The 61,357-nt window shown below is 48.2% G+C and overlaps 2 protein-coding genes across 2 annotated transcripts; both read right to left on the minus strand.

Annotated features, from left to right (window-relative positions):
* Window positions 1-1,450: 1,450 nt before the first annotated feature.
* Window positions 1,451-5,446, minus strand: NFILZ (NFIL3 like basic leucine zipper; the record flags this gene model as incomplete). The annotated part of the gene is made up of 3 exons (XM_084221339.1): window positions 1,451-2,408; window positions 5,154-5,225; window positions 5,403-5,446. 3 exons carry the CDS (start codon window positions 5,444-5,446, stop codon window positions 1,451-1,453), a joined length of 1,074 nt encoding a protein of 357 aa, XP_084077465.1.
* Window positions 5,447-28,152: 22,706 nt separating this feature from the next.
* ZAP70 (zeta chain of T cell receptor associated protein kinase 70) lies at window positions 28,153-45,592 on the minus strand (the record flags this gene model as incomplete). The annotated part of the gene is made up of 12 exons (XM_084220921.1): window positions 28,153-28,276; window positions 28,729-28,841; window positions 29,673-29,813; window positions 30,821-31,013; window positions 32,227-32,433; window positions 33,608-33,788; window positions 34,799-34,847; window positions 36,640-36,680; window positions 37,078-37,156; window positions 39,614-39,752; window positions 41,324-41,484; window positions 45,191-45,592. 12 exons carry the CDS (start codon window positions 45,590-45,592, stop codon window positions 28,153-28,155), a joined length of 1,830 nt encoding a protein of 609 aa, XP_084077047.1.
* Between the last annotated feature and the right edge of the window lie 15,765 nt (window positions 45,593-61,357).

Consider the following 61,357-nt stretch of genomic DNA (forward strand, 5'->3'; position numbering starts at 1 on the left):
TCCCAGCAGAGCTGCTCCATCCCTCTGATCATCCTGGTGCCTCCTCTGGATTTTCTGCAGCAGCTCCAGGTCCTCCCTGTGGTGGACCCAGGGCTGGGGCAGCTCTGTAGGTGGGGGTCTCACCTGAGGGGACAGAGGGACAGACACACAAAGGAACAGGAGAATCCCTTGAGCTGGAACTGATGAGCGGAGACTCCCAGGGGATCTGTGCCAGGATGTTGAGCTCCACAGTCAGTGCTGGTTCCCAGCAGGGCCCTGCAGCTCTTTTGTCTTTTGGGACATGGGACACAGACTGAAAATGTGTGGTTGGGGCAGAGGAGATCAGCTTGAAGTTGTTTATTCACCTTGAGATCTTCTTCCATCAGATTGGGGCTGATGAACTCATCAGATTAGGCTGGTCTTGTCCAAAATGTCAAAAAATGTTTGGGGCTAAGAGACACAGCAACATCAGACGTGCAGGATCATCCTTTTCTTGGGAAAAGAGACAAAGCAGGAAAGATCTGAGGAGAGAAAGTCACAGCTGCACCTGGAGTGCATCCCTGAGAATTCTCTTTGGCTTGAAAACTGAGGAACAGCTCCAAGCAGGCTCCAGAGCCCTGCAGGAGGTTGCTTGCCCTGAGGCTTTCCCAAAGGAAAAGCAGGCAGAAGTCAGGATGGACAGGGACTGGGTCCCAGCAGATGCAGGAATACAAACACCATGTGCAGGTGTTTGATAGTGAGTTCCCAAATGCAGAAAGATCAGGTTTGAAAATGCCTTTTTAAAAAGAAATAAGCAAAACTAAAATATTTTTTGCATTTCAATAATTATAATAAAATAATATTTAGTCTTCCATAATAACAGTTGCAAAGATAAATGAAATCTTCTGGACCACAGCATGTCTGGTCACAGAGAAAGATTTTGTTCTCTCTGGAGGTAAATTATGGAATAAAGTACAGGAGGTCCTGCTTTCATTTCATGTCAGTGTAAATCCACACTCCCAGAGTCTACAACTCCTTTTTATTTTCTCCAGACAGCTGAGGGGTCTGAAACTGGTTCCATCAACAGTTTCCTGTGTCAAGTAATTCTGACTTCAGGCACATTGGTGAGGATGAAGGCGGTGATGAAGCAGTGGTGACTACAGAAGTTGACAACCCCACCAGCTGTAGTGGTGTCACACTGTGTGACCATCTCCCCTGTCTTGGCCTCTTCCTGCCCCTTCACACCTCCAGTTTGAGCTTGCTGTGGTAGCAGAGCCACCAGTGCGACCAGGGGGTGACCACAGGGTCCTGGCCAGCTGCAGTTGTGCTGTAGTGATGCAGCCCCAGAAACTCCCTCAACCTCTACACAGAGCAGAGAAAATTGTGTCCATCTTTGGAGAAAAAGACATTTCCCTCTCTCCTTGTCCTTCCAAACCCTTCATTTCCTTGGAATGTCTCACCCTGGCCCCACAGCAGCTGTTCCTGTGCTGCCTCAGTGTGAGTCCAGCCCAGGCTCCTCCAGAGTGCCCAGGGCTTTGCTCTTAATCCGGAGCTTGTGTGGGAGGGCAGCAAAGCTCCGGCCCTTCAGCTGCTCTTCTGAGGGGCAGGGCAGGCTGCAGGAGGGCACAGGAGAAGTTTTGGGCACTTGTTGCTCGTCATCTTCATCTGACACCACGGTGCTGCTCTCCTTCCTGGCCTCGGCCAGGCTGGGCGATGGGCACAAGAAGCAGGCGCTGCCCAGCCAAGGGCAGGGGAAGGGGTGTTTGTTTGGGCAGGGGTAGCTGAGGAATGGAGAGCAAACTGTGGGGCTGAAGGATGCATCAAACCTTTTGGGGCTGAAGGGTTCCTCAAACCTTTTGGGGCTGAAGGGTTCCTCAAACCTTTTGGGTTTCTGGAGGCCATGTGTGTCCATGACAATGGGTTTGGAGTCGCAGCCAAGGATGTTTGTGGAGGGGTTGAAGGTTTTGCAGGGAAACTCAGCCGGTTCCAGCACCTTGGGCACAAAACTCTTCTGGGCAGGGCAGCAGGAGTCACCAGCAAAGGGCTCCACACCCAGCAGGGGTGAGGCTGCCCGGTGCCCCCTGAGGTAGAGCCCGAGGTGGCGGCCCTGGTAGGGGCTGGGCACGGGGCTGAGGAGCCCGAAGCGCAGCTTGAGGGAGAGCAGCTCGGTCCTGAGCACGGCGTTCTCGCGGCTCAGCGCTGCCAGCTGGCTCTCCATGGCCACGTCGTTGAGGCGCCGCTTCTCCCGCGAGCGCTTGGCGGCCTCGTTGTTCTTGCGCCTCTTCTCCCAGTACATGGTGTCCTTCTTGTCATCGGGCATGAATTCCCTCTTCCGCCGGGAGTGTCCGCCCGCCTTCCCCAGGAGCAGCTGGGCCCGGCCCCGCTGCAGCACCAGCTCGCTCGGAGTGGCCAGGAAGTGCTCCATGGTGGTGGGGAAGGCAGCTGGGGTTCTGTTGGAATGAAAGAGTTCATTAGTTGCCTCTAATGGTGCTGTTAATTAGTGCCATTGGGTAAATTCATATCGGAATGGGGTTGGTTTTTGTCTCTATGTCTGAGGTTGGAAATGGGAGTGTGCATTCTATTGCCATCTGTCAGAGCTGGGGCAGTTATCTCTGTTCATGGGGCAGTTTTCTTTATCTCTCCCACAGCCAATCCTCCCTCCAGGAGATCTCCTCTGTCCATGGCCACTGAGTGTCCCTGCAGGGCTGATCAAATTCCATCATCCCATGGGGAGATGCTGTGCCCCGAGGAGGAGCCAATCATTCCTACCTGGATACAATCTGCCCTGGAACAGCACAGCAGCCTCTGCCCCCTGCATTCCCAGAGGAGCAGCTTTCTCCTGCCCTGCATTCCCAGAGGAAGAGCAGGCCCATCTCCATCAGCCCTGGAGCTGCAGAGGAAAACTCCCCCCTTGTGCAGGATCCTGCTGCAGCAGAACCACAGCTGGGACTGCAGGAGGGCTGAGCCCCCATGGGATGGGGCTGTGCCCCCACCCTGACACACAGGGGACAGGTGTGTTCTAACTCTGCCAGGGTTGTTTTGTATTACTGCATTTTTATCTTTTTAAAAATTTTCTTCCCTGATAAAGAACTATTATTTCTATTCCCATATCTTTGCCTGAGAGCCCTTGAATTTCAAAATTATAATAATTCAGAGGGAGGGGGTTAGCATTTTCTATTTCAGGGGAGGGTCCTGCCTTCCTTAGTGACACCGGTCTTTTCAAACCAAAACACTCTGCTACACACACATGGATGAGGACAGTTTCTCCCGCTTATTCCTGTCATCTTGGAGCCACCTTGGAGCCCTCTGTAACGTTTTCAAAATATTCAGGTTCTGATGTGTCAGCACATCAATCAATCAATCAATCAATCAATCAATCACATCTCACCCAGGATACCCAAAAACTGTGCACGACTGAGCAAACCCACACATTTCATCAGTGAACTGTCACACTTTATCTAAGTAACTTCAATCAGGATGATAAAAATTAGTAGTGATCTCCTACTCATCTCAAGCTGCCTTACAGCGGAAATAAGAGTCGTTAGCTCTGTTTGGGAGATAAGGAAGACACAGGGAGAAGAACTGATTTACCTCAGTCACGGATTTTGGGTAAGAGCTGAAGCAGGGTTACAACCAGCTTTGTTATCATGGAATGATTTGGGCTGGAAGGGCCCTTAAAGCCCATCCAGTGCCACCCCTGCCATGGCAGGGACACCTCCCACTGTCCCAGGCTGCTCCCAGCCCTGTCCAGCCTGGCCTTGGGCACTGCCAGGGATCCAGGGGCAGCCACAGCTGCTCTGGGCACCCTGTGCCAGGGCCTGCCCACCCTGCCAGGGGGCAATTCCTGCCCAAGATCCCCTTTAAACCTACTCAGTGTCCATTTAAAAGTATTTCAGAAAATCTGATCTCTTTTTAAGGTATCCCAAGCGCCCAACAAATGAAGCAGGAAAGATCTCTGGAGGATTTTGAGGATCAGACAATGTGGGAATGGATTAAATTAACTCCATCATACATACACAGAGTTACACAAATATTTTACAGCAGAAAGGTGAGCCCTAAAATGCTGTTCAAGGCCTTTGATTCAGTGTTCCACTGCTTGTAGATGAAAACTTTATTTATGCAGGTTTAGAAACCTTCAGTACTGGCCAGTTGTAATCACCTGTGACCTCTGCACAACTCAGACCTACAAACCTGGCCAATCCACATCTATTCCCTCTCCCAGTTTGTCCAGTGTGACCAGAGTTTTTTCTGGTTTAAACAGAGTGCTCTCTGCACAAATCAGTGAGATTTTGTAATTAAATACATTTGGAATGCATTTATTTTAGTTTCTCCCTCGGCCCTGGAGATCTCAAAGAGTACACAAAGGTTCCGAGCATAACTCAGAATGAACAAAACCAAACCAAAACAAAGAATGTCCTTTAGCATGAATAAGTTTGGGGTAATTCCTCCAGTTTGTGATCAAAATTACTGCTGACCTAAAAGCATCAAAAGGAGACTTTCAGCAAGGGGATTTGTGGTTTTTCACAGTGTCAAGAGGCAGAAATGCAGTTTTTGCAGGGCTTAATCACTTAGCAGGAATGTTTCATGTTTGGAGGTGACGTGAGTTGTTTGCTGAATGAGCCAAAAATGTACAGGTGGCTTTTTCACTGAGTAAACTCCTCTCCCACAGTGGGCAGAGCAGATTGTTCTCTCACCATCCTTCCTTTGCCCCTGGTGCCCATCACAAGGAGATCCTACGGAAAATTTCAGGATTACTGTTCCCAATATTCCCTGCTAAGTCAGCCTGGGAAGCACAGGGGGGAAAAGGAACCCAAAACAGACATTTATGAGACAGAACCTGAGCAATGAACCTTCCTGAAAACCAATTTTATTGAACTTTTCCCACATGAATCCAACCCCTCACACTCCAAGCGACGGTGCCAAGGTGGGAATTTCCTTCAGAACTCAACACTTGAAGCACATGGACGTGAAATAGTGAGAAGTGAGGGTTGAACCCGGGGGGAAAGGGAAGAATCAAACATTTCCACTTCCTTGGAGGTGGGGAAGGCCGGGAAGGCGGCCGGGTGTGAAGTGGGAGGCAGGGGAAGAAGCTCTTATCAGAGGCAAGATCTGGCCTTTTAAGGTCAAGGAATGAAGCCTGAGCTGGGCCAGTGTGTGAAAGCATCAAGGTTTAGGCCACAGAGTCTCAGCCCTACCTGTTATTTTTATCTGCAGCCCACAAAGTCACACCTGTGCCCACACGAGCCTCGGGGCCTGGCGAGCGCGGCCTGCAGCAGCGGGGAGCACAGAGTGACACCGGGCCCGTCCCCACGGGGCCCAGGGGAAATATTGATATTTACAGTCACATTAGAGCAGCTTGGTCACGGGAATTATGCAACCAAGAGTTTCTAAGGTGTTTTGGTGTCTGCTGTTTTCCTGCAGCTGGAAGTATAAAAGAGGTTTACCAGCGTTTTGCCTGAATATAGGCCGAGCTCTGTGTTATCTGCATCCCGGGCAGAAAGCACCAAAATATTTGTAAAATGATGCTGTTTCTTTGGTTTTCACCTCTTTTTTGCGCTAAATCTGCTGGTTCTGTTCAGACAGAGCATCTCTCAGAAGCTCTGTTCCTCTAGAGAACAGCCTTTGAGCTTTACCTCTGAGCAAGCCGAAAGCAAGGCGCGTTTTTATATAAAGATTGTTAAATGCACGAAGATAAGCAGTAAAACCCATCCTAATCACTTCTATGATGCCTCTGATCAGCTGGGAAGGGTTAAATGGGCAGTGCCCTGGTTTAATGTGCACCCTGGTGAGGGTGAGGACGTGCTGTACTCGGGGGTTTGCATTTGCTCTCCACCACCCTGCTCAAAAGATCCTCATTTTTGGTAAAAAACTTCTCCTCCTGCTAAAAGAAGGCCCTTGTAGGGTTCAGCACTATCTCCCCTCCTTTCCCTTATCTCCCCCCTGAGCCACAGATCAGAGGGGACTCTGATGAGTTGGACTTTCCAGCAGAGTGTGCAAAGCCCTCCAGGAAAAACTCAATATCTCAGCGGAACTGATTCAGTGCTGAGCCCTGAGCTGATACACAATCAAACCACCCCGAAATCAGCTGCTCAATCTCCCTTTGCTTCAAGCCCAAGGCAAGCCCTCACCCTCAGATTATTCTTTTTGTTTTAAGGATGCAGTAAAATGAAAATAAATCCTGCGAAGGGCAACCGCAACAGTTTCTCCAAACAGAAATTTTAACTCGTTATTTGTCAGGAGTAAAGAAAATAAACTGGGATTATCACGGAGTGGATTTCAAAGAAACAAAGGGAACCTTCATACAGCACAGCTAAAATTTGGAGTTCTTTGCTGCAGGATAATGTAGTCAGCAAAAAAGGGACAAAGATCTGGCCTTGTTCAGCAGCAAGTGGTTATTGATATAGAATTGACCCACAGTCATGGTTTTACCTTGGGATTAGAAAGGATGACGTGGATTAAATGCAAAATTCAATCCCTGTAATATCATATCTATATTTCATTATTCTCAGTTTCTTCCATTTTTAATGTGTGACTCTAAATTTTGCTACGTCCCTCGATGGCTTCTCTAAATTGCAAAATTTTTCTTAAATCTTCACACCTGTTTATCCTTATATAAAAAAATTTCTATCTACAACAATCAATAAAAATTTGGTGTTTGAAGTCTCATTTAAAAGCACAGCTGAGAGGAGCATTCATCACTAAAACATCAAAAATAAAAATCCAAGCATAAATCTACATATTTTTAATCAAATAGGACAATCAATGTAATATAAAAGGGCACAGAGTGACTCGGCAGAACTTCCCTGCGTTGGAGATTTCTGTTCATGGCTCTGAAGTGAAAATGGTCGATTTTAAACAAGCAGAGGGAAGGAAACTTCCAGTTGTTTTTCATAAAACACCCAATTTCGTTATGAAATTCACTGCCCCACAGACAACCTATGGATCAAATTTTCATTCCTGATTTCCTGATCCCACTGGCTTCATCACCCAGATATAAGCACCAATCCATGGGACCATCACTGGAATTTACCTTTGTTAAACTGGGCTCAGAATCTGGAATTTGGAGTTTAAATCACACAGTTTGAGCCAAGTTTCCCTTGCTTCTCATCAATATAAAGGAGCTTGAGAGCTGCCTATTTTTTATCTTTTAAATTATCTCATCCTAAACTAAATCAAAATTCAGCTCTTAATCTCATGTCACTCCAGCACATCAATATCAAACCCGTAGGAGTTATTGAGAATTTGCTCTGATAAAAGGAGATAGCTCTGATATTTTTCACTGATATGAGAACTTACAGTGATAAGATGAGGCCGAGCTGCTGATTTACATCAGAAAACTTCTGATGTAAACTTCTCTGAAAACTTCTCCCAGGGACACTGTGCTGTACAAACACTGCAAGCAGCAAGCAATTTTTGATCCCTGCTGCTGCTTCTTCACCTGAGTAGTAAGAAAAAAAATTAACCCTGTGGTTTGGTGGTATCTCAGCGTTCTCTTTAAAGCTCCTGGCTTGTTTAAGATAAAAAGGCTCCACTCTAATTACTCATATTCCTGACTATTTGACATTCACACGGCACAGTGGTTAACAGGAGCTGTTGAGGAACACCTATTACTCACTTCTTACGTCTCAGTGGGAAATAACGTGGTCTGGTGATGAAAAGAGGCACAAAAGGAGCAAAAAACAGAACCCAATGACCTGTGGCAGCCACTGACGGAGGACTGGAAGCTTTAAACTCAAACTCAAACCAAAACTGACTCAGAAACAGCCCCAGTGTGCCAAAGCCCCAATTTGCTGCATGTCTGTTTTGAAAACACAAAAATGATTGTTGGCTCCAAGTGTTAAATATTGCTGCAAGTCTGGAAATGGGTTGCAGGGCATTTAATTTCCAAAATTAGGCATTTTCACCTTCAGCTTTTCTAAAATCACTCAAGCTTTGCATTCTTTTCTTGGAAATTTAGATTTCAAGATCCCAGAAGGATTCTCTGGATCAGATTACAATTACTATTCATTATTATTATTACTATTATTACTATTACAACCATGGACGCTGAAATCCCCAAAATCACCTTTTCCTCTACAGATTCCAGGTCAGAAGGACAAGCTGAACTTCCTGATGTGCTAAAATTTAACGCTCTGAGCTATGAAATCACCATCTCCACAGCCTAATCACAACAGGTGGTTTGTTGGAAGCTTGGTAGAATTAATTTTGTCTTTTTGGTCTTGAGGTAAGAGAGTTTAAAGCCTGGGAACCCACCATGAGTTACCAAAGCAGCTGCTTCCTTGATTCCCCAGGCCCTGTGGTCCAAGCCCACAGCTCTGAGGCTGCTCTGCTCGGGGTAAGAAGCCTCAAAAGCTGCTCAGGTATTCCTCAGCTTGGAACAATCTGACCTCTAAATTTGACTGTGGGTCTGTGACAGACCATAAGGCTGCAAAACGCTGAAAAGCCCCGAGGTGCTGCTGAACATTTACAAGTGGCCAAGTTTTGCATTTCTTGGTCTGCAAATGCCTCGGTGAGAGCTGCTGAATAATCACAGAATCAGAAAATAATGAACTTTTCACAATGTTTGCCTCTTTTTAGTTGCTTCTGCTCCTGAGGAATCTGACCTGGTCCGCCCTGATTCATTGCAAGATATTCATAAATGTGAGTTGGATTTTTTTTTTTCTTCTGGGAAAGGTTTAAGAAGTCCTTTTTATTCCCCTGTTTTATTTCATAGTTTGGATGGATAGTGTTAACTCTGGGACAGTTCAGAAATAGTGGAATCAGAGATTTGAGTATTTCAGCCAAAATCTGAACTCAGCTCTGGAGTCCTCAGGATGGAATGGACCTGGAGCTGCTGGGGTGAGTCCAGAGAAGGTACCAGGATGATCAGAGTGGGGGAGCAGCTCTGGGAGGAAAGGCTGAGAGAAATAGGAATGTTCAGCCTGGAGAAGAGCAGGTAAACTAATAGTAGCCTTCCAGGACCTGAAGAAGTTCCAAGAAAGATGGAGAGCTAATATTTCCAAGGGATGGAGGGACAGGACCCAGGGAATGGCTGCCAGTGCCAGAGGGCAGGGCTGGATGGGATCTTGGGCAGGAATTGGGCAGGGTGGGCAGGCCCTGGCACAGGGTGCCCAGAGCAGCTGTGGCTGCCCCTGGATCCCTGGCAGTGCCCAAGGCCAGGCTGGACAGGGCTGGGAGCAGCCTGGGACAGTGGGAGGTGTCCCTGCCATGGCAGGGGTGGGATGAGGTGGAATTTAAGGTCCCTTCCAGCCCAAACCATTCCATCATTCCGTGATTCTATAAAAACTCAAAACAATTCAGATCTCAGTGCTTTCATATAATTTCTGCTCATTTTTTTAAAGAACTAAAATTCTCCTTGGAAATCAATTATGTCAGAAAAGCAACCTGGACTCTACAGGGCATTTTACAAACATCTTTAGTCATTCCTTCAGCTTCAGCACCCATTTGTTGGACCCTGCCCCAGGAACACAGAACATAAATAACGGAATCATTCTTTTTCCCCTGGCCATTTCTTCAAGATATCTGAGCTCTTCCATTCACATCAAACGCTGCTGAGAGAGGCTGGAGTTCCCCTGAGCTGAGTAATGCCAACCCACCCAACCTGGCCAAGAACTCCTGACACTGCCCCTCACTGAGATCACCCTCGAGCACCATCGCAGGACCAGATTGCAGGAGCAGCCCCTCCACATCAGACCTGTCTCATTCAAAATATCATCAATAATATCATCTATGATATCACCCATGAGAAAGGAAAGACCACACAAAGCCTTTGTGCCCCTCCCAGAGGGCAGGGATGAACCTGGCGATTCCTGGGATATTTCCAGCAGCCGCTCTGGGGCTGCAGAAGGAACCTACAAAGTGTGGCTGCATTTACCTTGATGTCACTGCAGGAAAGCTTTTCCTGGCACTGGATCTTCACTCTCACGATGGGAGGAGAAGAGAAGGAGCCCAAGAGCTGAAGGAGCTCCTTGGAGGAGCAGTTGGATGCCCACGAGCGACGTGCGGCGAGTGCAGCCCGGCTTCCGCCCTCCTCCCCTCTCTGCCTACCCAGAGGGATGGAAAATTCCATCTGCTTCATACTGAATGTGACCAAAACTGCTGTCACAAAAGGGTTTTTTAACAAAGTGAAGATCGATGGGCAGAGATAAAGCTCATTATTATCTGAAGGTTACCCCACAGGTTACGGTGATGCTTCGGCAGGAGGAAGAAGTGAGAGGCAGCCACGAGCTCAAGGTAAGTCCCTTCCTCCCCACAGAATGTCACTGCAGGCCCTGAAATCCAGGAGGCCTAAACTGAAACCTAAAATTAAGCACAGCCTAAGAGCTTTTTTTTCTGAGAAGAGGCCAGAAATGCTGGCTCAAGCAAAAGCTGCCATCGGCCTTAACAAGTCAGGGGAGTCTGTCTCGGAATTCCTAAGAACTCCAGTTCAGAAGTCAAGACCCACCAGGAAATAACTGACCACATTTCTACTTTTTTGGAGATGCCAGCAGGTCTTGAGGGCACAAGAAACCCTTATTTTAAAAGCAGAGTGGAATTCTGTCATTTTGGTCATTTTTTATCATTTGCAAATGACAAAGTCCCCTTGCTCTGCAGCAGCTGAAAAGGTGCCACTGTCACCAAGTCCATGACAGCACTTCCAGAGGAAAAGCAGAACAAATCCTTATAAAAACAAGGATTTCCCCTCATTTTCCAAATCTATCCAGCAAACACCAGTCAGAAAAGAGCCTTCTCCTACATCTGATATTCCAATTCCTTCTTTCATCTTTCCATTAATCTCTTTCACAATGCTCAATCCAAAATATTTTGTACAGCCCATGAAACTTCCAGGTTCCCCATCCTCCTGCTCCTTGTGTGGTTCCTCAGAGCAGCAGCTGCAAATTATTCCTGATTTACCAAACTGAACCAGGCCCTGACCTTATCCCTGAGCCCCAGAGACACACAGGCAGTGGATCCCATGGGATTTTGCAAACCCAGCCAGATTCCAGCCCTAAGAAATTATTTAACTTTAAGCAGACATGCTGAAACCAAGTCCAGCTCTCCCTCTCTTTCTCCCAGTCTTTTCCAGTGCCTAAGCCAGCACAAGCACTTCCAGAACTCAGGGCTGGAGGGTCCCATTGACAAGAGTTTCTGCAGGACCTAAATAAAACTTAATTCCCCGTCTGTTTCAGACCATTCCCACCGAGATGTGCAGAATATTCAGCAGATTGGGACTGGAGCATCTCAAGGACCACAAATTCCTGCACATGGCACCTTTGTCATTGTGTCCTTATATTTACAGACTGTGGCTGCCCCTGGATCCCTGGCAGTGCCCAAGGCCAGGCTGGACAGGGCTGGGAGCAGCCTGGGATGGTGAAGGTGTCCCTGCCATGGCAGGGGTGGCTCTGGATGGGCTTTAAGGTCCCTTCCAACCCAAACCAGTCTGAGTTTCTGTGATTTTATGATAATTTCTCAGCAGGAACACTCCAATCCTTGAGTTCTTTTGCATAAATCCTATCACAGGACCTGAAGTCCTCTAAAAACTTTGTTTTTCCTTTTGAAAGGAAGCAAATCATCCCCACCAGCCTGGCCTGGAGGCTGCCAGGCCTCCTCCACTCCTGCACGTGCCAAAGGCACTCTCAGCCCAGCCCGATCACATCTCTCACTCATTAATTGCTAATATCAAGATTTTCTCTCAGAGGTTTCCCTTTCACTCTGCTATCACAGGAAATAAATGAAACTTCTGAAGATTTTTCAGGCACAGTCAGTGCTGCTGAGTTTCCGTAACACACAGAGCTGCTGGCAACCCACGAAAGCTGAAACCGCTCACTTCAACCCCAAATCTTGGTTCCTCTGTGCCCAAGGCAGCAGGGTCCTTATCAGGGCTTTATCAGTCTCAAAATGCTGGCTAAATAAAGTCAAGGCTCTAAATTAGTATTTGGGTTTTGTCTGAAAGTGCACTCGAGCTAAATCTGGAGTGTTTCCACTAAAGCTGCTCAACTCCTTCCAGGTTTGCACTCAAACAGCAGAAATAAACAGCCAGGCCACGAGGGGAAAAAGCAAAAATCAATGAACTCTCTCCTCCATCCCCTGCTTATCCCAATTTTTGCAATATCCCACTTATTGCAATATTAAGAATCACAGTAAAATGCACAAGGCAGAAGCAGGAGGAGTTTCTTGACTCCACAAGACAAAAAAAGATATTTTTCCTTTTCAAGACACAAAGGCAAAATCTGCTCTTAACTCCACCTTACCTGATTTTCTGCTATTAATTACACCTCACCTGGCTCATTTTAATTACCTGAATTATTGCACAGCTTTGGAAAAGGAGGGAGCTGTGGCCTGGCACCAATTTCGGCAGACTCAGGGCAGGTCATTCACCAAAAGGATTTCACCCACCCCATCTTTTTGGTCTGAGGGACCCTCAGGAGATGGCATGAGTCCCCAACTCCCCAAAATCCAAATTTAAGGGGACACTTCACCCCCAGTTGCTGAGGCCACACTGATGGGGTAGCACTGTAAGAGCCTCCCTCAAACAAATCCAGTGAAAACACCCCTGAAACCAGGGCAAGCTGGAAGATCAATTATTAATTAATTAATTAGAGTGAGAAACAGAAACATTTTGTGAACAGCAGAACTTCTAGAGGTTTCTGCCTCAGGAAAAATCAGGGCAGGGACCCTAAGAGCAGGGCTGGGACCTGGTGTCGCTGCTTCCAAGATGTTTTACAGCTATTCAGGAAAAAAAATCTGGAATTTATAAAATTTTCCCAATATCTGCTGGTTTTCTGGAAGCCTCTGTGAGCCAAAGGTGCCTCATTATAGAAGTCTCACCTTTTAATTAAAGAAAAATGCGGGGACTTAAAAACTTGATGGGCAGAAAACAACAGCAAAAACCTGACCCCACAAACAAAACAAAACAAAACCAAAAGTTCTTCACATTTGATTTCCTACCCCAGTATCATTTGTATTTAACTTTTAAGAGCACACCATAAAGAAATCCAAATTGCATTGGAATATTTTCTGGGTACAGTTGATGGTTTAGGCTCTTTAGAAGGGAACTGGAGTTCTGAGGCACCTTAAAGATGCCTGAATTTTGAAAGCGGTGGTTTGGAAGTGAAAACTTCTGCATTTGGCAATCAGAAATTGGAGAAATTGGAGGAATTCATATTTTCTGCCTCATATCTGCAGGTTCTTCCACTTGTGCTGGCATGGAAGTCACCCTATAATTAATTATTGCAATAATTATTATGAGCAGGGCTCTAATATGGGATAACTGGCACGTAGGACTCTCAGGAACTCTATTTCCTTTATCCCAACAAATCCTTGGCTGCCCCCAAGAAATCCAGCCAGTGGTAAGCTAGAAAACAACCAAATTCAATTTTAGAATGTTCAAAAATTGATAAAACTTAAATATTTTTTTAAACTGAAGTCTTTTTTCTCCTTTGTTACAACCAAGGGCTTTTGTCACCTGTGGAACTGGAGGTTCCAACCTTTGGGTGGGTGGCCAGTTAAGATTTTTTAGTCTGGGAAGACCCAAGAAATGTAATTTTTGCAGGTATTTCTATCAACAGGGCAATTATTTAACCTTCCTTGAAATCCAAAACAATTCTGGCTGTTGAAATAAGCACAGTGGAAAGAAGAGGCAGCAAAAGTGTCTGACTTTGATACTGAGGAAAATAAATTGGAATAATGCAAAAAATCCACAAATATCAGCATTTCCATCTGAGGATGGGAAAAGGAATTAGGGAGGGAGATATTGGACCTGGCAGAAGAGTGAATATTTGTGCATCCAGGTGTCAGCAGGGAGGGAGGGTGCCAGTTTAGAGCCAGAAATTCAGGGACAGGTGGGGGAAAGCAGAGAACACAGAGAGATATAAAAAGAGGGAGGAGAGAGAAAAAAGGAGGGTGGAAAAAGTAAAGAGAAAAAGGGAGAGAGAAAAAGAAGAAGTGAGAAAGAAGAAAAGAATAAAAAAAGAGGTTAGAAAAAGACTACAAAATATGGAAAGGAAAAAGCGCGGGGAAAATAGAAGAAGATTTTAAAAGAAAGAAAAATTATGAAAAGTATTTAAATATTGAATAAAATATAAAATATATACAATAGGAAATATATACAATATAAAATATATACAATATAAAATATATACAATCTAAAATAGAAAATATTAAAATATATAAAATAAATAGAAAATAGAAGAATATAAAATATGAAATAAAAAATAGAAATATAAGAATATTTTCAATATTTTCAAATATTGAAAACAATTTTAAACTTTAAAAAGCAGCGATTTTCCTGCCATGAGCCAGCCCCATCCCAGCAGAGGGACAAACCCTGCAATGCTTTCCTCCTTTGCTCCCCAACACTGGACAAGCCCCAATCCCTGGGGATTTCTCCCCAGCCCCACCTGGCAGGACTTACCTTGAGGATGGCACCCAAGCCCTGCAGCCACCCGGGCAGGGCGACAGGGGGACGTGTCCCCAAGTGTCCCTCACCTCCCGCCCCTGCGGCAGCCCCGCACCCCCACACATGGCCCTGGGTCCTTTTTTGGCATCTTTTTTTTCACTTTTTTTTTTGTTGTTTGTTTCTGCACGAGCAGCCCCGGGGAAGCTGCAGCGATGTCGCGATTACGTAAGAGGCGGTGGTGACACGCGGGGACAGAGGGGGGGTGGCAGGTGGCTCCGGCAGCAGCACCGCTGCTTTCGAGCTTCAACATCTGCAGGCAGCGAGGGGAGGGTTCTGTGCAGAACTGGGGTCACCCTGGAGAGAGTGAGGAGCACCAGAGAGGTGACACCCTGAGGGGGTGGGACACTGTCTGTCTGTCTGTCTGTCTGTCTGTCACAGACACATTTCTGAAAAATCCTTTCGCTATGAGAGGAATGGCAGATTTGTCTTTCCAAACAAGCTGCTGAGAGATAAAAGAAATAATGGGAAGGATTTCACTGACTGATGAACGGAAACAGAGATTTTGCTTTTACAAATAAGCTTTAGGTTTGCTGAGAAATGAAATTAGACATTGAAAGATGAAAGAAACAGTGGAGGAAACCCCTAAATTCAGTAAGAATTAAAAATTAAAAGGGAGGGTTGGACATTAGAGGGAATCTCTGGTATCAGGTGTTTTGGGGAGTCTGAACCTCTCAAGTACCTCAGAAATGGGGAAAGAGAGAAGGGAAATGTGGCTGGAAATTGGGATAAAAAGGAGGCTGCATCCTCCAAAAATCTGAGAGATCCCAGGGGAATGCCCCATGGCCTCTCCCTTTATTCCAATAAAGCCAGAAAGCACTCCTCTGTCTCCTTTTTGGACATAACCTCTGGTGTTTGTGCATTAATTTTCCTAACAGTTAGGATCTTTTCTCCTGAGAAGCTGGGAAGTTTCAGCTTCTCCACGTTTTGCTGCTTTGGAATGTGATTTGGAGAATTGCTTACCCAGCATGTGAATTGTTTTTACTTGATGACCAATGACACCACCTGTGTCAAGCCTGTGAGCAGTCACAAGATTTTATCATTCCTTTTTTTCCTTTGCTAGCCTTCTGATGAAATCCTTTCTTCTATTCTTTAGTGTAGTTTTAATGTATCATTTTTAAAAAATATAATATATGTAATAAAATAATAAATCAGCCTTCTGAAATATAGAGTCAAGATTCTCATCTCTTCCCTCATCCTGGGACCCCTGTGAGCACCACCACATCTGTGGCCCTGATTTTTAAAATTTTTCTAAGCCTTCTGATGTTGACATTCTTGTAACAAACTTTCTCACACACTTTATATAAATTACTTATCGTTTTACATTCTTTTATGGAGGAGGAGAAATTTGATGGACTGTTGGTTTGTGCAGTGTCATTGGAGAGGTGGCACTGTCACCCTCCAATCCACTGTCACTTTTGGAAATCTATAAATGTTGGAGTCAGAAAATATTTCCCTTTTTTCACCTTGAGAAGAGCAGTGTGTGTGTGACGTGTTGTTTCATGTCCTGTAGTGAGAACTGTCACCCTGATTTTTTAAGATTTTCTAAGCCTTCTGATGTTTACATTCTTGTAACAAACTTTCTCACACACTTTATATAAATAACTTATTTCTTTGCATTCTTTTATGGAAAAGAAGAAATTTGATAGATTGTAACTTTGTCCAGTGTCATTGGAGAGGTGGCACTGTCACCCTCCAATCCACTGTCACTTTTAGAAATCTATAAATGTTAGAATCAGAAATTAAACTTCTCTCTTTTTTACCTTAGAAAGCTGCCAGTCCACGTTGTTTTATTTTATGTCCTATAGCAACAGGACACAGAGAGGAACAGGAGGAAGGTGAGAAGGGCTTGGTGGATGCAGCTATGAAAATAAAATAAATCTCAATTTAAGTCTTAATTTAAGGGAGATTAGCAACACAGAGTGGCATGAACAAATAATTGGGTGAGGTTTTGAGATGCTTCATTGTTGACAAATCAACTGCTGGGACACAGCAAAATCTGTGCTAAAGACAGCCCCACTTGATGAATTGATTCCAATTAATTAAATTCCTCCTCTGAATTCCTCAGCTCAGAGGGTCACAGCACCTCTCCCTGGTCCAGAGCAGCTGTGGCTGCCCCTGGATCCCTGGCAGTGCCCAAGGCCAGGCTGGACAGGGCTGGGAGCAGCCTGGGACAGTGGGAGGTGTCCCTGCCATGGCAGGGGTGGCACTGGATGAGCTCTAAGTTCCCTCCCAACCCAAATCATTCCATGATTCTGTGAATAAAAACTTCCTCTGCAACTGGGATGATTCAAACCCAAGTATTAAATATTCCACTTTTTTTTTCCAGCCCAGGTGCAGCCCAGGTCCTGTTTGGTGTCCAGCAGGTGTCAGAGGGTCCTGGCAGGGGCACTGAGAGGGAAAGGGGCAGCAAAGCCCAGGGGGGATTTCTTCTTCTCTGCACTGCACCCAGCCCTCAGCAGAGCCAGCTCCTCATCCTCAGGTGTGCACAGGTTTTACACTTCTGGCAGCTCTTCCATCCCTGCATTCAAAGATCCAAGAAGATCCTTGTGCTGCCAAGGCAGGAGCAGCAAGGAAAAATCTGCCAGGTAATAATGATCAGCCTCACTGGATTGATCATGGAATCATGGAATGGTTTGGGTTGGAAGGGACCTTAAAGCCCATCCAGTGCCACCCCCTGCCATGGCAGGGACACCTCCCACTGTCCCAGGCTGCTTCCAGCCCTGTCCAGCCTGGCCTTGGGCACTGCCAGGGATCCAGGTGATGCCTCAGGTTGGAGCTTTTCTATTTTTCACATTCTGTGCTGCTTTAGTGGGTGGGTCTGGGATTCATATCAGGGCATGGTGAGCTCTGTGCTCAGAGCAGGGAGACAAAACAATTCCTGCTCTAGCTGGGCACCAAGGACAAATGATCCAAATCTCAGCCCAAGAGCACAAACCCTGTGGGCTGGAGAGAGAAAAACAAGCAGGGTGGGACTGCAGGGGCTGGGGCTGGGATGGGACAATGAACTGCAAGGTGCAAATGGAGCAGAACTGATCCCAGGGACAGACCCTGGGACCTGTTGTCCATTTTGGGGCCATTTTGGTTCATCTTGGGAGCAGCCCTGGCTGGGCTCTGGTGCTGCCCAAGGTGGATCCATTGAGGCCTTTTAATAAATCCCTGCTTTATTCTTTAGCTCTGTCTGGTCTCTGTTCTAGCTCAGCCTTCACAAAGGCATCACAGGGCAGCCACAGCTCCCCACCCTCCCAGGGAACAATTCCTGCCCAATACCTGATCCAAATCTCTCAGTTTCATTCACAGCAGTGGGTGTCAGCTGATTCTTTGTTATTTTACTTTATTCTGTCTTATTTTACACAGGTTCTGACAGGATGAATGTGAGCAAGGAAGAGACAGAATCCTTTTTCCCAGGAAATCAGGGCTGGGCTCTAGAGGTAACTTCTCTCCTACTGCTCCCCAAATGTGGGAATTGGGAGACTCCTGGTTGCACTGAACTTTAGACATCTGCTCCTGAAACATTTCTCCATATGGAAAGGTCCTGTAAGATTGGCCTTCTAGTGAATGGAGAGAAACAGACATCTGCAAGGTTCTGATCTATTTTAGATTTTTATCTTGAGAAGAAGAAACACATCCTGTCATCTTTTTATTGGCAATATAATATAATGCAATACAATATAATGTAATGCTTTAAGGGTGTTTTGGGGTTTTTTGTTTGTTTGTGGGCTTTTTTTTTGTTTTTTGGGGCTTTTTGTCTGGCAATATAGAAATTTTCCTTCAGAAAATGCCAATTTTGCAAGAAATCGTCTTTATCCATGAAGGAATGAGATTGTGACATAAAGATCCTTGCTAGCTCAAAAAACTGGAGTTGAAATTCAACATTTTAAATGGATTATTGTGAAAAGAGGAATAGAAAGCATTTTTAAGGAAATACAGTGATTTTAAGAAAGAGCAGGGAGCAGGGATGGGCCCATGACATCCAGCTGTAAAAGGAGATTTCCTGCATTTCAGATTTTCAGGGATCAGGTAACTTCATCACTGGGCAGTCTGTCATGAAAAAAGCCCTGTGAAATATTTTGTTCAAAACTGGTTTTACACAGAAATGTGAATTTTCTGCAAGGAGAATTTTCCACAGCAACCCTCAATTTTCAATTCAAACTGAATTTCATAACAGCAGTTGGGGAACCACCCTCAGTTGTTCTCCCTCTCCCCAGTGGTTTCCAGCTTGGACAATCAAAACATCACAGCCAAAAAAAAAATCCCAAAATACCCTTTACTTCCCAGATGTATTGTTTGAAGAAACCCTTCAAATGTTGCAAAGAAAAATTCTCCAAACCTAAAACAGTTTTTCTGTTTGCTGTTGACAAAATCATTGCCAGGAGCTGAGGATTTCAAAGCAGCTCCACAAAGTTGTGGCACCACCAGACTTTTCTCTGCAGAAACATTTCCCACCTCCCCCAGGGGATTTTTGTGGTTCAGATCATGTGGTCCTGCTCTGTTTTACCCTCCTAACTTAAGGCAGAGCTGAGATGCTCCTTTTCAAGGTCAGGTCTGATGGAAGAGGTTTTACAGCCACTTCTGGGAGCCAGAGAGAAGTTTGATCAGAGGATCCATGTTTACCCCTGAAAGAATTTTCTACCAAGGTCATTGACATAGAAACCAAGAAAAAAGGAGAAATAAGAGAAACCTGCAACTATTCCAATAAACACTTTGTTTGTCTTTCCTGACCAATGAGTAAAGTGTAAACTTATGAGTTTTGTAAGAATGTATAAAAAGCATGCATGCTGGAATGAAAACAGTTTGAAGCCTTCTGAAAATGGAGTGTGTTGCTTTGTGTTGTCTCCATCTCAACTACAACAAGGTCTCACCTTTCCTGCTGAGATTTTGCATCTGAACCTCGTCTTCAAACCCTCACCCAGTGCCCACAGGAGCCACCACAGCCCAGCACCTTGGGCTTTCCTCCCTCTGCCCTTCTTCACCCTCTTACTCTGAACCCCCAAAACCAAATCACTGCTCTGCCACCACCTTGAGTCCAGCTCAGCTGGGGTTTATAATTTTTTACCTTTATTTAAATGTTTCACTGAGTGAAGAAGGCATTATTTGTGTTTTGGGAGGGACTAGGAAGTGCCACGATGGCATTTTCAGTGCTCACCCACCCCAGCTGCCCAGAAGAATAGAGCCTGTCTGCAGCTCCTCAGCCCATCCTGCCAATTCCTGCAGGGCTTTAATAACATTTTATCCTAAATGAAGCCAAGCCTGTCCTGCAGGAAAAAGCTGCCATAGGAGAAAAGGAAACTCAGCCAGAACTGCAGAGGGACCTTCAACATCCACACAGCTGGGGAAGGTGATTTGGGTTTGGGCTGCAGGGATGATCCAGCACTGAGCTGGGTGCCCACTCCTGTGCTCTTGGAGTGTTGTGTTTGAGACAGAGACAATACAAAGCAACATACTCCATTTTCAGAAGGCTTCAAACTGTTTTTATTCCAGCATGCATGCTTTTTGTACATTCTTACAAATCTCATAAGTTTACACTTTACTCATTGGTCAGGAAAGACAAACAAAGTGTTTATTGGAGTAGTTGCAGGTTTCTCTTATTTCTCCTTCTTTCTTTCTTGTTTTTCTGTCAACGACCTTGGTAGAAAATTCTGTCAGGGGTAAACATGGATCCTCTGATCAAACTTCTCTCTGGCTCCCAGAAGTGGCTGTAAAACCTCTTCTGCATTGGAGGGGTGTGGAAATGGGATGGATTTGCTGGCATGCACAGTCTGCTCAGGATTTTGGCAGGACCCATCCCTGGGGAATAGCTGGCCTGAGGGGCTGGAAAGCTCCCTGGTCCCTTCTGTCACGCCTCAGCCATTGTTTGAGGGCTGGCAGCAGCTCCTGGGATGAAACCACTGTGACATCTGTGGTGTCACCCTGGGGCTGGGCCGTGCCAGCACTTTACTCCTTGCTTACTCACTGGAGGATGATTCTCTTCCACTCCTGGAGAGGGAATGGGGCAGCACAAGAGCCCTGTGGCTCCCTGACTGCAGCAGCTTTGGGAGCAGAGGGGATTTCACTGGGTTATCCCAGAAAGTCCCCTTGGCCATTCCCCAGCAGAAGAGATTCTGTGGATCTGGGGAGACAGGAGTGAAGGTGCTGCAGGGTGGGGCACAAACAATGTGAGGGTGGGCAGGCCCTGGCACAGGGTGCCCAGAGCAGCTGTGGCTGCCCCTGGATCCCTGGCAGTGCCCAAGGCCAGGCTGGACAGGGCTGGGAGCAGCCTGGGACAGTGGGAGGTGTCCCTGCCATGGCAGGGGTGGAGTGGGATAAACTTTAAGGTCCCTTCCAACCCAAAGCATTCCATAATTCCATAATAACCACTCGTGCCAGCAGAGTCCCAGCTCTGTCCCTGTGTGCAGGACACTCAGCCCTGGGTGACTTCAGACACACAAAACCTTTCCTGCACACACCAGAACACACCTGACAATTCCCAGGTGCCCCAGGGATGTCATTCCTCACTCTGAAGGCTCCAACTCCAAAATACCAGAAGGGAAAATGAGGATTAAATCTGCCCTGACATTGTCCTTTGGAAACTGCTCCAAGGGAACACTGACAGCCTCCTTCCATTGACTTGCTGGGAAGAATGACCTCCACAAATTCCCATCACTTCATTCCCTCTTCATTTCACTCTGCTTGTGAGTCTGATTTTCCCTTACATTGGTTTTCCTGAGCCTGGGGCTGTGCTGAGGCATCTTGCTCCATCTTGGTCCCAGGGACAAAGGGACAACTGTGGTAGGAGTGTCCTTCTCCAGCAGAGTGAGCTCCCATTTCCATCCTGTCCAGCTGGATTCCTCCATCCTCTCATGGGCTCTGATCCCTGAGGGCAAAGCAGGTTGGATGTGGAGGCAAATGTGACCCATTTCAGGGGAATGGCCTTTGCCTGTTTTCTACTGCCAGAGAAAAAAGGTCAAAAATCCCTAATTCCTAATGAAGAATTCTTGATTAGGAGCTACAATCAAACCTTTGATTTAGAAAAGCCAATTAAGAAAACCTAGAGGAGAGGGTTTTGGTTAATTTCTAAAGTTAAAATAACAGATTTACCAGATAATTTGACATGAAATCAGAATTAAACACGGCAAGCTAAAATTCAATATTCCCTTTAAAACCTGCTTCTTAGTTTGCAGGAATAACCTGCAAATAGTTTATATTTGGAATAACCTCTGAAATATTCCCTGTGCTGAGGCTCCACTGCCCTTTGCTCAATTCCCTCCTCTGTCTGTGAGTAGATTTTTATATTCTACCCCAAGAATTCCTCCTTTTGTTCCACTTTCAGTACCTGAGCGGGTGTCATTATTTCTGCTCTTTCTCAGCAGCTGCTCTGCCCCCTTTCCACCTTTGCTGTGTCTTTGCAGCTCCTCCCAGTGTCAGTTCAGTTGTGATTTTTCTGACTGTGCCAGCACAGCCCTGGGGTGTTAAACAGGCTGCCCTAAATAGCAGCTCTCAGCCTTCTGTACAGCATTTTTTGCTCTTTGCTGAGTCTTTGCTGCTTCACATTTGGGAAAATGGGTGCTGAATTTGGGGATCTGCTGGCAGGATTCAAAATCTGCCTTCCTGTGTCTGTTTTTAACCCAGTTTTGGTGCACCAGACACTTTTTCCATCCTTTTTTCTTCTTCTTTGTAGAAGCAAAAACACATGAAAGAAAACACTTTCCCCTTTTCCACTGGTTGGAGGAGATGTTTTATCTTTTATTAACCATTGCAACCACTTTTTTTCCAATCAGTATTTTTATTTTTCCTTTTAATTTGGTAAATATCTACCAGTGAAAATTTCAATTTAAAAAGCTGGAGCAAGACAGGGGATTTTGTGATTCCCTTATTTCTGTGATTCCCTTGTTTTTGTGATTCCCTTACATTTTTACCACAGACACCTTGAGTTCCTTCCTGAAGGTGTCTCTTGCACAGGTGCTTCTTAATAGCAAATAAATTCATCATTTTCTGTGAGATTTGCTACAGTAGAGCAAAATGTGCTAAAATCTGCAACTTAATCAATTTATTTATTAATTTATTTATGAATTTATTAATATTTATTAATGTAAATGTTTCTTTTACATTGAGGCATTGCTGTGCAACAAAGAGGCCAATTCCCAAAGGGCTAACTGTGAATTTCTGGAATCACAGCTCTGGGAGCAAGAAAGACAGAAGGATAAATCAGAGGGTCACAGAATTTCACACAGAATCATGGAATTAAGGTTGGAAAAGACTTTCAAGATCATCAAATCCAACCATCAACCCAACAGCACCACGGTCACCACTAATCTGTGTCCCCAGGTGCCACCCTCAAAGGTTTTTTGAGCACTTCCAGGGATGGTGACTCCACCACTGCACTGGGCAGCCCCTTCCAGTGCCTGACCACCCTTTCCATGAAGAAATTCCACCTAAAATCCAATCTAAACCTCCCCTGGAGCAGCCTGAGGCCATTTCCTCTCATCCCATCCCTGGGAGAAGATAAGGAGGTATCAACTCTCACCTCAATGGGATTTTTTTATTCTTTTTGGGTCAAGGGTTGTTGACTATTTGTCCTTCCATCCTATTGCCCAAAATTCACTGGCACATGGCCAAAATCTTGCCCAGGATGATGTGGCATGTGGATTTTGTAGATCTGGGGAAGGATCTGGTCCACCACATCCCTGTTTCCATCACGTCAAAGGATGTGGGGAGTGCCACAGCCCTGCCAGGACCGTGCTCTACACCCACTCCCTGACCCCAGGAATAAATGACTTGGGTTGGACAGGAATTTTCCAACAGAAGAGTTTTCCACCTGAGAACGCTGACAAGGCCCAACCAAAGAGTTCTGGGGAAGGTTTTTATTCCATCAGACCTTTCAGTGGAAACAAAGCAATGCCTGGCCAGGTCCTGAGATGAGCCCTCAAACCCTGCCAGCTCAGCCCCCTCCCCACACACCCTGGTGCTGTGGCCACAGCATTTCCCAGCTGATGGATGAGCCAGGGCAGCAAAGGGAAGCAGTTCCATCAGCAATGGCTTTGTAGATTAATTTCATTAATTGATTCAACAGCAAAATGTATTTATTGAAGGCATTTTTTAACCTGTTGACGCACAATTATTTTTCTGCTCAGTTTGAGGATCCCTCAAACCAGCCACAAGCCCAGGCTGGGGGTCAGAGGAGGGAGAGTTGGAGGTCACAGATAGGGAAAGTTGGAGGTCACAGGAGGGAGAGTTGGAGGTCACAGGAGGGAGAGTTGGAGGTCACAGGTAGGAAGAATTGGAGGTCACAGCGGGGAGAGCCCAGAAGTGGAGGAGAGAAGCAGGATGGGACCCAAGGGGACCTCAGATCAAGAGCCAAATTCCTGGGTACCCACAAATCCTCCAGGCTGTAAGAACAAGGCCCCAAAAGTGCCACCTCAGCAGAGCAGAGGCTTTGAGGAGGCCGGGGGGACACCAAGCACTGTCCCCTGGGAACTCAGCACATCGCTCCGGATGTCCAGAGATACCGAGAGAACCCTCGGGGGGCTCAGAGGTCTTGGAATGTTGCCAAAAGCACTTGGTGGCTTGAGTTTGATCCCTCTAGGGATGTGCCACCTGCATATGAGGATATGAGAATCACTGGGGTTTAAATGGTGTAAAAACAGTGTATTTGCAAGGTGAAACACAGGTTTTAAGGTTTTGGTCGAGGGGGGTTATGGAGACAAGATGGAGGAATTTTGGCCTATCTCGTGGTTCTTCTTTCTTCTTGTCATCCATTTTCTGTGTGATGCAGGCACTTTTGGATAGGTTCTTGGTGAAGGTACACTTGCCAACAAGGGTGAAAGGTATTGGGGATAAAAGGTAAATATTATTTACGTAGGTTTTACTATAAAAAGACACGACTGCCCCGTGGGCGGTCAGAGTGCCTTTGGCTGCCTTGCTGGTCAGATCCCAGCTGGGCAGAGAGAAAACTTTGTAGATAAGAAATAATAAACAACCTTGAAGACCAAAAATCAGAGAGTCCAGCCTCGTCCTTTGAAGCCCGATCTGAAGGAACCATCCTACGTGTGCCTGGGCAGAGACAGACAACAGCCAACCCGGACATCTGGGCACATCTCCCAGTGGCCAAAGCTCTCTGGTGATGGCCACAAGAACCAGCCCAGAGAATCAGCTGCTGAAAGCACTGTCACTGCCTCTGCTGGCTGGTGGCAGTTAGGGACACAATCTCTTTGTGACATGGGTGTCAGACGCTCTCTGCTCCTCCTGGCTCTCTGCAGGACCTGCCAGCAGCGTCCCAGTGTGTCCCCACCACCCAGAGGTGCTCCAGTCCCCTTGTCAGCTTCCTCTGGACTTGTTCCAAGGACAGTTCTGTGTCCTTCTCATGCTGGGACAGCAGAACCATGCAGGGAATTCCAGGTGGGATCTCCTGGGAGCAGAGCAGAGGTGGCCATGGCTCAGTCCATGGATGCACTGGCTGTGCTGGGTGTGGTTTGACTGCTCTGAGCTAGGAAAGCCTTGGAATATAAAAAGGAGGGGGACAAAGCAGGAAAACAAACAAAGGTGGCTGGGGGGGTTTTCTTCCAGGCCACTGAGGCCCCCTGAGAAGTCAGACCCTTCCCTGCCTCATGTCCTTCTGATGGATTTAGGAACAAGATGATCTCCTGGCCTGCAGGGAGAGGAGGGAACAGTACAGGGTCAGAGGTTCACCTGAATTCCATGGAGAAATGCGAGATTTGGAGGTGTATTTTTGGCAGGCCCAAAGCTTTCTGTGCTTCATGGTTGCCAGACATTTCACTGCTGGCCGAGGAGGGAACAGCCCAGTGAGTGAAGGGAAAATAGCTTGGAAAATCTCCTTTTCTGTGAATTTCAGGGAATTCCTCAGGGCTCTGAAACAGAGGTCAGGGAGCCCAGAGCTGGTTTTGGTCCCATTTTTGTGCTGCTGAACAAAACCTGAGAGGGATGGAAAGGTCACTTTGTGCTTGTGCTGTGTACAGCTGATAACCAGCATGTCCTGGTGATAGGATAGGGGTCCTGGTGATAAGATAGGTGTGTTGGTGATAAGATGGGTTGGGATGAGCTAGATCAGGCTGGAGGATGTGATGAGGTGTCACAGTGATGATCAGATGGGCGCCAACACTGTCACGTTAGTGCTGTGGGTGCTCAGGAGGTGAAGTTCAACCCTTCCCTCACAACACAGAGAGTGGAAAATTCCAAAGATTTGGGTAAAACAGAGGGATGAGTGCAGGGAAGGAGGGAAGGAAAAAAAAAAAAGAGAGGATTTAGGGAAGTTTCTGGAAGAGCAGCAGCTCTGAGTCTGTGCTCTCCAACTGCTGCCTTTATCAGTGACACAGCTCTTCTCCAAGCCCAGAGCCCTGGGATCAGACAGGGAAGGGGCTGCAGGTCCAGCAGGGTGTTCCACCTGCAGCAGGGAGAGAGGCTGCAGGGCCTGGAGACCTAGGATGTTCTCACTGAGGGGGCTGAGCCCCTCTGGAATGGCAGAGTGGGCTGATCAGAATTCCCAGGAAATTCCCCTCAGGGGTGACTGTCAGACTCTGCACATCCCAAAAGCAGGAATCACAAAGATTCACAGGAGCCCTGTGACTTCAGGTCCTGCTTGTCTCACTCCTTTTTCTCCTTCCAGCAGCTCCTGGTATTTTCCAATGGTCTTGGACCAGACATCTTCCAACCCAAACCATCCCCAGCCCAGGAAGGATAAACCCTTTCCCTTGGTCCTCTGGAATAATCCCAAGGGATTTATGTCCTGTCTGTCAGGGTGTGGATAAACTCAAAACTGTCTCCAGCTAAAGCAGAAGTTTCTCTGGGAATATTTCTCTGGTGCTTTCCTTCCCTGTCTGAAAAAATAAAATAAAATAAAATAGCAGCATCCAGTGAACTGAAAATTTATTGCAAGAAACCATTTCAAACCAGAAAATGGATTTGCTTGGAAAACAAAGTCTAAACAAAATGTTTTGGCAGTGGCTTTCAAGTAGTAAACACATTGAGCCTTCTCTTTCCCAGCTGAAGAGCTGCTCTCTCTGGGAGGAAAACATGACAGAGAGGAGAATTTTCTCCTGTCTCTGCACTGAGTGACTGAACAAACAGGAACAAGGCAGGATCCCTGTTTTCCTCTTTGCTGGGAGGGATAATATATCCAGAGTTCAACATTCTGGCCAAGGGGATGGGGTTGAGAGAGAAAATGACACCTCAAGAGTTGGTGGCTCTGGAGAATTTTTTTAATACCAAACCTGGCTCGGTGACTGCTGGGACAGAGGTTAATTCTGATGATAAGTTTAATGATCTAAATGCTCCCTAGAACTTGGTTTTCAGCCCAAATCCCACTCTCACCGAGGCTTTTGGCTATGCCCTGGCCTGAGGCTGTTTGTTTTGCCCAGGACAAGGTGCTGGGGGGAACTGCTCTGTGGCTTTAACTACCAGGAGATGGTGAGAGATAAATTCTTGTGTTCGCAGCATCGCGGGGCTCCCACCTCCTCCTTCCTCCGCCCTCCCAGCCTTCTCAGCCTCTCTGTCCTCTGCAGCTCAGCCCCCACCACGGCCGAGCCCCTGCACTGGGGATCCACAGCAGACCCAGCTGAGCAATTTTTTTTGCAAGAAATCATGCCAAAAACCTTCCAGCTGTGCAGCAAAAGCAGCCCAAAGATTGCCAGGTTGGGCAGAGGGAGCATCAAGGAGGGAAATCCCGGCTTAATAGAGGGAAATTGCTTTTATTTTCTTGTCAGCCTGTTGGAAATGATAAAATTATTAAAAATAAGCTTTATTTAGTTAATCATAACCAATACATTAATTATAGACAATGTGTTATTCTTAAATTACTCTCAGCATATAGCAAAGCTCCTTTTGTGGGAACACAGCCTGGAAAAATGACTAAAACTGTAAAGTTTGTTGAGCTAACCTTGATATGCTGCAATGAACATTCACTGCTTTGTTTGCTAAAAATGTATAAAAAGGTGAGGAGGTTTTGCATGGGGGGCTGTGTGGAGGCTGGGGTTTTGTCAGCCCCATCCACACCCAGAGCTGAGAATAAAGCAATTTTCTAACACTAAAAACGCAGCATTGGAGGGTTCTCTAATCCTGATGGGTTTGCCAGCATTTCTCAAAGTTGAATGATCCAAGCCATGGGATGTCAGAACATGGAATAGTTTATTTATAGGGTGACCAGTTTTTAAGCTTGAAAAACAACATTTCATCAGCACAGAGGGGCCAGGTGAGATCCAGGAGCTGAGGGATTGGTCCTGGAATTGTTTGGGAGCCACCTTGAAGGGCTGGGTGACACCTGCTCTGTGCTGGCCAGGGGTGCAGGGGTACAAACCAGTGGGACCAGCTCTGTGCCACTGCTCCTCCCCATCCCAGTTGCAAACCTGCTGCTTCTTGCCCTAATCCAAGGGGAAAAGGCCACCACAGGAGGTTCCCTGTGCTGTGTCCCACCCCCTGCAAACCCCACCAGAAATGTGCACTTGGTGGTTTCCTGGGAAAGCATTGTTTGTTAAAGATTTTCTGGAGCCAACACAGTTCATCCTCAGCAAGCCTGGGAGGCACAAAGCTCTGGGGTCCTGGGACAGCTTTGGAATTGGGTGGGAAGGACTCAGGCAGTCTGTGCTCCTGGGCTGGGTCAGGCTGGAGGAGCTGGGGGGCACAGCTGGGTGTCCCCCAGCTTGGTGGGGACACAACATCCTCCTCATCCTCAGCTCCGCAGCTGCTGAGGAGCGTTGGAGAGATTAAAGCAAAACTTCACAAAGAGCCTTTGCAGGTCCATTCAGGGCAGGTGGAGGAGAGGAGGAGGAGTCTCAAGGAAGAGCTGCTTTGGCCCTGTCCCCTGTGTCTGGCCCGTTTTCGGGCTTGGCAGCAATGCTGTAGTAGTAGGAGCGGATGGTGTTTTCCACAGCCACAAACCCTGGACGTTCTTCCCATCTGCAAGGGCAGAGAGGAACAAATAAAGTCATCAGAGAGGAATAAATAAAGTCATCAGAGAGGACAAAGCTGGCCTGGTGCTCTGAGAGGACACAGAGACCCCGGGGGAGAGCAGCAGCCTGGCTGTGCCAGGGCTCAGGAGGCGGCTGAGACTTTTCAGGGACAGAGAGGGTCAAAGACACAGAGCCTTGGGGATCTTCCAGGATTGGCACAGGCAAATGGAGAGGTCTGATAATAAAAAATTCATTTTGGGCTGGGGAATCATCACAAAGGAAGGCAGGAGACACCATTTGCTTTGTGTTGTCAGCATGCAAACAGTCTGGTGAAGGTGTCCCTGCCTATGGCAGGGGGTTGGACTGGATGGGCTTTAAGGTCCTTTCCAACCCAAATTTCCAATCCCATTCTGGGATTTGGTGACTCTGGCGGAGCTGACAGCGTGGTGAAACGCTCACCTGTAGGTCCAGCACTGCTGCATCAGGGAGTACATCTCTGCTGGGCACTCCTGGGGACAGTCCATGCGCTTGCCCTGCTCTATGAAGCTGATCACCTCAGGGCCCTTCATTTTCTGGGATGGGAGCAAGGGGAAATGGATTATAATGTGTTCAGAGCTGGCAGCAGGGCTAGAGGAGACAGGTTAGAGCTGGGCCTGGGGTGGAGCTTTGATCCCAAACCCCCCACACCCAGCAGTCACTGTTCCCACCCCAGCAGCCAGAACTGGTGTCCCACACTGTGGACAGGCCATCCCACAGACCCTAACCCAGCCATCCTGCAGACCCCATCCCAGGCATCCTGCAGACCCCATCCCACAGACCCCATCCCAGCCATCCTGCAGATCCCATTCTGCCCAGCCTGCAGATCCCATCCCACCTCCAGGCTCCATCCCACCCATTCTGCAGATCCCATCCTGTCCATCCTGTCAGTTCCATCCCACCCACCCTGCAGACCCCATCCAACCCACCCTACTCACCCCATCCCTCCTGTCCTACCAACTCCATCCCACTCAGCCTGCCCACCCCACCCACCCTGCCACCCTCCAGCTCCCACCCTACCCAAGCATGGGCCCAGCAGTGGATGAGAAGCGATTTTTTATGTCCCAAGTGAACAGAAGGATCAAAAAACTCTGCTTTGATTCAAACCTAAATGAATTCTGTTTGTTTTCTATTTCTTCTCTCTCAAAATGAACACAAAGCTGCAGGATCCACCCTCATTTGTGCCTTTCCCAAACTGGAGTGGGGCTGTGACAGCCATGGGGGACAGAGCCAGCTCTGTCTTACCTTGTGGGGTCCTGCCCCACCTTGTAGGGCCCTTCCTCACCTTGCAGGGTTTCTCCCTCACCTTGTAGGTTCTTGCCACCCCTTGTAGGGTTTCTCCCTCACCTTTTAGGGCTCTGCCTCACCTTGTAGGGTTTCTGCCCGAAGCTGAAGGCCTCCCACATGGTCACACCGTAGCTCCAGACGTCGCTCTTGCTGGAGAACTTGTGGAAGAGGATGCACTCGGGGGCGTACCACTTCAAGGGCCACTTCCCTGCTGTCCTGGCCTGCAGCAGAGCAAGGAGGGACATTTGCAGCCTGAGATTGCTGGGAGCTGCGCCTGGATTCTGCTCAGTGTTTGTGTCAAATCTTACATTGCTGAAAAGATCAACTGGAATGGGAGCTCCAAAGCCCAGTCCAGGCTCTGGTGTCCTGTTGTGCAGGTGCTGAATGCCCACAGTGCCACCCTCCTCCTGCCACCTACCCCCAGGGCTTGGTTAAACCATGGAATCATGGACTGATTTGGGTTGGAGGGACCTCAAAGCTCATCCAGAGCCAGCCCTGCCATGGCAGGGACACCTCCCACTGTGCCAGGCTGCTCCCAGCCCTGTCCAGCCTGGCCTTGGGCACTGCCAGGGATGCAGGGGCAGCCACAGCTGCTCTGGGCACCCTGTGCCAGGGCCTGCCCACCCTGCCAGGGAACAATTCCTGCCCAAGATCCCATCCAGCCCTGCCCTCTGCCACTGGCAGTCATTCCCTGTGTCCTGTCCCTCCAGGCCTTGTCCCCAGTCCCTCTCCAGCTCTCCTGGAGCCCCTCCAGGCCATGCCAGGGGCTCTGAGCTCTCCCTGGAGCCTTCTCTTGTCCAGGTGAGCACCCCCAGCTCTGCCAGCCTGGCTCCAGATTAGAGGGGCTCCAGTCCTGTGACCAATTTAGTGGCCTTGTCTGGACTCGTTCCAACTGGCCCTCATGTGGTTCTTTTGCTGGGGGCCCCAGAGATGGACACAGAATTCCAGGTTGGGTCTCTCCTTGCTGGGAAGATCAGCCCTGGCTCACTCTTCATCATCTTCTCTTCTCTCTGGCTCCTCTCATCTCCTTGTCCCACACCCCCCTGGCTGTCTCTGCATCCTCCTTGTCACCAGAGCTCTGCAAAGCCCCTTTTAATGTCACAGCAGTGAGGCACAGCCTGATGCGCAGAGGGGTCCATGAACAGCCCAGATCCTCAAGTCTCTGGGGGTCTCATCCTCCCAACCAGGAGGGCTCCTGCTCCAGACCCTTTGCTGTGCTCACACCCACCTTGTAGTAGCTGTCATCAGCTCCCAGAGCCTTGGAGAGCCCAAAGTCACTGATCTTGGCGTAGTGCTGGTTGACCAGCAGGACATTCCTGGCTGCCAGGTCCCTGTGGACAAAGTTCTTCTCCTCCAGGTACTTCATCCCCATGGACACCTGGTGCATCAGCTCCACAATGTTGCTCACTGTAATCTCATCCCTGGGGAGGGTGAAAGGAGAACTCAGTCATAAAGGACCTGCTGTGGTCCCCTCTGACTTTTCCAGCTGCAAGGGAGAATGAGCATGGAGATCTGTGCTCCAGAAGCATCAGCCCCTGGAGCTTCACATGAAAGATTTCTTTCTGCTCTTTTCAGCTTTCCTGCACCTACAAGGGTGTGAATGTGACAGCCTGGTCAGAGAGAGAGAAAGCAAGATAAGTGTCCTGGATCATCAAGCAAATTGTATTCTATCACCATCTGTATGGCAGTTGTCTTCTGTTCAGTGGGCAGTTTCCTTATCTCTTCCACAACTGGGGAGACATCTGCTGATAAGAGGCTGTTGAATGTCCCCGCATGGCTGATAAGAGCTACAGCATCCCATTGGGTGATGTGAGCCCAGAGGGAGGAGCCAAGCATTCCTACCCGGGTATAATCTGGAGATTCTGGAACACCAGCACGGCTTCTGCACTGGATTCCCAGAGGAGCAGCAGCTGCCTCTGCCCCTGGATCTCCAGAGGATTCTGCACCTTTCTCCAGGATCCCTGCTCCAGCAGAACCACCCCTGGCACTGCAGGAGTGCTGCAGCACCCTGACCCACAGGGTGTCAGGCTGTGTTCTGACTCTGTCAGTGTTGGTTTGGTTCACTGCATTGTTTATTTTATCCTTTTATTTTCTTCCCCATTACAGAACTGTTATTCCTTGCTCCCATATTTTTTCCTGAGAGCCCATTAATTTAAAATTTATAGCAATTTGGAAAGGGCTGGGGGACGAGGTTGTTTTAAATTTTCCATTTAAGGGGAGGCTCCTGCCTTCCTTAGCAGGCACCTGGCTTTTCAAACCCAGACAATAAGTTTTCCCAGAATTGTCCTGGGAAGCTTTAGGGAACTGGAGATAAACAATGATAGCCAAATATTAAAAACAACCTGGAGGTGGTGTTTCTCTAATAGTCTGTTTTTCTGGTTTTCTCATAAGATTGTTTACAAAAGGGTGTCTTGTTAATTAGCCAGTCATGTGAAATGTATTGATTAAATGACCAATCAGGTCCACCTGTAGCAAACTAAGCTATAAAAGAAGAGAGGATGAAATAAATGAGGCTTTTTGCCTTCTGATCCAACTACGTGCCATCTCTGACTCAATGGTGACACAAGGGTGGGCTTTTGAAGTAGATTTTGAGAAGAAACCCAGAAAATCAGCCACATTTTATCCAACACTCACTTCTTGGAAGCCAAGAACCTGTTGAGGGGCCCTCCAGAAGCCATCTCCATCACGAGCATCAGCGACTCGGCCTCGCACACCCCAATCATTCTCACAATGTAGGGGTTGTCCAGCTGGTGCATGATCTGTGCTTCCTTCATCATCTCATCCTTCACTGTCTTCTCGTTGTTGCTTTTCAGCACCTTGATGGCCACATCAATCTGCTTCCTGCATGGGGGAACAGCCGTGAGGTCACTGTCACATTTTCTGAAAAACACCTTCACCAGGATTTCTTTTCCTGGGAAGATGAGAAGCCTCAGCTTCTCCTGTGTTTGCTCCTCTGGAATGTGGTCTGGAGATTGTTTATACAAACATGTGAATTGTTTTTAATTAATGACCAATCACCATCAGCTGTGTTGGACTCTGAGGAGTCAGTCACGAGTTTCTCATGATGATCCTTGTTAAGCCTCCTGTCTGTACCCCTCTTTTTCTTTACTATAGTTTTAGTATAGCATTCTTTTATTATATCATATTATTAAATAATAAATCAGTCTTCTGAGAACATAGAGTCAGATTTCTCATCCCTCCCCTCATCCTGGGACCTCACAAACACCATGGGATGGGCTGAGCACAGCTGGAATCAGGGGGCACAGCCAGGAATGGAAATGCCTTCTCCTGGGAGGCTGTTTGACCTCTCAATAGCCTGTTCTGGCAGGGCCCTGCACCATCCTGGTGTCTCAGGATGGAGAGAAGAGGTCACCTCACCCTTGTGGGTGCAGCCAGAAGTTGCCATCCCTGATCTGGAGGCACCTCCCCTCCCACACTGAGATCTGGGTCCTCAGTGCCATTTTTCCAGGAGGAAACTGAGGCACAAGTGGGTAAAGACCACCACAGACAACCAGCAACAGAGCCGAGGGTGGCACAACTCCTCAGTGTCACTGCTTTGGCCTGACACAGACAGAGGTGGTATCAGGAATATGGAGTTGTTCCTCTGGGCCCAGCAAGTCCCTTTGGAAGTGGCAGCAGTGTGCCTGGGAATGTGGAAATTACAAACCCAGGGTGCTGCATCTGTCAGTGAAAAATCCATGGGAAGCCATGGAATTACAGCATCATATCATAATATCCTGGGATTGTTGGGGTTGGAGAAGACTGCAAGACCATCAAGTGGAACCCCTGGCTGAACACCACCATCCCCACAACCCCACCACAAAACCTGCTCATTTTCTGAGTACTTCCAGGGCTGGTGCCTCAACCACCACACCCATCACCCCTGACCTTCCAGATCATTTCTAATCCCCTCCATTGTCACTTTGTGGCCCACCTAGTGACCAACAGGACAGCTGGGGACGCCTCAAGCCCAGCCAGGTCCCTCTCCTCCCCCTTCCCCAGCACCCTCACTCACTTCCTCATTTTGTAAACTCCCTTCTTGACGCAGCCAAAGTTTCCTGCGCCCAGCTCCACCTCATCAATCATCAGGTGGTCCCTCTTCAGGAACAGCTTCTTGTCCTTCAGCTCCTCGGGGTCGCTGTAGGGGCTCTCGTAGACGCTGGTGTCCATGGGCAGCAGCCGGGATTTTCCTGCCCCTTCCCAAGAGGAGCACTTGGTTATGAACCTGCCCTTCCTCATCCCCCGTCCCTCATGGATTGGGAAGGGTTTCTCTGCTCTTTTGGCCAATTCACCTTCACCTCCAGCATTTCTGGTCCCTCCTGGGCATCTCCCTTCCCTTCACAACCCAGGGCCCCTCACCAGCTCTGTCTCTTCACAGAGAGCAGCAGGCACAACCTGCCCAGGATTTCCCCTGGGGAAGGCAGTGAGAAAGCTCAGAGAAAGAGGAGAAAACAATTCTTATCTCTATTCGCTGCTCCTGTTGTTTGGCACATGTGGAATGTGTTATGGAGATTGTTTACCAAGATTGATTTGCTAATTGGACTCTGGTGATGGTTGTTTGGGTTGATTGACCTGTTAGGTCAGAGCTGTGTCGTGACTGTCTAGTAAGGGTCATGGGTTTTTCTTTAGTAAAAAATATAATATATAATATAATATAATATAATATAATATAATATAATATAATATAATATAATATAATATAATATAATATAATATAATATAATATAATATAATATAATATATAATTAATATAGATAAAGTTATTGTTCAGCCTTCTGAATCATGTAATTACTGCACATTATACCTCTGGCTGGGGGTTGTCCTGCATTGATACAGTCCTGGTTGCTGAAAGAGGAGGGATGAGGAAAGGGGTCTGAGCCTTCCCGCTCCCTGTATCTGCCCTGCCAGACCTGGGCAGGGTTTTACCTCACTGAAATTCAGCTGAATCCACTGAAAAATGTGAATTTTAGTGAAAAATATCAATTTTAGTGACAAATGGGGATAGGACAGGACTTCACTCCCTGGTTAAGGCAAGGAAGGGGGTAGAGCTTGATTTCCTGGGAGCCCAGTGTGGGTGCAGGGCGCCAAAATGTGCTCCTGAGTGCTTTTGTAAGAAAGGGGCTTTGCAGCAGGGCTCCAGGGAAGCCCTGGGCTCCTGGGACAGTCCTGTCCCCTGTGAGGAGGAGAGGGCTCTGGAGGTGCTCACCCACAGGGTCTGGGGTGTATCCGTCTGCGTTGAGAGGGTCCAGGTTTCTCTGGAAAATAAATGAAGAGAAAGTGGAAAGAGGAGAAATTGCTTCATTTGCAAATAGAGGGGAAAGGGACGGGGAAACTGCACCCCAACACAGCCCCAGCTGGTGATCCCTCTGAGAGGTGGGCTGAGGCTGGGGTGGTCTGGATCTGACACTCCGGTTCCAGTGCAATTCCAGCAGGGATTGGTGCCAGGGACCCTGAGCACAGCACCCTCCCCCAGGGCTGGGCAAGGTGAGGGCTCTCTGTCCCCTCTGCTGTCCCCATCCCAGCCAGGACTCACAGCTTGCACTGGGGCAGGAAGGGAAGCCTGGAGGCAGCTCAGGTCACAGCCAGCACAGGAAAAGTGGCCTTGTGAGCACACAGGGACACTGTGCAGCCACTGTCCCCAGAGCAGAGAGCCACAGGGTGGCACAGCTTGGAATGCCAGAGCCACAGAATCCCAGAGCTGGAAGAAGAGCTTGGGAAGAGCTGTATCTGCCAGAGCTGGGAGGAACTTGGGAAATTCAGAAAGGCCCAAGGAAAGGCAAAATCTGCATTCTGAGCAGGGAATGTGGAGTGCAGGGGCATTGCTGTGCCAGCCAGGAAGGGGCTCAGGCCCTGATATGTGAGATAAATCCTGAGATAAAGCAGATCCTTTTCCCCGAGGAGCTGCAGGGTTTGTCCTGTGGATCCCAGGCAGTTTTTGATGGCAGCACCACTGGATCCAGCACAGAGGGGACATCACAGCCTGGGGACAGCCAGCCCAGCCCAGCCCAGGGACACCAGGCTTCCCCTTCCCCTCCTGCCTGGCTCAGATTTCAGCTGCAATCAGGAGCCCGGCATGGCTCTGTCACCATAAAATGCAGCACAGAGGGGACATCACTCAGCCTGACAATATCCTGAGCTGGAAGGGACCCTCAGGGATGATCAGTGCAGCCCCTGTCCCTGCACAGGCACCCCAACACCCCCACCCTGAGCAGCCCTGAGAGCTCCTGCAGCTCTGGCAGCCTTGGCACCATTCCCTGGGGAGCCTGGGCAGTGCCCAGCAGCCTCGGGGGGAAGAACCTTTCCCTGAGCTCCATGCCAAGCCCTGGCACAGCCCCAGCCCTTCCTGGCCCCCTGTCCCTGTCCCAGAGCAGAGCTCAGCCCCTGCCCCTGTGCCTGCCCTGGGCAGGAGCTGCAGCCCCCGAGGAGCCTCCCCTCAGTCTCCTGTGCTCCAGCTGAACCAGCCAAGTGCCCTCAGCTGCTCCTCAGCCCCTTCCCCAGCTCCGTGTCCCTCCTTTGGGCACTCTCTAAAATCTGGGAGTGGGTTCTGGAAGCCCACTGAGGTGATGGGTGAGCCCCCAGGCCTGGCTCAGCCCCCCTGGGATCCCCAAATCCGCTGCTCTCAGCCCAGCCCAGCGTTCAGGGCTGAGCAGGGACATTCCCCAGGGCAGGGCCAGCACAAAGCCCTGGCTGGGGGCCAGTGGGAGCAGCAGGGCTGAGCATTCCCAGAATCCCAGCACAGCTTCCTCGCTGCTGCCTGGCCAGCAGGGCAGGGATGGAGGGCTCCCCAAGGACAGCCCCACATGTGGCAAGGAGCTCTGGAAGAATGGAAACCCTTCTCAGCTCTACCAGGGGCTGTGCCCAGCTATTCCCCACCCCCATCCAAGATGGAAAGGGAACAACATCCCAGCTGGGCTTAATAAAGTCCAGTGCAGTTGCTGAGCTTTTAGACAAAAGCAGGGTTTGATCAGCCAAACTTTGATCAGCCAACTCAGCAGCAATATTAAAACTGCTGAGTTCCCAATGAAACAAAGCCTGCCCCAAACTCACGCTCACGGAGGGGTGGGTGGGTGGAACTGGTGCTGCAGAGGCTGCAAAACAAGGGAGAGGATTTGTTATCAGCAGTTTGTTATCAGGAGTTTGTTATCAAGAGTTGGCCACAGCATGGGTCCTTGAAGGACCCTGTGGGTCTGATCCCATCTCCTCCAACCCCCAAAGGAAAATTTCCCCAGCTTTAGCCTAAAAAGGTGTGCAAATGGGTCTGGATGTGGCTGTTATTCCCAAATTTTGTCATGGCAAGTGCCACCACTGGAGCAGGCCATGGGCTGAGCTGTGCCCCAGGACAGGGCAGGCTCTCCAGGGACATTTGTGACACGTGGACCCGAAGTGGCCCCTGGAAGGAAGGGAAATTTGGGCTGGCACCGCTCCAGCTGGCACCAGGTGGTGGCAAACCAAGGCCAGGGGTGGCACTGAGAGGTGTCAGCTCACCTGGCATGTTGGGGTTGGGGCAGGCTTCCCTCAGGTAGAAAATCAGCCCATCTGGTTTGAGTTTTAAGTATTCCACCAACTGGGAAAGGGATAGGAGAAAAAAGAGATTATTGTAAGGAGAAGAAAAACAAAAAATATATATTATTATATAGAATATAGTTTATAGAACAATTAGTATATAGTATATATTAATATTCTAATATATAAGTCTATATTTATATATTGTATATATTTAGTGTATATAATATATACACTTATATTCTATAATATTAATTTAATTTAATTATATTAATAGAATTCATAGAATTCTATAGAATTTAATATAAATTAATTATATATTGCATATATTTTTGCATATATTTATATTGTATATAATATATACACATATGTTATATTATGTTATGTTATGTTATATTATGTTATGTTATGTTATGTTATGTTATGTTATATTATATTATATTATATTATATTATATTATATTATATTATATTATATTATATTATATTATATTATATTATATTATATTATATTATATTAATAGAATTCATATAATTCTATGGAATGTAATATAAATTTATTATATATTTTATAGATATATAAATCTATTAAGTTTTTATATAATGTATTTTATATATTATACATTATATATAATATACTATAGTAATATAATCTTATTATATTATTATATTGTTTAATAACATAATAATATGTTATATTATTATATAGTATATATTTAATTTTATATGTTTAATATACTTAATTATATTTATTAGTAGTAGTATTAGTATGAGTATCAGTATTAGTATTATTAACTTGTGTGGCTTAGGGATGAATCCTCTCAGATTTATGGCAGGCAGGGACCAGACTGTTTCTGGTTTTTGTGTGTGCACTGAGGGATGTCCCGGGGTGTGATTGCATCCCTGGATATCTGCCAGAGCTGGGAGGAACTTGGGAAATTCAGAAAGGCCCAAGGTAAGGCAAAATCTGCAGTGTGAGCAGGGCATGTGGGGTGCAGGGCATCGTTGTTGATCCAGCACAGAGGGGACATCACAGCCTGGGGACAGCCAGCCCAGCCCAGCCCAGCCCAGGGACACCAGGCTTCCCCTTCCCCTCCTGCCTGGCTCAGAGTTCAGCTGCAGTCAGGAGCCTGGCACGGCTCTGTCACCATAAAAATGCCCCAAATCTTTGTTTTCAATAAAATTCCGAGTGAAAACAGCCCTGGGAATTCAGAAAATTCACCAAAATGGGGTGGTTGTCCCTCAGACAGCTCTAGCCAGGAGGAAGCTCTAGCCAGGCATCCACTCCCTGCATCATTTTAGTTAATGCTTTAACTCTTAAATGATTGTTTTTAATTAATTAACCCCAACCAATTCATGTATTAATTATAAATAGTGTGTTATTCTTCAATTACTCTCAGCCAATATGGAACAAGGTTGTCGTGAGCCACTTTTGCAGGAGCACAGCTGGGGAAAATTACTGGAATTTTAAGTTTTGATAAACTAACTCTGATATACCCCAGTGAACAAAGCCTGGGAGGGGAAGATGGATTGAGGTTGGACATCTGGAATGCAGAATTTATGGACCACAAGGCGACTTTGGAGAAACCAGAAAAAAATAAGAGAATAAAAAAGATTCATTTTAAGCATTGGAGAGTCCCTGCTAAAGAAAAAAAATCTTTTTTAGCTTTAAAAAGATTAAAAATATGGTCTATTAGCAGAAAAAGAGAAATTAATAACCAATAGAGGATAGAATACTAATTCATGGAAGAGAATTAGCACAGAATTATGGAAAATTCTGAGTTGGAAAGGATTCCTGAGGACCAATGGTGATGATTATTAATTATTAAGTGGTGGGGATCAAAGCACAACCATGGTGTTATGGTGTCATTTAGAGCCAATGAACATTCATTTATTTTTCTGCATAAATAAGTATAATAAGTAAAATAATCTTATAAAAATATTTGTTTTATAATATAAATATATACATAGAAATAGAATTATATATTTATATAAATACATATAAATTTAATAAATATATAAATATATTATAAATAGACATCGATAAATATTATATTATATTATATTATATTATATTATATTATATTATATTATATTATATTATATTATATTATATTATATTATATTATATTATATTATATTATATTATATTATATTATATTATATTATATTATATTATATTATATTATACTATACTATATTATACTATACTATATTATATTATACTATATTATATTATATTATATTATATTAATTATAATATATTATATATAAATATTTATTTTTAATATAATTTTATATAAATATAAATGTCCAATCAAGTAACAACGTTTTGGATCAGAGTCTGTGTGGAGGCCAGAATTTTGTCAGCCATGCACACAAACCCTGGCCAGGAATAAAATAATTCCTGAGTTGCTGACACTAAAAAAATGGTGCTAGAGGGGTTTATTTATCCTGATGATTTTGAGGGACTTGGTAATGCTTCAAAACAAGGAAAAGGTGCCTCATTTTCCTGGTACCTGCCAGAGAGTGTCGAATTTGGTGCCCTCAGGGATGGAATATTTCCCAGATTTGTCGTGGTCCACCCGGTAGTGATAGACGGTCTTGCCATAGACGAGGGACAGGGCGTAGGCGCGGTTCTCCTTCTTTTCTCTCAGCCTGGCAGGGGGGAAAACGATTCATAAATTCTTAAAAGCAGCTCTTGGTTTTGCTCTGAGGATTGTCAGTGCCAGTGGTGAGTGGGCACGTGTATGTGGAGAGGTGTCCCTGCACCCCTGTATAAAATGATATATATTATATTAAAAAGTGTACAAAAATATATACCATACCCTATACCCTATACCCTATACCCTATACCCTATACCCTATACCCTATATAGCATATATAATATGCTATACACTATATACTATATAATGTATCAGGTATAATATATAATGTATCATATATAATGTATACTGTATAATAAATCATGTATCACGTCTAACATATACTATATACAATATGTTTTGTATTGTACATTGTATATTATAGTAGATATCACATATTATATATTTTAAATAATATATATTACATATATCATTTTATAAATTATATCATATAAATTATATTATATGATATATGGTATTATATTATATGCTATGGTATGCCAGCCTGGCAGTGTTTAATATCTTCCCCCTCATCCTGTGCAGCAGCAACCAAACTTTATAGAGATATTGAAATATGAGAAACAAATAAAACTTCAGATTGGCTCTTCATGGGGGGATCATGTTGGAGCCCTGGCTGCTGAGAATTTCAGACTCTCTGTGCTGCCAGGCGCTAACCCCCAAGAGAACACTGCCTTGACCTGAGGCTGTGGAGAAGCTTCCAAAATGGAATGAGAGAACTGGGATTGTGGGTGTGGAGTTTGAACAGAAGTGTGTGATATCACAGGGTGGGAAACTTAGAGTTGGAGGGTTTTGGAATATATTAATATAGGTAAAGCACGATAGAAGGTTTAAAGCAGAAGCTAATCCTTCTTCTTCACCTTCTTCTTCATGAGTTTGAGTACTATTATGTAATTAAATGAAAAAGTCCACATTACAAGTCATGAGTAGATAGTTATTAAGCTAAAAGTAAAAATAATTTAAGTGTCATTTCTTAATTGTACACTTTATCCTTGGAAGGCCTTGTAGAGAGAGAGATGGGGCTCCATTTTTAGCTTGTTAGAGTGAAGTGCTGCAGAACTCTTTACAGAATCACAGAATAATGAGGTTGGAAGAGACCTTTAAGATCATAGAGTCCAACCTATGCCCTAACACCTTAACCAGACTGTAGCACCAAGTGCCGTGTCCAGTCTTTTTTTAAACACATCCAGAGATGGTGATTCCACCACCTCCCTGGGAAGAGCATTCCAGTACTTTATTATTCTTTTGGTGCAAAATTTTTTCCTAAACTATATTTTTTATGAAACTATAATATAGATAAGAGCTAATAAACATCTAAGTCCAAACAAAAAACCATCTCACACACTTAATCCCCACCTTAACAACAAAAAAACCCCCAAAGAATCCACATGGTGGTGTCCCGTGTGAGGAAGAAGAGATTTGGGGCTCAGCCCACCTTTGAAATATCTGTAACCACTCTGAGAAAATTCAGCTACACCTCCTCTGTGACATGAAGCCAGTAACAGCAGGGCAGTGGGGGTGGGAAATGGTCGAAAATCCAGGGATGCCAGGGGTTGGATACTCACAGGAATTTCCCATCGGGCTGTGCCCCCGAGTAGAGCCTCCGTTCCGCCTCCTCCCTGCTGATGTTGCCGTGGTACCAGGGCATCCTCTCGTGGGCTGTGGTGGCCACGAGCTTCTCCACCTGGGGAGCCTGGCTGATGATGGCCTGTTCCAGGGCATCTCCCTGGGAAAGAGCAGGAAAAGAGACGTCCTGCAATCCTGCTGCTGTGCTGATGGCCTCAGCACAGCTCATTGGGGACACAGGAAACCTGGAAAGTCTCGAGAATAATCGAGACCCAAGAGCAGTTGAATTCTGTTGTGCTGCAGGGCAGAATTCCTGGCTCATCTCAACTGACCTAATCCTTTAAATCCAGCTGAAGTCCTTTGAGTTTGGTGAGGGAAGAGAGAAGGCACCACGTTTATGTGGGGTATCTTAACGCTGGGCTTGTGGGGTGTCATTCAGCCTCATGTTCCTGGTCAGTGGCAAGTTGGATCTGTGTCCTGGCAGCCCAAAGGGCCACCCTGTCCTGGGGGCACCAGGCCCAGGGAGGGATTGTCCCACTCTGCTCTGCCCTGGGGCAGCCTCACCTCCAGTGCTGGGGGCACTTTGGGCACCACAGGATCAGAAAGATCCAGAGCTGGTGGAGAGTGCCCAAAGGAGGGACACGGAGCTGGGGAAGGGGCTGAGGAGCAGCTGAGGGCACTTGGCTGGTTCAGCTGGAGCACAGGAGACTGAGGGGAGGCTCCTCGGGGGCTGCAGCTCCTGCCCAGGGCAGGCACAGGGGCAGGGGCTGAGCTCTGCTCTGCGACAGGGACAGGGGGCCAGGAAGGGCTGGAGCTGTGCCAGGGCTTGGCATGGAGCTCAGGGAAAGGTTCTTCCCCCCGAGGCTGCTGGGCACTGCCCAGGCTCCCCAGGGAATGGTGCCAAGGCTGCCAGAGCTGCAGGAGTGTTGGGACACAGAATCACAGAATTCCAGAATTCCAGAATCGTTGGGTTGGAAGAGACCTCCAAGATCATCGAGTCCAACCCAGCCCCAACACCCCAACTGAGCCCTGGCACCCAGTGCCACATCCAGGCTTTGTTAAACACACCCAGGGATGAGGACTGCACCACCTCCCTGGGCAGCCATTCCACAAATTTAACACCTTTCTGTAAAAAGCTTTTTCCTAATACCCAACCTGTATTTTTTTCCTGATACCCAGCCTGAATTTTCCTTGGTGCAGCCTGAGGCTGTGTGCTCTGGTTGTGTCAGTGCTGCTGCAGACAGAGCCCAGCCCCAGCTGAGCACAGGCACCTTTCAGGAGCTGTGAGAGCGATGAGGGCACCCCTGAGCCTCCTTTGCTCCAGGCTGAGCTCCCCCAGCTCCCTCAGGGGCTCCTCTCAGGGTTTGTGTTCCCAGCCCCTCTGACAGAGCTCTCAGGGCTGCTCAGGGTGGGGTTTGGGGTGGCTGTGCAGGGACAGGGCTGCACTGGGTGATTTTTTGCATCTCTTCCAGCTCAGGATATTCCACCTCTCCATGATTTTCTTGGTGCCCCTGCCCTCCTGGCTGCAGGACCTGGCTGGGTCGGTGCTGTCTGGCAGTCACGGGGGAGGTACCCTGAGTTCTTTCCCGGGCTCACGCCGGTGTTGACCCGCTGCTGTCCCTCTGCCAGGAGGTGGCGATGTCCTTTGTGCTATCTGCAGGTGTCCACCGATCTGCTCTCGGGGAAACCCCACAGAATCCCCGGTTCTGAGAGAGACTTCTACTGCAAAATACCTCATTTGAGCACAGAACACCTCTTTTGGCTATAGAAACCCTACAGTACACCTCCTTCACCCTATAAAATACCTCATTCTGTCAAACACATTTGGTATAAATGCGCCAAATTCAGGAAGCTTCTGTAGAAAGCTCTATAAGGGCACTGCCTGAGCCATATTTCTCTGAGGACTTAAAAGAAAATATAAAATCCCAGAATGTTTTAGGTTGGAAAAGATCTCCAAGGTCATTGAGGCCAAGTTGTGCCCCATCCCCAGATTGTCACCAGCCCAGAGCACTGAGTGCCACGTCCAGGCCTTCCTTGGACACCTCCAGGGGTGGGGACTCCAAACCTCCCTGGGCAGCCCCTTCCAAGGAAACAAGAAAATGACCCTGGAAGTGTATGAGGAGCCAAGCTGGCAGCAGGCAGAAAGAAATTAAGTCCATGGCTGCCAGTGGGACCATTTAGAGTTCTGAGTTATGCATATATTGTAGATATTCCGGTCTGCAATAAAATGCAGAAACCTGTTTGTGGCTATTTTTAATTTTAAATAACACACAGACCTCATCCAGCGTCCCTTGCCTTGGTCTCATGGGTAAAACCTTCACTGGAAAAAAAAAAAAACCTCCCAAGAGGCAAAAATTTCATTCCAAAGAGTGAAAAAGACCAGGGCAAAAATCTAAGTCTGGTTTAATTTCATCTTCAGCACAATGTTTGGAGGCACAAGGCACCTCACATATGGTGAGATGTGCCCAGAAATCACAGAATATTCTGAGTTGGAAGGGACCCACAAGGATCATCAAGTCCAATTATTAAGTAAATGGCCCGTATGGGGATGGAACCCAAAATCTTGGCATTATTAGCACCATGCTCTGACCAACTGATCCAATCCCAGGATTGGGATGGAGAATCTGCTGCCAGCAGTGTCAGGGTCACATCCATGGCATGGGGGTCATGTCTTTATGTACCTCTGGAGCTCTGTGGTTGGGTTTTGGGATGGGTTTGTTGGGGTTTGGGATGGGTTTGTTTAGTTCTGGGATGGGTTTGTTGGGGTTTGGGATGGGTTTGTTTAGCTCTGGGATGAGTCATTGGGTCTTGGGATGAGTTGGTTTTGTTCTGGGATGGGTTTGTTGGGGTTTGGGATGGGTTTGTTGGGGTTTGGGATGGGTTTGTTGGGGTTTGGGATGGGTGGTTGGCTTTAGGGGTGGGTTGTTGGCTTTTGGGATCAGAGCACTGGTCCAAGGCAGGGAGCATCCCATGGGCTGCAGAGGAGAATGACACTTGGGAGAAGGCCTGCAAAGTGAGCTCCAGCTGTTCCAAGGATGGCTCTGAAGGCTGGGGAAGATGTTTAGACCTGTGTGTGGAGAAGAGACTGAGAAAGAGCAGGATTCAGAGCCCTTGCAGTGCCACCAAGGAGAGGAACCTTACTGTGCTGTGCTGCAAGTGGGACACGACAGAGTAACAGGGGTCACATCTTCCCACCCTTTGGAACCCTGGCTGCTGAGAATTTCAGACTCTCTGTGCTGCCAGGCACTGACCCCCAAGAGAACACTGCATTGACCTGGGGCTGTGGAGAAGCTTCCAAAATGGAATGAGAGAACTGGGATTGTGGGTGTGGAGTTTGAACAGAAGTGTGTGATATCAGAGGGTGGGAAACTTAGAGTTGAAGTTTTTAGAATGTAGTAATATCTATAAAGCAAGATGGAGATTCTAGGGCAGAGATTGGTCCTTCTTCTTCACCTGCTTCTCCTCCTACTTCTTCACCTTCTCCTCGATGGGTCTGGGCGGTTTTGTGCAATTGGATAAAAACATCTGCATTGCAGGCCATGAGCGGTTGGTTACTGGGTTAAAATTAAAAAAAATTTAGGCGTCATTTTTTAATTGGACAGTTGTTCCTTAAAAGGTCTTGTAGAGAGAGAGATGGGGCTCCATTTTTTAGTTAGTTGGAATGAAGTATGTGAGTGAAGTTGGAGTGAAGCTGCAGAACTCATGGTTTTTGAGGCTGTGACGTAGATAAGAACTAAAAACATCTGAGTCTGAACAAGAAATACCACAATTAACCCCAACCCTGGCAAAATACAAGAGAAGCAAAAAAAAGAAAAGCAAAAAAAAAAAAGAACCCACACCACCCCACGCCTGGAACGCCCCAGTACCTCCAGTTTCCAGGTCTGCCGCACGTATTCCCGCACCATGTTGTCCCTCATGCTGTCGAAGACGCCGGGCTGGGGCTCGACCCCGCTGGGGCGGTTGCAGGGCTTGCGCAGGGGGCAGCAGAGCCCGTCGGCGTCCTTGGAGTAAAACTCGCAGAGCTCCTCGGGGCCGCAGTGCGCCTTGCCGCCCAGGATGGCGTAGGTGCCGTTGAGCTGGCGCTCGATGGGGTAGTGGTAGAACTGCAGGTCGCACACCATGGAGAGCACGTAGCCGCCCAGGCTGCGCAGGCACTGCCGCAGCAGGAACAGCCCGTCCGCCATCCCGCCCAGCTTCAGGTGCTCCTCGGCCTCCGCGCGCGCGATGCTGCCGTAGTAGAAGGGCAGGTGGGCGGCGGCGTCCGGCATCTCCCCCTCCGCTCGAGGGCTCCCGCGCTGTGGGGGCTGCTGGGCCGACAGGGAAGGAGGTGACGGCACTCCCCTGGAGGGGAAAAGCACTCAAGTTATAACCATCCTTGTTAGGGTGGGGGAAAAGGTTTATCCCAGCGTGCCTTGCTGTGATATGCAGATTCAATGCGTCCCATTGGCCCTTCCTCCTCGCTTCGCCCCTGTGCCCTCATCCCACTGGCCCTGGTGTTGTGTCCCACCCCTCGAGATCCCCATATAAAGCCCTGCTTTCTCTCCTGGAGCATTTCTTTGTCCCTGGATCCCTTTGAGGAAGGAGCTCAATAAAAGCAAAGCTCTCCTTGGAACCCCAGACCAAGACCCCGTCTCTCCTTCTGCACCACCTGGATCACAGAGGAGCTGAAATCACTCAGCATCAGCACAGATGTGCTGTGCCCCCAGTGTGACTTTTTCAAGACACTTCTGAGCAATACCTGCTGTGACAACACACTGCTGGGGCCCGGCCTGGCAGGGAAAATTGGTCCCTGAAGCATCATTTTGCAAAATGTTTTAATTGGGGTTCATATTTCCCTGTCTAGAGGTTCTCCTGCCAGCTCTCTGTGGGGTCAGTTCAAACTCACAGCATCCCACATCCCTCTATTCTGCCCTTACTGGAGCTGGGAAGTGCAAATAAAAATCCACCTCATCTTGACTTAAAGATCCCAAGCAACAGAGAATCCACTCGATCTTGATTTATAGATGCCAAGGAATAGAGAAACTACCTGAACCTGATTTAAAGATCCCAAACAAGAGAAAATGCCCCAAATCCTACAGTGAGTTCCTCCAGTCCTTGATTACCTTCGCTATTAAAAATGTGCTCCTTAAATCCATCCTGATGTTTTTAGCCTCGACTTCCTACCATTTTCTCTCCAGCCCTGTTCACAATAAAAGGAAATTCTTTGGCCTCTCTGAATAAATGAGCTTTGCCATGGAGGTCTAGAAGGCCAAAACCTTAAATGCATTGAGATTTAAACACGAGATGGATCTGAAACGTCTAAAACAACATTTAGATAAAACGACTGCACCAAGCACAGCGAAAAGGAGAGAAACCCAAGTGCTTCTGGGCAGACATCAACCATCAGTCAGCAGAAACAAGAAGAAACCTTCCTTGAATTGTTTTTTAGACAATCTGTGGAATTTTCCCCCTACAATACCTGGCTCTGGCTGGTTCCTGATGCTCCGATCCCTTTGGCACAGAGGGCCCTTCGTTGACCAAGTCCCTGCAGAGCCCCTGGTGCCAAAGAGCTTTAGGGCTTCTCTCTGTACAGGGCTTGTATCTCTATCTTGAATCACCTAAAATTCCACCCAGAGGGTGTTGGCAGAGCCCAGTTTGCTGTAATCAATGGAAACATTATCGTGACCAAAGGGTCTCATTTGTTCCCTGGAGCCTGAACTTTGGGGTTGCTCCTGCGCAGACGATGACCCCAAAAAGACCAGAGAGATTTTCTCCACCTGCGCCTCCTGCAAACACGTCACTCATGTAAGGAGCAAAGAAACACCAGATTTTGGAGCAGCACATTGGGTATTTGCCCTGATTCTTCCCAATTTGACTCTTCTGGACACAGTGAGAGAACTTGTTTCGCCGTGGGCTGAGCACACTGCTGTGGTCTCTGCTCCCAGGCAGTGGCCGGAGCTGTGCCTGTGGTCAGCCCTGCCCTGGTGGTCAGCCCTGCTCTGGCTCATGCCAGCCTGGTTCATCCCTCCCAGCAGCACAGAGCCCTCCTGCCATCCCCTGGCATCCCTGGAGCTGGGAAGGGCTTGGCTGGGTCTGTGTTGGAAGGGCTTAGGAGGAACCGTTCTGCCCCGTGCACCCTGCCCTGCTCAGCCCTCGGCAGCAAAGGGCTGCCAGGACCTGGATTTATGGCCACCAGAGCCTCCTCGACCTATCTGTTGTCCTCATGAAGCTCTGAAATGGCCCTGATGAGAACAGGAAGGGAGAGCAGAGAGGAGGCGTCTCAGCTGAGGCAGGAAACCGCAACAGGAAGCGTCAGTGGTTCACAGCCGGGGTGAGGGACCAGCAGAAACCATCCCAGGCACAGCTCAAACCAGCCCAAATTGTGAAGGCCCTGTCACCAAATTCACCAAATGGAACAAAGTGGGGTCTTGGCACAGCTGCCAGTCTGGAACGTGGAGGTGAATGGGAACACCCTGAGGCTCAAACCCAAATTGGAGTTGGTGCTTGGGACCAAAGCAAAGCCTCCTAATCCTGTGATGCCTCCAGACATCAAAGCCCAGACTGGTTCCCAGAGCTGGTTCCCCAGGTTCAGCTCCTGAGACCAGCTGGCTGCCAGCTCTGCCTGACCTCAGCCTGCTCCCAGGAGGATAACTCCCAGGAAAATGGGCTGAAGGAGATGGGCAGTGAGGATGCAGCTCTTGGGTGCAGCTGCAATCAGGTTCATGAGTCACGTTCATGAGGAACAGGAAATGCTGAGTGGGCAGAGGGACGTCAGTGGGCTCCTTTGTGAGCTGCTGCTTTGCATTGGGACAAACAGCCATGACATCTGCACCCAAACCTGCTGAATCCCTTCCCTGGAAAGTCCAGGAGCAGAACATCACAGCAAGTGGAGCACCTGTGTCAGTAGCTCAGCCAGGTGAAAGTGAGAGGGCAGAAGTTATTGATGACATGTGAGCCCTCACAGAATTTCCAGCTGCCCACACAGGGTGCTCTGTTACAAACAGGATGTTTTTCCTCTCCAAACACAGGGCTGGGAGTGAAGAAACCCTCACAGAGATAGGAGAGGGACCCAGGGCTCAGAGTTTGGGTCAGGCAGTGCCACCCAAGCCTTGCTGCCACAGATCAACCCTGGCAGGAAATTACTCTGCTGAGGAAAACCTTCCCAGTCCTGAGACATGAGGGAAAGTCACCCCCTGAAGCCTGAGAGCAGACTGGAAATGGAAGATTTATAATCCCTCTAAAGCTCTTACTTTTAAATATTTGTCCTGGCTGGTTTTATTGCCCACACACCAGCTCAGGGTCTCCTCTAATTCCTCTTCCAAACTCCAGCTCTGTTCCTTGGCAGCAACTCTGCATGGACCTGAGCAACCCTGAACAACCTCCACAGACCTGCACTAAACTCCTTCAGCTTTGTTCTTCCACGCTGCCAAATGCAGCCAAAAATGAGAACCAATTTCATGGACCAGCACCTGAAAGAACCTGTGCAAGGGACCCTCCACCATTACTCATTTCAATTAACAGGACCTCGTTTTTCCAGTTTAATCTGTGTCCCTGGGGCTGCAGGTGCTGGGTGCTCCCTTGGGTTTGGGTGGTCCCACAGGCTGGGCACAGAATCACAGAATCACAGAATTCCAGAATCACTGGGTTGGAAGAGACCTCCAAGATCATCGAGTCCAGCCCAGCCCCAACACCCCAAGTGAGCCCTGGCACCCAGTGCCACATCCAGGCTTTGTTAAACACACCCAGGGATGGGGACTGCACCACCTCCCTGGGCAGCCATTCCAGAACTTTATCACCCTTTCCATGAAAAACTGAAAGAATGATGAACTTTTCCTAATATCCAACCTATATTTTTTACCTAATATCCTAATTAGATTTTTCCTAATGTCCTGCCTATAGGATAGGATCTCACCAACTTCCTAATACCCAACCTGTATTTTTTTCCTGATACCCAGCCTGAATTTCCCTTGGTGCAGCCTGAGGCTGTGTGCTCTGGTTGTGTCAGTGCTGCTGCAGACAGAGCCCAGCCCCAGCTGAGCACAGGCACCTTTCAGGAGCTGTGAGAGCGATGAGGGCACCCCTGAGCCTCCTTTGCTCCAGGCAGGGCCGGAAGCCCAGGGCTCCTCTGGTGATGGCCACGTTGGCAAGTTGCTGTGATGACATGAAGATGCACCTAAAAAAACAACTCCCACGTGAAATGAGTTGGGTCTGTGCCCCAAGACACAGGAAAGGCAGACAGGAAACCCTGGAGATGTCACTCAATCACATCTATTTATAGCTGGCCACTCGTTTTTACTCAGATCAGACAAGAACCAACAGGAACTGGTTTGATTTTATAATTTCCCAGAACAGCACTTGATGCAAATCCAAACCAGTTCCTGAGAGCAAGGGGGTTGTACTGGTGAAACTGGAGGCAGCACTGGAAGGTTCAGCATCCTGTTAGGGCCATGTTTTGTGTCTCCTTGTCCTGGCAGCAATAATCCCACACAGCACCAATAATCCCTGATAACACAGCCACAACAGGGTGGCTGGGACAGTCTGGGGGGAGCAGGGACCTGCCTGGAAGGGAGCAGGTGGGGAAGGGGTGAAGGATGAGAATTGTGATGGGGATCCAGCCTGGAGAGGGAAAAAGGGGGGTCTGGGGGGCTTCTGTCCTGTGGGTGTGGTGTTGTTTGGGGTGGTTTGTGTTGCCACTGTGGGGTGGTTTTAACAAATCCCTAAAAGGAGTTTAACTGGGGGGGGCAGCTCAAAGGAAGTGCCAGGAAAATGTGCCTGGGGATGGCTGAGAGGAGAATTCAGCCTGGCCTGGGGTCTGGGGGCTCTGAACTGCTCCAGGGATTCCTTGTGCTGCTCCTCAGGGCTGGGGTGTCCTGTGGAGAGGCTCCGGGGAGGGTTCGGATGGGCAGGGGGATGGCCCAGGTTGGGATTGCTCCAGAGTGGGATCCTGATGGGCAGGGAGACAGGGTGGGATCCTGATGGACAGGGGGACAGGGTGGGATCCTGATGGACAGGGGGACAGAGTGGGATCCTGATGGACAGGGGGACAGGGTGGGATCCTGATGGACAGGGGGACAGGGTGGGCTCCTGATGGACAGGGGGACAGGGTGGGATCCTGATGGACAGGGGGACAGCTTGGGATCCTGATGGGCAGGGAGACAGGGTGGGATCCTGGTGGACAGGGGGACAGGGTGGGATCCTGATGGACAGGGGGACAGCCTGGGGTTGGGATTGCTGATGGGCAGGGGGATGGACCAGGCTGGGATTGCTCTGGGGTCATTCCCAATGGACAGGGGGACAGCCTGGGTTTGGGATGGCTCTGGGGTCATTCCCAGTGGGCAGGGGGACAGCCCAGTTTGGGATGGCTCTGGGGTCATTCCCAGTGGGCAGGGGGACAGCCCAGTTTGGGATGGCTCTGGGGTCATTCCCAGTGGGCAGGGGGACAGCCCAGTTTGGGATGGCTCTGGGGTCATTCCCAGTGGGCAGGGGGACAGCCTGGGTTTGGGATTACTCTGGGGTTATTCCCAATGGACGGGGGGACAGCCCAGTTTGGGATGGCTCTGGGGTCATTCCCAATGGACAGGGGGACAGCCCAGTTTGGGATTGCTCTGGGGTCATTCCCAATGGGCAGGGGGACAGCCCAGTTTGGGATTGCTCTGGGGTCATTCCCAATGGGCAGGGGGACAGCCCAGTTTGGGATGGCTCTGGAGTCATTCCCAATGGGCAGGGGGACAGCCCAGTTTGGGATGGCTCTGGGGTCATTCCCAATGGACAAGGGATGGATCAGTTTTGGGACTGCCCATCCTGCAGCAGCACCACAGGTGGAGGCACGGGGTGGGTGTGGGGCACCAGCTCTGCCCTGAGCTCCCCCAGCCTCTGCTGCCTCCTTGTCCCCTCCTGATGCCAAAAGGCCACAAAGCTGCTTCTGCCGGTGCCTTGTCTGGACCCACCTGCATTTAATGCCAGAATAAATGCACTTGGCTCTGGTGCTGTTTGCTGCAGACGGGATGGCACAGCCAGGGACCTCCTGCCTGTCCCCAACCCTTCCCTGCATTTCATTCTCTTGTTTCTGACTTGTGGTTGAAGGTGAGAAAAAGGTTGGAAAACACCTGCAGGGTCCAAGTTGCTTTTGCAGATTGTTCATGCCAGGACTGGCTGGGACTATGCAAGAGGAGGAACTGAGGACCTGATTCCTGGAGGATTCTTGGGATTTTGTTTGGTTTTTTAAAAATCTTAAATATTTTAATCTTTAAAAAATAAGATTTTTTTAAATCTTAAAAGAAAACGTGCAATAATTTTGATTTAACTTGCAATAACTTTGAATCAATGCAATGTTCCTTAGTTCAAAGAAAAAACCTGAAAAACTTCACTTTGCCTTGACCTGGCTGCATTCTTCTAATTACTAATGTTTAATTATTTATGCACTCCATGGCAGCTCTTCCCAACATTTAGGAGCACTCAGATTCCTGGCTGGAGCTGCTGTTCTGCCCTCCCTGCTGGCTGCTAATTAAAGCCAAAGCTGCTCAGCTCTTGATTAACACTTGAGCTGTGTGGGAGTGGGAGTTTGTGAGAGCCTGTCTGTGTTTGTGCTCACAAACACGGGCTGTGTGCAGATAACGATCTGCTCCCCTGCTCAGGGAGCTCACTGACTCACAGCTGCCTGAAATGGGTGAGTTTACAGTAAATCTGCAGGAAAACCTCCCTGATCCCCACCAAGGACCTGCTCTGCTCTTGCTGCCCTTCAACAAGCTGAGTCCTCAGTGCCCCAGCGCTGCCTGGTGCAGAAATGCTCCAGAAAAAATCACCAAGGGTGGAAGAGACCTCCGAGGTCAAGTCCAGCCTTTGACCAACACCCAAACCCCAGCACTGAGTGCCATGTCCAGTTGTTTCTTTGCACCTCCAAGGTGTTTCACTGCTCCCCAGGGCAGCCTGGTCCAGTGCTTGACACCTTTTCCATGAAGAAATACTCCCTGATATCCTCCTCCTCCTCCTCTGAAGTGAAATGTGGGAGCCATTTGGTCCCAGGGATGATCCCCAGACCTTTTCAGAAGGAAAAATATTGAATTCCACAACGCTGGCAAGGCCCATGGAGGGACCTGGCCTTGTGGGAGGGCTCCTGGCAGTGGCAGGACCAGGGAAAAGCTGGTCCTGGGGAGCTGAGTACCCCTTTCTTAAATCCTTTTCAGACACCTCATGTCCCTCTACCCCTTTCTTAAATCCTTTCCAGACACCCATCCCAGTGTTAGTGGAGCTCCAAAGGAGAGGGGATGGTTTTGTTCAAGTGCTTGTAAGAATAATATAATGTAATGAAATATTATATTATATTATATTATATTATATTATATTATATTATATTATATTATATTATATTATATTATATTATATTATATTATATTATATTATATTATATTATATTATATTATATTATATTATATTATATTATATTATATATTAATATATATTATATAGATGTATAGAGTATATATAATGGTGTTGTAAAATGTCATCTCATAATCATCTTTCTCTCCCTCCCCTTGTAACAGCCTTGGTAGTCAAGACATTTAGAGGAGGCTGCTTGTTACCAGGAGGTGTGGCATGATCACCCCTGACCTCCAATCAAGATAAAAAGTTCATCTCCACCAATGGAGGGCAGATAAAGAGTTAACTGACAAAACTTCAGGAGGTCTGAAAAATATAAAAGGCAGAGTGATGAGCACGTGGCTGGTAGTCATGGGGGGCTCCCAGCACTGATTTTTCTTTATTTAGCCCTCTGTTGTATGGTTTGTTGAAGTTTAATAAATTTTTTGAAAGTGAGCAGTCATTTCTCACGTGTTGGAGGGGTCACACTGCTCACAAAGCCCTTCCTGACACCTCTGACACCTCTCAGGTCCTCCTGCTGCCCTGCTCTGACTCTCCTGGCTGAGGATGCTCCTCCTTCCCCAAAGGCAGAGCAGCTGTGGCTGCCCCTGGATCCCTGGAATGTACCAGGCCAGGCTGGACAGGGCTGGGAGCAGAGGAAAGTGTCCCTGGCATGGCATGGCATGGCAGGGATGGGATGGGATGGGATGGGATGGGATGGGATGGGATGGGATGGGATGGGATGGGATGGGATGGGATGGGATGGGATGGGATGGGATGGGATAGGATGGGATGGGATTTAAGGTCCCTCTCAACCCAAAGCATTCCAGGATTCCCTGAGCTCACAGCCTGGGAGGGCCAGACCCAGGGACAGCTCTGCTCCTGCAGAAATGGGATTAATGGTCCCTTTCAAGGTGGTTTTTGCTGTGTGTGAACAGCTGCCTTGGTTCCAGACAGTTTCAAGATCTGGACATTCTAAAATTACTTCGCTTCCCTTCTCATTTTAACCCATTCCTTTAAGGTCCCTCCAGCCCAAACCATTCCATGGTTCTGTGCTCCCTGTCCCCACCCTCCTCTCCAGGAGGGACCTGTGGAAGGTCCCTGCCAGGCAGCTCTGGTGCCCTCAGATGGCCCCAAAGGCCTGGGCTGACCTGATCCTGCAGGGATTTTTTTCTCTCAGGGTTATTTGTTAACTGGAGGAAGCAATTTGCTCCATGATCAGGGGAGGGGAGGGACAAGGCCACCTGCACTGGGGCTGCTGAGGACACCTCTGAGCCTGCTCCCTTCAGGCTGGGCTTCTCTAACGGCTGGCACTGCAGAAAGCAGTTTTTGGTTCCCAGAAAGCAAGTTATTGGTGTCACCCTGCTTCCTCTGGGGTTTCTCAGGTGCCTCCCCACAGAGGCTGGGACAGGAATTTCTGTGAGGTCACGGCCACCAGAGGAGGTTGATGTCTCAGGGCTTAGCTTTTCTATTTTTCACATTCTGTGCTGCTTCAGTGTGTGGGGCAGGCTTCATATTATGGGATGGTGAGCTCTGTTCACAGAGCAGGGAGACAAAACAATTCCTGCTCCAGCTGGGCACCAAGGACAAATGATCCAAATCTCAGCCCAGGAGCACAAACCCCGTGGGCTGGAGAGAGAAAAACAAGCAGGGTGGGACTGCAGGGGCTGGGGCTGGAATGGGGCAATGAACTGCAAGGTGCAAATGGAGCAGAACTGATCCCAGGGACAGACCCCGTGCCTGGCTGTGCATTTTGGGGCCATTTTGGTTCATCTTGGGAGCAGCCCTGGCTGGGCTCTGGTGCTGCCCAGGGTGGATCCAACAGGTTACAGCAGGGACAGAAACCCTTGGAGCTGCCCCTGGTTTTTGGAAGCATCTTCTCCCAAGCCAGACGTCCCTGGTGAGCAGCTTCCCCCTGGAGCAGGAGGGTGCAGGGCCCAGGGTGGCACTGCTGGGACATTTCTGTGTAAAGCCAGGTCACTGTGCTGTCCTCAGGCAGCCTGGGCTCCTCTGCTGGCTGTGGACTGAGCTGTGAAAACACCCTGCTGATCCTTTGTGGGGCCACTGGAAACACTCCTGCCTCCAGAGCCATTGATCCTGAACAGCTTTTAATGAGAGGCACAGAGTGAAACACAACCCCCCCTTTCCTGCCTGGCACCCCCTGTGCTCCTGTGAGCCGAGAGCTCAGCCCTGGCACCCAGCAGATGATGCCAGGAGCTTTGTCCTGGGGCTGGAGGAGCACAGAGCTCATCCCTGCCACCAAGGTGCTGACAGTAAATGGAGAGCAGTCAGAAATGCTGCAGCTCCTCTGGTTTTGGGATCAAGCTGGAAACTGCAGCAGTTTGTGCACAAGCTGGAGGAGAAGGGCTCTGGTTTTTCCTTTGCTTCTCCCTGGCCTCCCTGCACCTCCTTTTGCTGAAATTACAATCTGTACCCAACATCAGGGGCCTGGAGATTGACCCCTGCCCGTGCAGAGGATTTGGGGAGTGTCAGACTGCAGGAAGATTAAATGAGATATTTATGTGAAGGAATTGTGGCTGAGCCCATTCCTTGGCTACTTTACTACCTCCTTACTCCTGCTAGTAGCACAGCCCTGAGCAGGGTGTAGGAAAGGGGGCACAGAGGGCTTTGAGAGCACTGAAAATAAACTTACCCTGGCCTGCCCTGGTTTGGGTCCACCTGAAGGTGCTGAGCAGGTTCTGAGCTGCCCTGAGCACCAGATCCTTCTCTCCCCTGCCCCTCTCCCTGCTGCAGGGGCTCACAGCTCTATTTCCAACCACAAGTGACAGTGGCTTTGGTGCATGAACAGCTGTGTTCTTGCCTTGCCTCTGCTGTTTGAAAATAAAGGTGATACATGTGTGAAGTTATCAGCATGGCTGGGTTTCCTTCCTTCCTTCACTAATCCTGCCTTCATTTGCTTCTCATTTAACTTTACTTAAATTTGCTAACATTTAATTTTAATTCTTATTAAATTCTTCTTTAATTTACTTCCAAGTAATATGCAAATACTTCCATTCTTCTTTAATTTACTTCTTTAATTGACTTCCAATTTACTTCCAAGTGGAAGTAATTGACTTATACTTAGAGCTGGTTGCTGTGTCTCCCTGAGTGACACCTCCCTGCTGAGCACAGCCTCTGCTCTGGCTCTGGGTGCTGCCAGACCTGGAAGGTTCTGCCCAAATTCACCTCCCTTCTCCTCTCTCTGCTTCCCAAGGTGGGTTTTTAAGGAATTCTCACTCTGGGCAGCATCTCTGTGCAGATGTGGCACTTTGGGCATTTCTGGTTCACAGTTCTCTACTGGAGCCACCCTCACAGGTCCCCCCTGGAGAGGAGGATTGGAGCAGGGAGACATGAATGGAAAGGCAGAACCATGGAATGGAACCATGGAATAGAACCATGGAATGGTTTGGGATGGAGGGACCTGAAAGGAAGGGGTTAAAATGGGGAAGGGAAGGGAAGGGAAGGGAAGGGAAGGGAAGGGAAGGGAAGGGAAGGGAAGGGAAGGGAAGGGAAGGGAAGGGAAGGGAAGGGAAGGGAAGGGAAGGGATTTTAGAATGTCCAGATCTTAAAACTGTCTAGAACCAAGGCAGCTGTTCACACACAGCAAAAACCACTTTGAAAGGCGCCATTAATCCCCTCTCTGCAGGAGCAGAGCTGTCCCTGGGTCTGACCCTCCCAGGTTGTGAGCTCAGGGAATCCTGGAACGCTTTGGGTTGGGAGGGACCTTAAATCCCATCCCATCCCATCCCACCCCTGCCATGGCAGGGACACCTCCCACTGTCCCAGGCTGCTCCCAGCCCTGTCCAGCCTGGCCTTGGGCACTGCCAGGGATCCAGGGGCAGCCACAGCTGCTCTGGGCACCCTGTGCCAGGGCCTGCCCACCCTCTGAGTAAGGAATTCTCCCATTATCCATCCCAAACCCAGCAGCTGCCACCCAGACCAGCACCGAGCTCGTTGTGCTGCTGCTGTGTCACTGCCACACGTGGGTCACCTCAGCTGGGACAGCACAAGGGCTTCCCTGAGCCCTGAGCTGCCCCAAAACTGCCCATGGCCACTGGACGGGGGGGGGCATTCACATTCTCTGAGAAAAATCCCCTTGCCCAGGGTTTTTCTCCTGAGAAGCCTCAGAGAGAAGGAAAACAATTCTTGTCTCATTTGCTTCTCCTGTGTTGTGCTCATGTGGAATGTGGAGATTGTTTACCCACAGGTGATTGTTTCATTGGTTTCATGTGAGTTGTTTTGACTCTTTGGCCAATCAGGGCCAAGCTGTGTCGAGACTCTGGAAAGAGTCACAAATTTTCATTATTATCTTTTTAGCATTCTGTAAGTGTCCTTTCTGAAGTAAGTATCCTTTCTGTATTCTTTAATGTAGTTTAGTACAGTATTCCTTTATATAATATAGTATTATAAAGTAATAATACTTTAATAATAGTATTATAAAGTAATAAGTGAGCCTTCTGAGGACATGGAGTCAGAGTCATCATTCCTGCCTCCATCAGGACATTCCCTGTGAATGCAATAGCCAGGGGTTCTGCCTGGGGCAGTGCCAGCTGGAAGTTCCAGCTCCCCCAGACCACTTTGGTCTCTGAACATCTGCAGCAGATGTTGGAGCTGCTTCATCCTCACCTTCCAGTGGGGCACAGCAGCTCCTGTGCTCCAGGAGGGCCTGGAACAGGGACACAACCTCCTGTAGCCCTGCTGGAGGGGCTTTGGGCAGCTTAGAAATACAAAAATACAAAAATATGCAGCTCTGGAGTTGGCTGAGAGACCAAAGTGAATTCTCTGTGCCTGCAGTGCCAGGGGCTCTGCTGTCAGTGAGTCACAGTCTGAAATCTCAGGTGAAGGGGCCACCAGTAGCTCCCAGCACCACAAAATGAACGTGTTGGGTTCATCTTTATAGTCAGAATATCCCTGTGGGCACAGAGGGTGAGAGCTGCTGCCAGGTGGGCAGGAGCTGGAGGAGCCCTGGGTGCTCCCACTGCTCCTCAGACAGAGCTCGAGGAGCTCAGACTACACAGACCAGACCAAAACATTCCCTGCGGTTTGAAAATGAAGGAATAAAATAAATACCACCCCTGGGGCTCAGTCCCATGATCCCAGCACACTGGTGAGGTTAAAATGAGTTATTTTGGGGGGTGATTTGAGCCTCAAAGTGTTGGAAATGTGACAAGTTCAGGAAAGAGCAGTGGAAGAGATGAAGGGCCTGGCTGGGCTGATTGATGGGCTCAGCCCTGGGGGATGGAGACAAACATGAATTGTTGGCCAAGAGTGGTGGGGGAACGTCTGAGAGCAAAGGAGAAGCATCTGAGGAGCACAAGTTTCCTTCAGAGAGGAAAAACTGGGTTTGGATGTGCTGCTAAAATGGAACAGGGGTAAGGCAGGAGAAATTAATCAGTGGAAAGGAAGTCTGGGTATCAAGAAACGTTTCCAAACAAGAAGATTCATCAGGATGTGGGGCAGGGGGAGTGTGGAAGTGCCGTTGGCAGGCCCTCAGTACTGGATCAGGAAATGGGAACAATCCTCCCCAGGCAGGAGGAACCCCCAGGGATGAGCTCACAGGACTTTCCCATTGCTAATTCCTGCAATCCTGAGTTCCACTGGGGAAAATCCTGCTTTCAGTTTCTTTCTGGGGCCAATGTGATTTCCAGTCCTGTCAGTCTTCTGTGGAAAACTGCAAACCACCGAGCACAGGAGGATTTTGTGATATTTTTGGTGGCGTTTTTGTGTGAAAGGAGAGTGAAACCCTTCCCTGTGCACAGCAGTGAATACTCTCTGGCACATTTTTATAACTCAGTGATCAGGACTGAGGTGAAAAAACAGCTCATTCTCCATGGTCTGGTGAGTTCCTGGAGTTTGTCCTTCCTGTGCTCTCCAGGGGAGGTTGCACTAATCAATAACTGCCCGTGCTCAGGCTGTTCTCACACGGGCACTCTTCACCTCCCTCTTCACTTTTCCACCCAGGAAAAAAATATCTCTGAGGTGACCTTGCAGCTGAACAGCCCAGAGCAGGCGAAACCCAGCATTTCCCTCTTGGAAGGGACCCTAGAAGGAGCAGAAGGGGGAAATGCTGCCCCACAGAAAACCTTTGGGGCCCTCACATTCTGCTCCCCCCCAAGCTGGACCAGGGGGACAAGAAGAGCCCGTGGATGTCAGAACCCAGCACATTCCTCTGGCTGATTCCAGACCCTGGCAGGGGCTCAGAGACCTTGGCATGGAGTCAAACACACCTGTGCCTTTCATGTTAACCCATGGAAACAATTCCCAACTCTGTGTGAAGAGTTACAAGAGTTTGAGTAGAATGATGGTGAATTTGTCACAGGGTGAAAAAGTAGAATTTTGGGGCTTTTAGAATGGGGGTTCAAGAGGCAAGATGGAGGAATCTGGGCATGTCCTGTCCTTCTTCTCCTTCTTCTTGTCCTCCATGTTCTGCTGTGATGGTGACACTTCTGGATTAGTTTAGAGTAGAGGCAGACTGTCTAACATAGGTGATAGGTGTTGGAAAATTATTGTAAATAAAGTACAGGTAGTTCTTAGTATAAAAAGCCAACACCACCCCAAGGGTGGTCAGTGTGCCACAACCCAACCTGCTGGACAGATCTCAGCAGGTCAGAGAAAGAATGGAATAGGTAAGAAAAAATAAACACCCTTGAAAAGCAGAACCAACAAATCTTGACTTCTTCAGTCATAAGGGTAAGAAAAAAAAGACTTTCTAACACTTTGGGGGTCACCTCAACCACAAAAACCCAAGACAGGGACACAAATGTCACTGGACACAGATTCCCCTGTGCTCAAAGGAGTGGGGATTGGTGCTGGAGGTCCCTCTCAGCCGTGGGGGATGTGTTTTGGGGCACTGAGAGCAGAGTTATCAATTCCCCCACAGCCTCTTCACAGGACCGGCAGCTTTTATTCAGCACTGCCAGCAGAGCCAGGGTGGAAATCCCTTCACATCCCAGGGAATGGCAGCTGAGCTGGGCCTGTCCTGCCCTGCTTGAGCCCGGCTGAGTGCCCAGCAAGGCCTGGTTTAAGCCATGGGAGTTGATTTTGGGGAGCTGCAGACAGCACTGAGCACCTCTAAACCTTCTGCTCATCCCTCTGGCATCCCTCACCCTGCTCTGCAGTGGCTCTGGGGCTTTTCTCCACACTCTTGTCTGCCCCCACATCCAAACAATGTTCCTTGGGGCAGGATGTAGGGATGTGCCCCCTGTTCACAGAGTGACTAAATTATTTTTTGTCTGCTTAAAAATTCAAAAAGCCCACGAGTTTCTCCCCCAATTTGGTACAAAGACACCTCACAGGACCTTTGGGACTTCACCTCAGACCTGGGGCTCTCTGATTAGATTAGAGGCCAAGAGATCCCACCTGGGTAATTCACTGAAAAAGGAAGAGAACTAAATAAATAATTGCTTTTCTGGGGTGTTTTAGCAGGAGCAAGAACCTCTTGCCTCTAGTTCAGTTTTTCTCTGTAAGAGCTTTGTTATTTTCCCTTTCATTAAACTTTTTTCCTGTTTCCAACACTACCTCAGAAGCCATCCTGCTGATTTGATGCCATTCTGGACCATCTCAGGTGTGATGGGTTCTCTGAGAGAATTTAGCTTAAAGAGAAACACATCTGCAGGATTTGCAGGATTTGCAGGACTTGCTCAGCCCCAGCTCTGAGGTCTGTGCCCAGTTTGCCCAGTTTGGCTCTGGCAGGACCCTCCTCCACCCACCCCCCTCTGTCCTGGAGGTGACAACAGGACCTTGAACATCTGACACAGAAATTGGGAGATGCTTTCCCACTGGTTTATGCTCAGACTCATCCTCCTCCCTAGGGCTGCATTAATAAAACAAAGTTTTATTGGCTGTGATATTTTATATCTGGGGGTGCTCCCACCTCTGCCTCTGTGTGTGAAAGATCAGAAGCCCAGATAAAAACTGAGGGGCAAACCACACATGGATGTGTTCACAGATAATCTGCTGGATCTGCACAAACATCTGACAGGAAAAAAGTTGTGATTTTCACTTAAAAAACCCAGCACTTTCCACTTGCCCTGCAGATCTCAGCAACAGATTCGGGTGTGATCTGCTTCAGGGCGCTCAGTGCTGACTGCACCTTTCCAAAAGGAAATTAGAAGGGTTCACTCTGCTTCAGAGACAGCACTGGGAGTTTTCTGGTGAGATGGAGAGCCAAAAACCTGAATAATCTGTTCTTTCCTGGCCCAACCTGTCCCACCTGAGTGACTTGAGAGGCTCTGGCTGGGGAAGGTGTTTAGAAACTTCTCAGAGGCACAAATCAGTTTGTTTTCTAAGAGATTTTAAGGTTTAAAATACTCAGCCCCTGGGGTTTTTTGGCCAGAAAAAGAGACAACCTGGGCAAAATGTGGCTGTGTTGGGCACCTTGGAGGCAGAAGGATTTTCTGTGAGATCTGAGCTCGGGGCTGGAGTCAGTCCCTGAGGGATGCTGGGGCTGGGGTCTCTTCCAGCTCTGCCTGTGTTTCCTGTCCAGTTAATTCCTGACCAGCAGAAACATCCCTGAAGTGCTACAAGAGAGTGCCTGGCTTGGTGAAATCATCATAGAAAAAGATTTGAGATTTCACTTTTTGTTTGCAGGTGCTGGAGTACTCCTGGTGTAGTTGGTGGATAAAAAAACCCCAAAGATACTTTTTGCTGCTTTTTGCTGCTTTTTGCTGCTCAGTGATTTCTGCTTTGCAGTTTTGCTC

The sequence above is a fragment of the Fringilla coelebs genome (genome assembly GCF_963513975.1).
Source record: "Fringilla coelebs genome assembly, chromosome: 24".
In the NCBI taxonomy this organism is placed as follows: domain Eukaryota; kingdom Metazoa; phylum Chordata; class Aves; order Passeriformes; family Fringillidae; genus Fringilla; species Fringilla coelebs.